At 33.8% G+C, this 72,089-nt stretch overlaps 4 protein-coding genes across 6 annotated transcripts; 3 read left to right on the top strand and 1 right to left on the bottom strand.

The window, feature by feature from the left end:
* The first annotated feature begins 7,919 nt into the window (after positions 1-7,919).
* On the top strand, positions 7,920-15,991 carry LOC144357801 (protein cereblon-like). The gene is made up of 6 exons (XM_085507816.1): positions 7,920-8,034; positions 9,496-9,642; positions 10,412-10,467; positions 11,152-11,231; positions 14,647-14,738; positions 15,708-15,991. Exons 1-6 carry the CDS (start codon positions 7,920-7,922, stop codon positions 15,752-15,754), a joined length of 537 nt encoding a protein of 178 aa, XP_085363942.1. The 3' UTR covers positions 15,755-15,991.
* A 6,487-nt stretch (positions 15,992-22,478) lies between these two features.
* LOC100375949 (baculoviral IAP repeat-containing protein 7-like) lies at positions 22,479-35,168 on the top strand. Of its 2 annotated transcripts, none has more exons than XM_085507814.1 (6): positions 22,479-22,586; positions 24,498-25,456; positions 26,411-26,622; positions 27,780-27,834; positions 28,241-28,468; positions 29,801-35,168. In XM_085507814.1, the coding sequence occupies exons 2-6, from the start codon at positions 24,511-24,513 to the stop codon at positions 30,004-30,006; spliced, it is 1,647 nt and encodes a 548-aa protein (XP_085363940.1). In that variant the 5' UTR covers positions 22,479-22,586; positions 24,498-24,510; the 3' UTR covers positions 30,007-35,168. The 2 variants fall into 2 exon arrangements, with proteins under 2 accessions (XP_085363940.1, XP_085363941.1); XM_085507815.1 differs by having other exon boundaries at positions 29,814-29,968.
* Positions 35,169-36,554: 1,386 nt separating this feature from the next.
* On the bottom strand, positions 36,555-45,917 carry LOC100376095 (patched domain-containing protein 3-like). Of its 2 annotated transcripts, XM_085507813.1 has the most exons (3): positions 44,789-45,917; positions 39,340-39,737; positions 39,197-39,242 (listed from the first exon to the last, which is right to left on the bottom strand). In XM_085507813.1, exons 1-3 carry the CDS (start codon positions 45,828-45,830, stop codon positions 39,234-39,236), a joined length of 1,449 nt encoding a protein of 482 aa, XP_085363939.1. In that variant the 5' UTR covers positions 45,831-45,917; the 3' UTR covers positions 39,197-39,233. The 2 variants fall into 2 exon arrangements, with proteins under 2 accessions (XP_077867943.2, XP_085363939.1); XM_078011817.2 differs by having other exon boundaries at positions 36,555-39,737.
* Positions 45,918-58,870: 12,953 nt separating this feature from the next.
* LOC100372669 (NADH dehydrogenase [ubiquinone] flavoprotein 1, mitochondrial-like) lies at positions 58,871-70,160 on the top strand. Its single transcript, XM_085507812.1, has 13 exons — positions 58,871-58,979; positions 60,321-60,388; positions 61,140-61,229; positions 61,722-61,870; positions 62,237-62,370; positions 63,129-63,193; positions 64,847-64,951; positions 65,224-65,349; positions 66,872-67,104; positions 67,734-67,887; positions 68,537-68,591; positions 68,872-68,981; positions 69,752-70,160. Exons 1-13 carry the CDS (start codon positions 58,937-58,939, stop codon positions 69,827-69,829), a joined length of 1,410 nt encoding a protein of 469 aa, XP_085363938.1. The 5' UTR covers positions 58,871-58,936; the 3' UTR covers positions 69,830-70,160.
* The last annotated feature ends 1,929 nt before the right edge of the window (positions 70,161-72,089 follow it).

Raw genomic sequence — 72,089 nt, 5'->3', positions numbered from 1 at the left:
TCTGAGGTTATTAATTGAGGTCTGATCAGTAACGCCGGTGGTTACATCAGTAATTCACTACTCTAAGGACAGATTAAGTATTACCTCTCAAAGTATTACATCGAACGCAGATAGGTATATTTACCCAGTAAAATATTTTACAAGAACTGAAACGTACTTCAAATGTTGTGCCCCGTCTGTGTATTGTTGATAACTGATTCACGGGACAAAAGGGTTGCCATTCCATGGTTAATTAAATATTCAAAACTGGTGACGTCATGGATACGCCATGATCCGGTCTATGTGCTTCGTATCATGGACGCACTGGAGAGTACACAGGATCAGGAAGTATTTACGATATAATAATTGGTGCTGATCCAGCGGTCCTCGTCATAAAATATATCAACTTGAAAGTAGTTCTATAATCGAAATGGAGCATTTATTTAATTGGAGCAGAAAGCAGTGGTTTCACTGGCATGGAATGTAATACTAGTAACGTATGCAAGCAGTTTGGTATGGTGTTGTATAGTTCGGTATGGTGTTGTACAGTTTGGTGTGGTGTTGTACAGTTCGGCATGGTGTTGTACAGTTCGGGATGGTGTTGTACAGTTTGGCATGATGTTGTACAGTTCGGCATGGTGTTGTACAGTTCGGCATGGTGTTGTACAGTTCGGCATCGTGTTGTACAGTTCGGCATCGTGTTGTACAGTTTGGTGTGGTGTTGTACAGTTCGGCATGGTGTTGTACAGTTCGGCATGGTGTTGTACAGTTTGGCATGGTGTTGTACAGTTCGGCATGGTGTTGTACAGTTCGGCATGGTGTTGTACAGTTCGGCATGGTGTTGTACAGTTCGGCATGGTGTTGTACAGTTTGGTGTGGTGTTGTACAGTTCGGCATGGTGTTGTACAATTTGGTATTGTGTTGTACAGTATGGCATGGTGTTGTACAGTTTGGCATGGTGTTGTACAGTTCGGCATGGTGTTGTACAGTTCGGTATGGTGTTGTACAGTTTTGCATGGTGTTGTACAGTTCGGTATGGTGTTGTACAGTTTGGCATGGTGTTGTACAGTTTGGCATGGTGTTGTACAGTTCGGTATGGTGTTGTACAGTTTGGCATGGTGTTGTACAGTTCGGCGTGGTGTTGTACAGTTCGGTATGGTGTTGTACAGTTTGGTGTGGTGTTGTACAGTTTAGTATGGTGTTGTACAGTTCGGTGTGGTGTTGTAAAATTTGGTATGGCGTTGTTCAGTTTCGTGTGGTGTTGTACAGTTCAGTATGGTGTTGGACAAATCGGTATTGTGATGTACAGTTTGGTATGGTGTTGCACAGTTTTGTGTGGTGTTGTACAGTCCGGCATGGTGTTGTACAGTTCGGTATGGTGTTGTACCAGTTGGCGTGTTGCTGTACTAATTAGGTATGGTGTTGTACCAGTTCAGTGTAGTGTTGACCAGTTCGGTGTGATGCTGTACTAGTTCGGTGTGGTGTTATACCACTTGGCGTGTTGCTGTACTAATTAGGTATGGTGTTGTACCAGTTCGGTGTGGTACTGTACTATTAGTAGTTCAGTGTGGTGTTGTACCAGTTCGGTGTGGTTTTGTACCAGTTCGGTATGGTGCTGTACTAGTTCAGTGTGGTGTTGTACCAGTTCGGTGTGGTTTTGTACCAGTTCGGTATTGTGCAGTACGAGTTCGGTGTGGTGCTGTACTAGTTCGGTGTGGTGTTGTACTAGTTCGGTATGGTGTTGTACCAGTTCGGTGTGGTGTGGTGTCAGTTCGGTGTGGTGTTGTGCCAGTTCGGTGTGGTGTGGTGTGGTGTGGTGTGGTGTGGTGTGGTGACAGTTCGGTATGGTGTTGTGCCAGTTCGGTGTGGTGTTGTGACAGTTCGGTGTGGTGTTGTGACAGTTCGGTGTGGTGTTGTGACAGTTCGGTATTGTACCAGTTCGGTGTGGTGTTGTGTATGAAAACATGAAATGGTGAATGTGACGCTTTAACTTGACCCAGTGACCTATTGGTTGGACTGGTCATGTTTTCCCCCCATAGATGAGACCACTAGGGTTGAAACGGACACAACACACCGGAATAAAAAAAAGCACAGAGCTCTGCATATCATGGCTACGCTGAAGAAGTAGCCATTTCCCGTTGCGTAAAACTCGAATAAAACGACTGAACTGTCCAATATTTCCTGTCCAGTCAGCTACGTGGGTTATTGCACGTAACCCTCGACTTATTCAACAATGTTATTTATTTCGTCATCACGTGCCTTGGTCATTCTCGTAAATCGTCACCGGAGCGTGCAATCTCCGCAACATTCAAATCTAGTCAAAGTTAACAGCCTATCATTAATGTTAATGAGGATATTAAGATAGCATCGAATAAATACAGAGTAGAATACAAATAAAATAATATTTATAATTGTCACGACTGGCTAGTTGACGAATAATTGGACGCCGCTCACGTCGTTTGTCGCAATGCATGCTGGGCTCAAAGAGTAACTAATTACCGGTAATGCCGGTTACACCGCAGTGACCTCGCAGAGCTAGTGGCATCCAAAATACGTAGACGAAATAGAGTACTAGATTTAGTGCAATGTCTTTACAAATCCTAGTATCAAGTTGATTGGCTCTGTTCCAATGCACAACAACAAACAAATAAACAAACAAACAAAGAAAGAAAGAAAGAAAGAAAGAAAGAAAGAAAGAAAGAAAGAAAGAAAGAAAGAAAGAAAGAAAGAAAGAAAGAAAGAAAGAAAGAAAGAAAGAAAGAAAGAAAGAAAGAAAGAAAGAAAGAAAGAAAGAAAGAAAGAAAGAAAGAAAGAAAGAAAGAAAGAAAGAAAGAAAGAAAGAATGAATGAATGAATGAATGAATGAATGAATGAATGAATGAATGAATGAATAATTAGAAATTAGAAATCAATATGCATCCTGTACAGGTGTACAAATGACATACATGTTTGCGTACAAGAATAAACGATTAGACTGATTATTCCAACTTGGTATGTTTTATATATGGAACATCTCTTTTTTACGAAACCTAGAAACCTACTTCCATTCTATCAATAGTTGACTTACTCCATTTAGGAGTCAGGGATGGTTGACACGAAAACACGCTACAAGTAAATCACATAGCGAAGATAGTTTGGAGTAGACTAGCCGTCTATATGTCTAGTATGTCCATATACTCTAATGCATTATAAAGAAAAATATCTACCGTGTGATGTTATTTCATTACCTTGAGTAGCGGGACATATTATGCAGTCGTTATACCACACATTGCGTTAACTATTATACTACTATATGCCCTCGATATACAACTAGTAGTATATTACCATGTTATACACCACATGCGTCAATATACTCCTCTGTATCCCTGATATTATACCACTAATTTGTCAATATATTACGATAGACTATATATATATATATATATATATACCACACATGTTTCGATATGCAAATAAAGGCATCTTCAAATTTCATGGACGATAGACTTGTTTAAATTAGCATACAACAGACAACAATCAAAACTTGTCATTATTTTTCCTTCAGTGTCCCATGCGGTGTATAGAACGTGTGTGAAATACCTATGGTATATGGGATTCGAACACTTGCTGCGTGACGATAGGGGCGTTTTATAAGTAGATGTGACAGATAACATCCGTGTTCCACGTATACAGTCTCTTTCCCCCCTTTATACTAATAAAAAAATTAAAAGTGAAAACTGGAGCCGACAAGATCGGCGGGCGCTTTATGGCTCGGAAATGAGAACAAATACCAAAAATTGACCCACATATTGACAAATATTTCAAAAATAGGAGTCAAAAAAACTTTCGAGCTTTAAAAACGGGGGTTATAAAAATACCTGCGCATTTTTAAGTGTGTGTTAACTACAATAAAATTAATTACATTTTACGTGACGTTGACATCGTAAGCATACTGGTATGTCACGTGACATAGCATGACAAATAATGCAATTGAACCGGTATCGTGTTTAATTCATGTCCTTTGTAGCTATTTTAATTCTCTCCTTGTAGTAAGGGTTTCAAAAACATAAATTCATGAATGACACACGGAGAAGGGGATCAGAGGGCTACGACACCCGAATAAGTGAATCCACGCACTGCGTGCCAGACTTTGTTTTGACTCATTTATCCGGGGCTGACTATCAGAAACCAGATGGTAGAAAGAAATGCATTTCCCCTCGCTTAGTTTAAAACGTTTCCCCCCTTGAATAATATTGATGTAATTGTGTTCCTTCTTTTTTTATAAATATGTTCCTTTTCGTTTTTCTGCAACATTTTTTTAATTTGTTGCTAAAAATGTTCCCCCCTCCGAGTTTCTATTGGTCAACCCTTTGGTGAGATTGATGTTATTGTTACTGCCTGGAATAAGCGGGTTGGTTTTATTGTCTACTTTTAAATAGCTTGTTTACCGGATACATCTGAATGACCTCGGGCAATATTTATTTCATGAGAGTACTGTATCAATGTAATGTTGTTGGTCGGATCAGAATCACGCTCCAAGCTGTTCGTAATTTATTTTAACAAACGCACGTAAGTTTAGACTGCGCCGCCAGCGGTGGCAAACGATTTTCCAAGGGACCGTGTTAATACTCGATGTTGTAATTCCAATATTAAAGCGGACGTGGTGTGTGTTAGGAATTGCATTTTAAGCGACGGTAGCCGTCTGCTACTTTCACAGTTGATGACTCCTCTGATGAAGATTGTTAGTGTAATTCCGCGGCCAACCAAATAACTATAACACTTGAGAAAGCTTTTAGAAACATCTTTGTTGTAATATATGAATAGAAAAAAACACATATATTATTTTTGATATTAGAGAATATTGATGCGTCACATGAATGTAAACACAGGATAATATGCCAGGTCACGTGAATCACACTTATGATAACGATCCGATCCGATCCGATCCGATCCGTAACGATGCTATCCGATCCGTAACGATGCAATCCGATCCGTAACGATCCGATCCGATCCGTAACGATGCAATTCGATCCGTAACAATGCAATCCGATCCGATCCGATCCGATCCGTAACGATGCAATCCGATCCGTAACGATGCAATCCGATTCGTAACGATCCGATCCGATCCGTAACGATGCAATCCGATCCGTAACGATCCGATCCGATCCGTAACGATGCAATCCGATCCGTAACGATCCGATCCGATCCGTAACGATGCTATCCGATCCGTAACGATGCAATCCGATCCGATCCGATCCGATCCGCTCCGTAACGATGCAATCCGATCCGCAACGATCCGATCCGATCCGTAACGATCCAATTCGATCTGTAACGATCCAATCCGATCCGATCAGATCCGTAACGTTTTTCGAGCTGTCTCCGTGAAGTATCAGTGTCATGGTACATTTTACGCCATATGTAAATTCATTCAGCATTGATTGAAAGTTGTTGATTGAAATTTACTCTTTTTAAATTTAATTTTGTTAAAATTTTATTCTACTTATGCCATAGGCGATAACAAAAACAAATTACACAGAATAGTGAAAAATAAAAGAGAGAAAAAGAAGACTTCTCCACTTATTCATAAAAACATTGTTTTTCTGTCCTCTTCGATGTTGTTTGTTTGTTTGTTTGAAATGGTTCTGCATTGCTGTAAAATTTGCAACAACAACTTTCCTCTGACATTGATAAATATTAATTGCAACGGTAATTTTGGTTCACTTCATAGATTAAAACATGGAAAAACATCGCACTATACGATTCTTTTATCAGACACAAAAACGACGTCAGTTCTATTTATTTTACATATTTACACCTATTAACAGCTATACAGCTATCAATGGAAGTCGGTTTGAGTTTTGTTTTCAAAGGAATGTAGTCGGTGTATTACATTTGTAAACAATATTGTTCAAATAAACTCAGGAATTTACCCAAACACGAGGATTATTATTATCATTTCTCACAATCAGAAAATTATAGAGGACTTGCAGTTTCTAGCCGTGTTGGAAAAACTTTTTTGTAGTATAATTAACAATAGACTTGGTCACTTGATTGAGACCAATAATGTTTTACACAATAGCCAGGCAGGTTTTCGTAAAGATCATCGTACTACAGACCAATTTTTTTTATTTTGAAAACTATTATAACTAAATACATGAAGTTGAATGATATTATACACAATTATATACACGCTACAAAATTGCACCAATATTTGAGACCACATGTGTCGTTATTCCTATTCTATTTAATATATATATATTAATGGTCTACAAAATTCAATACGATCAAGTTCAGTTAAATGGCAATAACATAAATTTACTTCTATATGCAGATGATCTTGTATTAAAGCGATAGGGTCGTCACCTGCGCACGCGCGGGAATTGAGTCCCACGCGACGATAACAACACACGTAAAAACCGCAAAGGCTCATGGGTAGACGCTTGTTTGTAAACAATGACACGCTATGACCATCTGACGCATGCGCAGGTGACGACTCCCCGCTTTAATCTCTACAACAAATACAGGTATGCAGAATGCTTTAAACAAGCTTCAAAATTACTGTCAATAATCGAAGATACAAGTGTCAGTAGTGTTGATTCACATTGTTACCTCGGTGTCACAACTCACTTGAATGGTTGTTTTACTGATACAAGAAAAAATATGGCAATTAAAGATATCCACGCACTATATAAACTACAACATCGATATCAAGAGAAACTGTTAAATGTAAAACACATATACATCTCTTCAAAGCCTACATTCTTACTAATGTTAAATGGGATAAAACTTAAAACAAAATCAATTACAATGTTACAAGCAACTACAGAGTCTGAACAAATTCACTGCAAATTTAGCACGTAGAGCTGAGGTAGGAGAACTACCATTATTAATTAACATCAAAACTAATCTGTTGAAATACTATTTATAAATTAAAAACCTTCCGGAATACAGCCTGGTGAAACAAGCATTTCACGAGGAAAAAAACGCTAAAATTTAATGAGAATTCTTTCTGTGCAAAATATATTGAAAGAAGAGAATCTACAACAAAAAGATAATTTATCTTCCTCAAATTCTAAAGCTATTTATAAAACATTAACAGAAAACTATATACATTTCCGGAGACAAAATATAAAGAAAGAAAATTCAAAGTTGAGAACTATAGTTTTGAACCATACCTTGCTACGGGCACGTAACCACGCGTTAGCAATTGAGAAAGGAAGGCATACCAAGTCAAAGACTGTAAACAAATCCCGACAGATATTGCATTCCCTGCTAAAATCACCAATTCATTCCAGAAATTTATATATCCACTTACAAATAAAGAAGTGGAAATGGTCAAATGCATTTATATTTTTGTTAACAGGTGGTTTACAAAACCACACGAAATAAAATTGCATAATTCTTTTGATGTTACTTATACATGTACTAATTTTTTGTTTGTTGTTATCAATATATTTATTGTTAACAACTGATGTTCTTTTTCTAAAGATGCAATAAACCATTTTTACACTCAATTGCACCGTATAGAGTGACTGTGAAAGTGAAGTTAGTGATGTGCAAGTCAGGATATGGCGACATATAAAATATGCGACAAATTTGATTTTACCAAAACAAATATTTCACATGAAGAACTAGTATTTATTGGTGTTTTCACACAATGTGTGTTCAGTGACAAGGATAGTGAGTTTAGTGGAATAATATATACACTGCCAAGCAATATTTGATATGAATCTTAATTATTGAGAAAACGTTTAAAAAATGACATATATTTTAATGAGTTTCTAGTGTGATAATAGTTTTCTATGATAAACAATAGCAGGTTCTATCCCATAATGCATTGCATATATGGTAATGTTATGCTCGGTTGCGCAACATTTCAATTCGGTCAAATGCTGGCGAATGACCTGAAGTGAGCCCTCATCGGCAGCTTTTGAAGTAAACAAGAACATCATTTTGAGAAAATGGCAGCGTCCAGGGTGGACATGATAGCGAGACATCTGGCAACAATATTGGCGATCTTTTTGTTGCTGTGCAGTTTAGATTGGGTTACCCTAGCTCAGGATGACGAATGGGACGGTAAGCATTTGCATCTTGATTGGTGACCATGCATATTAATTTAAATTTTAATTTACAACTTTGTTGTCTGTGACACAACCGTCGTCCTTCCTTGGGATCCAGTTTGATTCACTTCGCTAAGGTGTACGTGTGATGTTCTGATACGCTGACACATAGACGACTACAACATTGAATGTTCAATTCTTGTTATATGTGTTTTTTGTCATAAATTCCACCACCGCCACTACTATATCTCAACAACAACAACAACAACAAGTAGTAGCGGTAATAGTAGCAGAAACAATAACATTGATTACCAAACACTATTTTTGCACTATTTTTGTTATATCATCACCAGAAAATTTAAAACAAATTTCTTAGTCAACACATAGAAATAAAGTTTCATTGCATTCATTTTGTAACAATATTATCAATTCTCTATAACATTTTTATACATGTAATATTTTCGTCATAAAGACCACAAGTCTAATGGAACTTAGATGAACCTCTGTCCGAATTTGTTATTACATACCATATAATAATAACTTTCATTTTTCTACTTATAGTGAACATTTTTTAAATTTTAGGTAAAACACCTGATTGCTTTAATAATAATGACAATATTTATTAACTTTTAATATCTCCTGGAAAAGATAAAAATGATCATATATAACAAAACAAATAAAGAAAAAAGAAAGAAAACAACAACAACAACAAAAGCACAATTCAAACTCATTCAAACTCAGTTAACTGTCTGGCCTTAATAAATTGAACTATGGAAAGTTACATGTGTGTTCCTGGCATAATTTGCCATCAGATTTGTCCAAATAAATAATTTTTAGGGAATTCCTATTTTCAATAAGAAAGGATGCTATGAAGTTTACAATATACCACCAGCTGCTATCTATTTTGTTCATTTGATGATATTATCATTATCATTTACCGGTATTGGCTATTTTTAGTGAATCCCTTTATTCATATCAGCCAAAACAGATGATTTGTTTTTTAAATTCATCAATAAGTTTTGTTAAAAATTATTCTGCACCGAGACACTGTCATTTTGATTTCAGTGTCATCACGTAATTAAGATAGCATCATATTATTTCAGTCGTATTAGCATCGTATGAATCCTGTGCATTGCATAATTTTAATGGCATCTTGATTTCAAGCATCACATGTTTTTAATGGCATTTAGATTGTAATGGAATTATGTGATTTGAGCATTTTTATTTCATGCTCATATTTGTTGTTCACTTGCTATAAACATTATATGACATTAAAGTGAGAGGGTCGTCACCTGCACACATGCTGGAATTGAGTCCCAAGTGACGTTAACAACACACGCCTAAAACACAAAGGCTCATGGGTAGACACGTGTTTGTAAACAATGACATGCTATGGCCATCTGACGCATGCGCAGGTGATGACTCCCTCGCTTAAATTTAATACACATCCTTATATTATCTACTTTTTTTTTTACAGAATTTCTTCTTTGTAGGCAGTGCGGGCATGAAATAACAAACGCTGTGGATTTAAAAAGAGTTGCTAGTCCGCAGGCACTTCGACAAAGAAATGATACAATATTGGGTATACCAGGGGTCCTCATACAACTTTTTGTGAATCCCCTAGGTAAGTGAATATTGGCATTGTGCAAATTTTGAACCCTGTATGTAACAGCATTATAAAGTTAGCATGAGAATCATATCAGATCTGATTGGAAATATACCAAAAATAAGCATTTTCATTTATTTTTGCTCATTCATAGGTAAATTTGAATTGAAGACTATCTTCATTATTGTTAATAAACAAAATATTTGTCAAAATTTGGCATAATCCAAGAATTATCATAGCGTTCCAGTTTAGTATCTGATTCACACTGGTTGTCAAAACGACTGTTACAGTACTTTTACTATAGCTAAGATCTTGCTTTCACTATAGTGTGTTGCATTATTAATGTGAAACATACACATGTAAATAAAAGGTTGACATAAAATAGTGTAAAAGTTCAGCATCAGATTCAGAATCCTGTTGGAAATTACGTGAATCTTGCGAAATCTATCCACGCTGTTTCGACGAATCCAAGCTAGTGAAGCTTGTGAACACTATTTTAAATTTGGGAGATAACTTTCTGAAATTTAGGTCAAAATTTTCCTACAATACATAGATCATAGAAAGAAAAAAATATTCCAGCTTGTTGGTTTAAAACCAATTTACTCAAACAAGTTTTGTTTTTATAGTTTTCTGCTGGCGTGTTTGTATTCACAATTTTAATATAATAAATACACAGCAACTAATGAACAGTATATACCAGTAATTAGCATGAACTTTGACCACTACAATCACAAATTACAAAATGTGTCACCCCTAGACTTCACATTGAACTTATTTCATTTAATAGGACACCAGTTTGAGGTAATAACAACCAAAAAAGCAGATGTGAAAAAATTTAATGAGGTAATTATGGGATATATTTCATTACTTATTGGTGTAAGCATTATTATCACATTTCACTGCTGTTACAAATGCTGTGATTAGTTGAGACTTGGTCACATGACATTGAATAAAAATGGATATTACGTATATTGCCCACCATGTTGATATTATATTGGTATATCACATGGATGATGTCACTGAAACTACTGCACAACAATACTGCGCATAACAAATTGTCGTTTGCTACACTGGTGATGTCCCGGCCGCTGTTGCTTTCGGGGCTGCTTTCAAGGTTTTGAAGAAACTTTAACCATCCCAAATAGACAGTGAACGTGCCAAAATGAATATTAAGTAAAATACTTTGTTTTGATGTTTAGAGTATTTGTTATAAGAAGCGAAAATGTACGGCAAGGCCGCCACTGAAACGTCACAGCCAGGATCGATGTGGTCATTGCCACCATCCCTCGGGCAACACATTGTGATAATGCCCTCACAAACATATGTTATTATTTAAATATTAGACCTTGGGACATTAGTTATTAGTATTTACAATGTTACAGTTATTGCACCTTGAGAAATTAGTTCTTGGTAATTTACAAAGTTACAGGATTCATCGCATTCTGTTAATATTTGGTTTTATTATCAAATCAATAACTTTAACCTTTCTCTGTATGTAAACTAAAAAAATCATTTTTTTGTTGCTAGGTGTTTCCAGGGGATTCATGGTTTCCTGGATACAGCTGGAGGATAGCAGTATGTCCAAGATGTGGACAACATTTGGGATGGTAAGTCAATCAGTCATTACCATACTTATCTGACTTACTGCACATGCTCAACTGAGTGGCCACCCCCATGAATGTGTAGACCACGGTAATCATGCATAAACTATGCTTCAACAATGACTCGACAAAAGTTAAAGCCGTTAAAAACTTCAGTTTACCTTTCAGAAATCTCTAATTACCAGTTTTCTAAAAAAACACATTCCTTATTATAAAAGTGTTGTTGAAATCAATTATGATGTAACGAATTTCACAATTTTATTTTCTCCCAAAAGACATAATGTTCCCCTCAATCTGTCATGTGGCAAACTAAAATTATCATTTGTGCTTGTGTAATTTTTGGAGCTGAGTACCCTAGGCAGTAAGTCGTATGAATATTGTCTTCAGTTAAGCGTCACCTTCAATTAAGTGCCAGTGCCACGAAAACATTGTTTTTTCCACCCCCAATTAAGCGCCAGACAGAGTTGAAATTTTGGCACGTATGGCGCCGGCGGATTGACTACCTGTTACCAGTTAGTAGCGATAAACGCGATCACGGAAGTTCCTCACTGCTACTGTACGCTTTTATGCAAAAAAATTGTTTTTGTTTCTAACAAATTTTAAGAAATCGGTCTACAATGTCTTGAAACATGTCTCTTTGGTCTACAATGTCTTGAAACATGTCTCTTTGGTCTACTGTAGAAGTAGAAAATATTCACGTGGTTTTTAAATTAGCGAATTTCGCAGTAAGTCCATAAACACGAAATTAAAACTACGCGAAAATGTTTTGTTTCAAATGAGCTGTTATCAGAGTAAACAATGTTAAATTATTCTTTAAATGCTCAGTTTAAATTTCCAAAAAAAGCTAATTTCTTGTTTTGAAAAAAAAAATCATGCCGTTTTCCAACCAAAATCAAAGCCAAATATTGCAAACATCGGCAAATCTTTTCGGTGTTGTGTTCATACATTAACATACATTATTTAAATGAGCTATGGTAATTTGATCACGTTGGCATCATCCAGCATTTTGATTGGTTAATTAACGACTTGACCTATCAGGTCAAAGAACAGGAAACATGGCAGATATTGTTTCGCATCAAACGTTTACATGCGACTGGAATCATTCGCTTACAATGAAATTTAAGATGAATTCTACTTGCATTTAATTTTTTTCATACATTATTATAATAAGATTTTCTATTATAAATGCAATGTGATTTATATGCACTTCTATTGGGGATTCGATGTTGTTGGAGCATAGTAATCTGTAGTAATCTCTTGAAAATACAGTTTTCGTGATACAAATTGTACATACCAAATACTTTCTTAACAAATAAACTTCACAGTGACCTTAATAATTTGAAAAAAACAACCTACACTCAGATTCCCTAAACATAAAAAAAATTGCCTTGAAAGTCAAAATTAGCAAATTAGTAAATATGGGATTACCGTGATTCGTCATGAATGCAGATTTTTTGTTAAGCATACACATTAAGTTACTTTTTGACAATTTTGAATTATGTGTCTTGGTATTAGGTTTAGGAAGTAGGTGCAGGCTACGACATAGAAATAAAATATAGATTGTCAGCATGTCGTGTTCCATACCTTCCCTAACCCTAACTCTGATTTACTAATTTCTAATACGCGGCATGCATTGAACAAGAAAAAATAATTCACAATCTTGTTGTAAGAGGCCAGAAAATGTTTCAACCTCATTGCCGCCATTTTGCATCTACATCGACATCGGTGATTCACTTCTAATAGAGCTAATATGGTAGGTGCAGTGATTTCCAGTTTAGTTGCTTGTTAGTTGATGTTTGATGACGAAAAACAGTTTTTACCTTGCCCGTACCATCAAAGATGGAAGGGAAAGGTATATTAAGGGAAAGATTTTGTCCGGCATTGTCGTCATCGTCGTCGTTAATAATTGTTATTGTGTGCATGATAACTTTACTAATTCTATTCCAAACTTCATCAAACTTGGTCACCTTGTTCATCAGTATAAAGTCTTCCCTGAGTTTGAACAACAGATGTCCTGTATGAAAATATCATGCAAAAATTGAGAAAAACCGATAAAATATTTCGACTGTTTCTACTTGACTGATCACTGGTGATACACATCAAAGGTCACTGATCTCAGTGGAAATATGCATTGTTGTATGTGTTCAATGAAGCAAATGATTTATCTTGTAATAATATCCTTGGTAATGTATCTCAGAATCCCTTACTGGGTTTCAAAACCAACTCATGGAGAGATTGCACAGTCTGATACACATTTGCAAACCTACCAATAAATCTTTACAGAAAACAAGATGTCAGAAAATCAATATAGGCACTCCTATGAAATGGGTGCCAAACTTTGATCAAGATCTGAAGCTAATAGAAAATCTGTTTAGTTCAAAGTTATCAAATCAAAAACAATACATAAAAAATACATTAAAAGCAAAACATTTCATCCACATTTTAAAAAGAAAATTGTTCTAAAATATATGTATTCTGTATTTGACAAACAGTTCATTCGACAAATGAAAACTCACAGGAATATGTTTCAGCTATTAGAACAGAATGATAGTTTTTATAATACTAGTTTAAAAACTCACTTCAAACAAAGATTGCAGTGTTTGAAGATGTAGGTTCTCAGGAGGCAACAGTACTGTTGACTTCTCCCTCCACTGGACACCAACTAACTATTTAAAGCAGAGCTTGCAACATGATAGCTATTCATAAAGGGTGTTTTTTTTTTTACTTTTCATATAATACAGTAGTCACACAATGAGGCAGTTCATATTTGTCTCAGTGAATCATTAATTTTTGACAGACACCTGTACAAAATACTTGGACAAAAGCCAGCTAAGATTTTCTGTTATCTTGCACGTTTTATGAATCTATTCACGTCTAAATGCAGCACTTTTTTTTTGCAATGAGGCATGTTTTTATACTAAAATATCTGAATTACTTTGAATAAAGCTGAAAATTATGTCCCTTAAAATAATTAAACAAATAAGGCACCAATGTTTTTGTAAGATATTTACATCTTTAAAGGACATTCGGTAGACTGATTCCCCACTGTTAGTTCAATCCTAAAACTTTTTTGTATTCAAAATTAATTATGACAATGTATATTTATATTGAAACAAACTATGTTAAAGGGAATTATATTATATAACAAAGGGCAAGGTCACCAGAGTTCAACTATGTTTAGAGTTTATTTTGCATTTTTAAATAACATCATTAGTAACAGGACCCTTCAAAGACATTCTGCAATATGTTATTATTATTATTGACATTAAATTCCATGAAAACTTATTCCCGAGTAATTTGTGATTTTCAATAATCAGTCATCAAATTGTGATGTTTAATTGAATAGCCTCGGATTGAAGAGATAACAGAGATAAGTTCTGTGTTATTTGGTAATCCTTGTCTTTAAATTATTATTTCACAGGTCATATGTACCACATAGTCATAAACATATTACTGAAGACACAGACGAAACGTTTTACGGATTAATATTGAATCACCTTATACATCAAGACTGTAAGTAACCTATAAAATTGATATCACCTTTTGAAAGTCAAAACTAATTTTTTCATACGTTTTAAAAACATTTGATTATTTAAAATGGCTGACTAGTGGTCATTTTGTTTTTTTTATGTCCATGTTGATTCCTCACTAATATTTTGGTGAAATAACTTGAAATTTATTAAACAGTTCCTATAGTGATAGATAACAATAGAACCTGTTGTTTTGTGATTTGATCAAATTGATATCATGTCACTGTAGTTACAAACCCCAAGTAATGTACCTCTGGTATAACTTATTTTTGTAACCTGTAACTACACAATGTTTGACCACAAACAGATCTCTTTAAGTCATAAATTAAGCTCTTGTTACAACATATAATATGACGGCATATGGTACAATTGCTATGGCAACCAAAAGTTCAACAATCAGTCTTCGTTCTCTAAATTTAAATTTTATATTTATGTTATTTTTTTTGCAAATATTTTTGTGATTTTTGGTCAAATATATTCAAATTATTGAATTGTTGTTAAGATTGCACTGATATTTGGTGAGTTGTCTCAATTCAGCTTTTCAGCATTTAAAAACACCATCTCTTACTTTGGCAAATATGTTTGTAACTTTGAATACTTCATAATAAATAACAAATCTGTATTGACAGACAGGCTGCTTGTTATTTATCCCAATGGTAGTTATATTCATCGTAGTTAAAATAACCTTCGTGGTTGACTGCACATTTGGCAGTGTAAAAAAACATTCATTATGCCCAGTTGTCAGGCCCACTGCATTACTGGTTGGGAGAATGGAGTCCAGTCAAAGGTAACGTGTAGCTGTTAGAACAAGTACTGAAAGTCTAATTATAAACATACATGAATGAACAAATAAATAAAATAAATCACCTGTTCCATGTTTGGTTTATCAAATTATGGAGGACGATCTCAGAATCTAATGTCATTGACAAAATTTCTTTATTTTTATTTGCAGATGCAGACTCATTGATTGCTAAAATGCCAAAATCCTACAGAAGCTGATGACCATGTAAGGAAACGTGACTTTGGACATAATTCAGTTAAACCATGCAGTGAAAGACAAAACCATGCGAAAAATGAAAACAAGTCTCAACTGAACCACTGTTTCTAGCCTTCTCATGATAAAGACTTAAATTTCCAATGAAATCTGCCTAATTTGAAATCAGTAATGTAAAAGACTATTTATATTATCTTATACTGTATTATTTATTAAAGATTTGTATTTTATTTGTCAAATAATTTTCTGATGTAACAACTTGTTTAATTTTATTTAACTAAATGCACTATCATTGTAATGATCTCGTAATTTTTGTTGCGTCTTAATATGCAAGTCTTTTTATATCATTTGAATAAGTTCTTTTTTATGAGCGTACTAGGAATGCATGACTCGTTATCTCTCTTGTCTCCAAGACAACTTGTTATAAGATCTCAATAAAAAAAGATAGGGCTTACATGTTCAGATGGCTATGAAGTGAGATGTATAGCTATGGGGACCACTATCAACTTAGTTGCCATGGAAACAAATATATAGTTTAAAGAATCTGTCACTTACATCACTCAAATGAAAATATCTATTTTGTTATTTATATGAAACAATTACTATCATGTTTATTTTTATGTGAAATAGTTTCTCTTAGAGCATTGTGCAATTTCTAAAAAATTCTGTGAACAGTTTGGAAAGGTGTGCAAAGAATATTTTACTTATGTAGTCACCAGTTTATTTCATCATGAATGCTAAGAGAATGTTAAGCATTCATCATGAATGCTAAGAGAATGTTAAGCTTTCATCATGAATTCTAAGAGAATGTTAAGCTTTCATCATGAATTCTAAGAGAATGTTAAGCTTTAGTAATAAATGCTAAGAGAATGTTAAGCTTTCATCATAAATGCTAAGAGAATGTTAAGCTTTAGTAATGAATGCTAAGAGAATGTTAAGCTTAGTAATAAATGCTAAGAGAATGTTAAGCTTTCATCATGAATTCTAAGAGAATGTTAAGCTTTAGTAATAAATGCTAAGAGAATGTTAAGCTTTCATCATGAATGCTAAGAGAATGTTAAGCTTTAGTAATGAATGCTAAGAGAATGTTAAGCTTTCATCGTCAATGCTAAGAGAATGTTAAGCTTTAGTAATGAATGCTAAGAGAATGTTAAGCTTTAGTAATGAATGCTAAGAGAATGTTAAGCTTAGTAATAAATGCTAAGAGAATGTTAAGCTTTCATCATGAATTCTAAGAGAATGTTAAGCTTTAGTAATGAATGCTAAGAGAATGTTAAGCTTTAGTAATAAATGCTAAGAGAATGTTAAGCTTTCATCATGAATGCTAAGAGAATGTTAAGCTTTAGTAATGAATGCTAAGAGAATGTTAAGCTTTCATCGTCAATGCTAAGAGAATGTTAAGCTTTAGTAATTAATGCTAAGAGAATGTTAAGCTTTAGTAATGAATGCAGAGAACGTTAAGCTTTAGTAATGATTGCTAAGAGAATATTAAGCATTCATCTTGAATGCTAAGAGGATGTTAAGCTTTCATCATGAATGCTAATCATGATCATGGTTTCTTGTTCATGAAATTTAAGCAGTAACTATAAGTGCATGGCATTGCACAGCATTCTTTGACACCTATAATGATTCACATGACAATCTGCCCTTCTCAACTTTGCCAGTTATCATTTGTGTATTTTTATTTTAATATCAAATGATCTGATATGATATGCAACTGCTACCTTGTTGTAACTCCCATTCCCACCTGAATCTTGATATCAGCCATTAGTGTTTTTAATTTTGCAAGATTTATGCAGCATTTTTAGGGGAAATAAAGCTTTATATTTGAATAAAAGCAAAAGGAAATATAAGTGCTATGGTGATTTCTAAAAAGAAATGTTTCCTAGCATGCTTTGGTATACATCCCATAATAATCTTCAGTGCGTTCTCTGTACATTTGGAGGAGTTTGACACTCTAGTCATTTGATATACCGGTATATAGTTTGAATTCATACAGTAGGGGTAGGAATTGTTGCAGTTTTTTTGTAATTTATCATTATTTTAGCAATAACTTAAGTGCCTAATTCATCGTAACAAGTCATATCTTGTTTACACACGATTTGAACACATGCTTTTCATGACTACTACTTTTAATCTAAAATAAAGCAAACTTTTTAGCCTAGAATAGTAGTACGAACACTAGCAATGATTGGGGGGTTCAAAGTTGTTTGTACCCTTGCAAGGATTGGGGGGTTCAAAGTTGTTTGTACCCTTGCAAGGATTGGGGGGTTCAAAGTTGTCTGTACCCTTGCAAGGATTGGGGGGTTCAAAGTTGTTTGTACCCTTGCAAGGATTGGGGGGTTCAAAGTTGTCTGTACCCTTGCAAGGATTGGGGGGTTCAAAGTTGTCTGTACCCTTGCAAGGATTGGGGGACTCAAAGTTGTCTGTACCCTTGCAAGGATTGGGGGGGGTTCATAGTAAAACAATACAGCATTGACTTTCGTTGATAATAACAGACCCATAAATATAATTGAAAGAAAAATTAAAAAAATAGTGAATGTTGATTTAAAGTAAATTTCAATAAATTAATTATATTTTCAGAATGCAATCTTCTATACAATTATATTGTAACTTCTTCTTTAACCCTTATCTAGTCAAGTCAATGTAAAAAGGCTGGCAGGATATGGGTTAATGGACGGCGCCATGTCGTGTTCAACACGGGTCCCACTACGTGTGTGCAATGTGTGTAAAAACACATTGATTATACAGAATTCAAATGTGCACATCATGATGCCACCAACCTTGCAAGAAATAGTCTTTTTAAATTAATTTTTGGTGTAAATATATTGTATTAATGTCACTAGAAAGCAATAAAGATTACTCTCGGTTATATTTTATCTCTTGTTTGTGAATCATTTGTCTGTATGTCTATCCGTGTCATGGCGTGTCAATTCTGTTCCACCGCAATCTCAAGAACTGCTGGTTTAAGTTAATTGAAATAAAAATTCATTATTAAGATGAATGGCTTAACCTGACTAGTTTTGGGTACAACTATATCCATATTAATTTAATTTAAAAATATAATTAATTTTCTGTTACTTGAATATCAATTTGTATAATTTTATGCTGTTAACCATTTTAGCAGAGTTTTTGTTTGTGAATTGATTTATATCTGCAACCGTTGAAAATACATCAGATTTCCGTGTTTTTTACAACGTAGTTTTTCACAAAACCCAGATAAAAATATATGACCACTAAACTAACACAGCCCACGAAAATTTTTGAGCCATTTACCATTGGTTTCTAATGGTAAAAATGTTTCATCACATCTCAAAATTTAATTCAGATAAAAAAGGGGGAAAATAAGATAGAATTAGAAGTTCGGACATTTTTGGGGAAATTACTATACGATGAATACTTTCAGTATTTATTTTGATTCTAAATGATCACAAAATGTTCATTTTTTTTTTTCAAGTTTTTCTACACAAAATATGTTATTCTGGGTAAAAAAAAATGAGAAATTTGACAATGTGTACAAATTAAATCAATAATTAATGTTAAATCTTAAAATATTATTTGTGAAAGTGTTACCATAAGAACATAAGTCAAATGTTTCCTGCTTTTAAATTTTGCAATGTATATTGACACATTTACATAAATCCAATATTATTTGAGAGATAGAGTTCAGTTAAAAGGTAATACAACTTCAACAGATAGGCATATGTTTTTTAATCACTCTTAAAATCTAAAAATAGACATGCAAATATTTTAATTTAGAATATTGCAATCATTTGTGTTTTATTTGATATATATGGTACATGAACAAGAATGAAAAGTTTAGTTTGAAAGCGTTTAAGATTTGAACATAGCAAATATTCAAGTACAGAATGAATGAATAAAGAAATAAGTATTGGTTCATTAATTTGTCTGAAAGTGCCATCTATTAATGATATTGAAATCTGATACTAGCATAACCAGAGTCTTCACCTTGATTGGATTTTAATCAGACTGAGTGCAGTTAAAACTAACGGTGTTGATTTTTTTTTAAATAAATTTTTTTTTTCTTTTTAACTAAATTTATATAATTTCTTATTCTCTACTAGGCTTGATTAAAATTTCAGAAAAAATATACAAAATTATTCGGGTTTAAATTTTAAATTTGTCATTCAAAGGGTTGATAAACTTTGATAATCTAAGACCCTCAAACCTAGTAATACCTGTATTCATATTTAATTACAATTGTACATTAAATAATAATTACAATATCACCTGTAAACCCTATTTATCAACAGATGTTTTGAAGTATTTCTATAAAGATAAACTAATTTTCTAGAAAAAATACTTTCTTGGTTTAATTTTTTCATATTTATCAAGTAATCTTTCATTAATAGTCAAAACACAATTAGAATGTAATATTTTTGTATTTTGACACAACCCTCTTTAGTTTCATTTCATATTTACTTGTTTTACCTACTAGTAACAAGGGGCTCTATGTCCAGATTGTTATAACTTATATACAATGTAACTAAAATTCAGACAATCCCTTTTTTCTAAAATTATGTAAGGCATGTAAAAAAAAATAATACTTTGCTATGTATATTCTAAAGCAGTCATTGCTCAAAGAAACAGACTGCAAAACATCCATGCAGATTTTCAATAAATGCATTAAACCAATTACTGTAAAAGTGTTAATTATTCACTGGGTTTTAATTATGCTTATTTCGCTGGCTGGAAAATGCGCTAAATTAAAACCCAGTGAATATGTAAAATTTAGCATAGAACACATTATCTAAATGATAAAACCGTGAATTTAAAACCCACTGAATATGCCTGAAATGGTAAATCAGTGAAATTTAAACCCAGTGAAAATTAGTCATTTTACAGTATGTTCAAAATCGGGGGTATGGGAATTAAGAATACCAGTAAATTCATGAAACAATTGCTTTGCCTAAATAAAAAGACAACAAATGCTGCATCAAGAACTGAAGTGGGTGAATTTCCTCCAATTATAGTTATAAAAATAAAAATGATAAAACACTATATTTGTATTTAAATCGATCTACCTCTAAATAAGAATACAAAACAAGCATTTCTAGAACAGTCTCTGTACAAATTACAATGATATATCAACAAAATCACAAAATAAAATAACACAACAACATATTAGGACAATAATCAACAGTAATAAACAAAAATATATTAATTTATGGAGCCAAAATATAGTGAAAAGTAAACTTAAACCAGGTACAAAAATTATGCTTATTTAAAACAAAATACAATTTTGAGAATATTGTACTTAACTATTCTGAATCAAAAACAATAAAAAGAATTTCAGTCTCCAAGTTCAAACAAGCAATCATAACCTAACTATTGAAAAGGGGAGAAATAATAATCCAAAAACACATTTAGAAAATAGAATTTGTGGTCAATGTTCACTTCCAGAAATAGAAAATGAAGTACACTTTTTCATGGAATGCCCCAAATATCTATCTCTTTGAAAATATTTGTCTACGGTAATGAATTACAATACAAACCAAACTTCAAAAATTCATTCATTTATTGCAAAGCAGATAAAAATATTATCAAATCTGTAGAATTCATACACAATGCCTTCTTAGTTAGAATTGAAAGACATGATATGTAATCTTATCTACAAATGATTTTTATTGTATTCCATTATTTGTTGCTACATGTACCGGTATATACTGGTGTGTATTTCTAAAGATACAATAACGTTATTATTAATCCATGTTATTTTAGACTGTGAGCGCTATAAGAAAGAACAAAAATTGCTGTTTATAGAATGTAACATAATAACAGGATAGAATAAACAATTTTATAAACATATGCAACAACAGTTTTCCACCAGTTAAATATCTTAAACAAACAATATACAAAAAATAACGTTTTTTTTTGTTTTTGTTTTTGTAATTTTTTCTTTATAGTAGTATTTTTCTTACTATACATTACCCACAGATGGTAATTGTTGAGTAATAAAGTTATTATTATTACAGTAAAGCAGAATTTTTCTTACATTAGTTTTATCCAATTTAAGTTCATTTGGATTTCTTCTTTAGTGACCATTTTGAGTACACTATGATTGGTGGTACATGTAGTTCATTTAAACGATCCAAATATTTAATCTGGGCAATAAAGAACTATTTTATCTATATTCAGGGAAAAATACTTAAATTGTGCGAAAAGCAACTTATTTTTATTTTTGATTTAAATTGTGACAAGAAAAAGAAACAAGAAGCCAAACCAGCTAATTTGTTACCCACTCAATAGATGTAGTTGTGAAAGCGTGTAGTGTGATGAATTACGTCGGCCGGAAATAAGAATTTACGGCCGAACGAACCTTTTAATAATAATAATAATAATAATAATAACTTTATTACACTACTAAAAAACCTTCAGAGGGTTTTTGTATGGTAAGGAACATAAATACATACAATACATAAGAGATAAATACATACATAAATACATACAATACATAAGAGTAAAATACGTCTGGCATACAAGGAAATGTCAATCCATTAGAATTGAATACGCCGAATTCGCAGACATACATTCGAATACTTTACCTCTCATATAGTCACGATTTCCAACTATAAATATATTTACTAATATGGAAAGTATTAATAAAATGTAGCCTATTCAAATTTATTTAATTATAATTCAACGTTTTTTTTCTGGCATACGTGACTGTTTATTTGAATCCGACGCTGTGAATGTTGACTTAAACGTGAATGGATCCATAAACATAAATGCATAGAAGACGCGGTGAAGGCCAGAGACAAACACAACAGAATCGCCGTTTATTACACTGTGTTTTGTCGTACAGACTGGAAAATTGTAAGTATTACTGTGTATAGAAACGATTAATCCAGAAATATCCATGTATGATCTGTTGTTTTCCCAACAAATTTTCGGGTACGGGCAAGAGTACAGGACTGGTCCTGTCTGCGCACCTCGTCTTATTCACAGACGTTCGTTCCATCGTGTCTTATCACTTGAAATGTCATACATGTTCGGAGATGTTAGAGTGTTGAATTTTGATGTGACTATGAGACTAGACTTGTACCTCGTGGGTTGGGTAATTATCGTTTCACCGTAGCCGGTGGCCATGTCACAGTCACGTATTCCCGGAAATAAGCCGCTTTTTAATTGGAAAAGCGCCCCCAAACCCCTAGTCAGTTCTCTCGCAGCAGTTTTTAAATCCAACCCTCTGACAGCCTTAATATCTTGCCTGTCTTCTTCTGTTATGTAGATTGTTGAGACAAAATAAAACTGGTGTTAGCGCTAAAGCTAGCCACATTAGTGATAACAATTCCCACTACAAAATAAATGAAAGGTGACTAATTTGCATGTGTTCTAGTAGTTATTCCTTCTGTTTCAATAAATGTTAAATGCATATCTAATTTTATATCTAAACTGAGGAAATGTAAAACACATTCAGTCACAGTCCTTCTATAGAAGGACTGTGATTCATAGAGGAAATTGTGATAAGTCAAGGTAAACCAGATCTTCTGGTATTCAGTTTTCCTATTCATTGTTTGGTCTGTACTGACATAACACTTTTCAGTGTGCTGTAATTTTATGACAATGAAGTACTACTGTTAAATACTTTAACAATTAATTTTCACTAAAAAGACATTTTGGCTGTTTTGTATGAAGTTTATTTTCACTAAGTTGAATATAAAACAATGAAAAAAAGGTATTTTCACTGGATTTTATTGTCACTGATTCATCTCTTCACCAAAATTAAATTCCAAGTGAAAATAAAGTAGTTTACAGTACATCATCTTTGCTTAGGATTTCAATTTACTACTGTAAACTAATTTATTTTAGCTGGAATACATTTTTTCTAAAAAGACTTTTTGGTTGAAGTTCAAGTTCAAGCCCTGTTGCAGCAAGTCTCAGAAGTATTGGGCCAGCCAATTTGCAAACTCATTAGCGAATTTGGTTTTGACTAAACGGTTGGCTTTCGAATCTCACTGACGCCGTCTTGTGGTCACACCCACTTAAGGCGAATCTATATAACAGTAGGGGACGATCCTCATACTTTAGAAGCTAATCAGCGACAGTCTTACAGTTGGATGGCAATTTCGATTTGAAATATACCAGGGAAAGTGTTCTATGCTCTTCGTGTCCACACAAAAATGACAAATGAGGTCGATTTTTTCAGCGGTTGGCTTAATGTTATCCCAATGGATTGTTTGGGTGTGAAAATTTGTAATTTGTTTCCTGATTTGTAGGAAACTGTTTATCAACTTGTCTATTTAGTTTCAAGCAGTGTTCAAGATGGTTACCCTCATATAGTAAATATCGGTGGATTAATCACATTTATCATATTATCACTTGTACGGCCAGCTGACTATGACCGTTTTCGGGGAAATCCAGACATGTACCAGGCTGCGTAGAAACATTCTATGTCCCCTATTGCAATATAGACTCGCCAAGAGTGGGCGCGACCACAAGCCGGTGCCAGCGAGATTCGAAAGCCAACTGTTTAGTCCAAACCAAAGCAGTTAGCCAATTGCTAGCGAGTTTGCAAATTGGCTGGCCCAATTATTCTGAGACTTGCTCTAGGACTTAAAAAAGACTTCAGTAAAAGTGTCACTGCTACCATAGTAACTGCTACAAATCTTGTGAGTTTTTGTAACTTGGTTTATTGTAATTCACTCTTTGGAACATGTTTGTAACATTCCATCACCTCCAAGTTTTCAGTTCTTTATTCATTATATACATGTGTTTATTTGCTAGGTGTATAACAGAAATGGATTACATTGATTCAAACGCCATGGAAGAATTGAATGTTGCAATGAGACAGATTTACATCACAAATAACAATGCATTATGTGGTGTGGATGGTGACGTCCATACTGGAGAGTACACAGCGAATACAACTTGCAACATGGCGTCAGAGTCAGCACGCTTAGCGTCATATCGAACATGGCCGCCACAGGCACCTTTGACACCACAGGCTTTAGCCCGAGCAGGATTTTTTTTCATTGGAAAACGAGATATTGTAGAGTGTTTCTGTTGCCATGGTAAAATTGAGAACTGGGAGTTTGGAGACTCTGCAATGGGGGAACATAAACGTTTGTTTGCAAATTGTCTGTTTGTGCTTGGAAAGGATGGGACTAACCAACCATTGTTGTCACGAAAATCTCAACCGTCCACTAAAGAGAAAATTCTTCTGAGTCCCAACCAGATGGAATCAGGAAGTGATACTGCACAAGAACAGTTAGTAACTGCGTTGGAAAATGAATTACAAGTTAAAGACAGCACTCAAAAATTTCATATGGAAAGTGAACGCTTAAAAAGTTTTAACAACTTTCCTCAAAATTCACCTATGAAACCTGAAGAACTTGCCCGAGCCGGGTTCTATTATTTAGGATATGCTGACACTGTTCAGTGTTTCATCTGTAATGGAATGTTGAACAATTGGAGAGATGGAGACATCGCTATGGTGGAACACCGTGACCACTTTCCTATGTGTCACTTTATACTTGGGGTGGATGTTGGAAACGTGCCACTCAGGAACAATTCCGAAGAGCGGTGTCTCAAGTCACCAGTACCAGTGTCTGAGGGGATAGATCCAAATATAGCTCATCCACAGTATGCTACTTTTAAAAGAAGACTTGATAGTTTTAATACATGGTCTTCTAAAATGAATCAGAAACCTGACGACTTGGCTGATGCAGGTTTCTATTATACAGGTAATTTATAATGTGCTCTTGTTTTTTGGAATGAACATTACTTTAATGAAGTGTTTTTCGTAAAGTGTTTAAAATTCATGACATTGAAAGTTTTTTTGTTATATTACAAATGTTAGCATTGTCTACAGTTGTCACAGCATGTGTGAAATAGGTTGCAAGTGTATGAAATTCGAACACTCGCAGCACCACAACTGTTACATTTTATGCAGTGGATTCACATTGTGCTTATGTACAGATGTGTTTCTATAGGAAAAAAAGTTGTAATGCATGTATAATGATTTTGTATGCTACAGATGTTATTAATGGTTTATAAGTCTTTCCATTGAAATAATATAGCAGGAGATTTGTTCAGCTGTTAATTAATTAACCTTTTCATCACCAGTTCCCTTTTTTCATCACATTTCAAAATATAGTCCTGTTTATAGTCTGCACTTTCCTTCAGAAGATTGTGACAAAAATAGCCAAAGTTTTTGAGTAAAAGCTGAAAATTGACTCAAATGTCTGTTGCCTTCAATATTAATGTTCATTTTTAGAAATATTGAAGAATATAAGAAAAAAATGCGGAAAAATTTAGGCGAGAAATCTGGTGGTGAAAAGGTTAAACTGTCTTGGATCATCTAAATAACAGCTGTTGAAATTATCGTTATTGTCTGTGAAACAATGTCACATGTTACACAATATTTGCTCTATTATTAGTGTATCAACTACTTCTAGAATGGTTAAAAAAAGCCATATTTTAATCGAGTTTTAAAACAAAATTTATATTATTGGTTTATGTGTTCTTCATCAGTTCTATTTTTAGTAATCATGACAAATGCTATAGTGCTTGTACAGCATGGAAAGAACTGTTATTTTTATGGTGCTTTAGGTAGGGACCTAAATTATTTACAGAGTTTTGCAATTTTCTCTGAAAATTTGTTTAAATCCAGACTGAATGTATTATTGTTTTTATAGGAATTAAAGACAATGTGAAGTGTTTTTCCTGTGATGGTGGTTTGAGAAACTGGGAACCATTGGATGAGCCATGGAAAGAGCATGCTAAGTGGTTTCCAAAATGTGCTTATCTGCTGGAGAAACGTGGAAAGGCATTTGTGGATTTCATAAACACAGGGGACCATCATTACGTCTATGTTCCTACTGAACAAAAACCAGGAGATACTTGTGAAGTAAATGAACTTTCATTGTTTCAAAGTAGCAATTTGCATAGTGAAAACGAATAAATTTAGACAAGTTAATGATTAAACCGTTCCATATGCAAATAAGTCACATCGCTTGAGATTTTTTTCCTCTGGGAAAACTCTAAGCTGTAACTGCATTTATCCTTATATGGTTTCATGTAAATGTTTCCACCAATCAAAAATAGCATTGAACATCTAATTTGCATATTTGTTTGGTAAAACATTATCTACTGTGTATTTGCATACAAACACTTGTTCTAATAATGTCTTTTACAGTTAGACATTTAATTGTGAGCTAAGCACAGGGTCCATAGCATTGGGAAAATCCTTTGAAAGTCTTTGGATATTTTCAGGTCTGGAAAGTCTTTGAGTTGTCTTTAAATTACAGGAAAAATAAAAAATCTTTGAAAAGTCTTTAAATTTCTTCATATAGTTATTAATTAATTTTAGAAAGTCGCATTTTCTCCAGGGAACTACCATATCCTTAGAACTTTGATGAGCTTTGATGATGATGTTGGCCTGAATTAAAGGTTAAAATGTCTTGGGGGAAAAATGCAAGAAAGTTTAGGAAAAGGTCTGGAAAAGTCTTGGTGCTATGGACCCTGTAAGCAGACAATACTGTAATTGTTCTGTTAGTAGTAAATGTGCATACATTAATTACAGAGGTATTTTTATGGTTAAAATAAGTAATATTTTAATAATTCAGTATACAATAAATATTATTTTGGTTTATATGCACTTCTATTAGCTTCAAAAAAAGTAAATACGGAGTATGAACATAACTAAGTACTAGTAAACTGAATGTTGTGTTTTACTTTTTATTTTTTAAAATGTCTGTCTTTAGTTGTCTTTGTCTTCTTTGTTTGTCAACTGCACTACCAATTTCATCCAATATCAATGCATCACACAATTGATGTATACTGTAAAATACTTTATTTTAGCTGGAATTAAGTTTCGCTGAAAAGACTTTTTGAGTGTTTAGCATGGAATTTATTTTCACTGATTTTTGACAAGTTGAATGTAAAATATAGGAAAAAGGTACTAGTATATTCGCTGGATTTTATTTTCACTGAATCCTTCCTTCAGTGAAAATTAATTCCAATCAAAACGAAAATGTAATGTCTAATGCAATCTCATCCATACAGGTTCCGCCAGGCGCATCATGTAATCCAATCAAAGACCCTCCTAAGAAGAACCCAAGTAAGTACAGATATTCACCACTTTCTGAACAACATTTTATGCGATTTCTGACAAAAATGGTGAGGAATAGAGCGCCCTCTGTGGTCAATTGATTCATTCCATTATTTTGATTCAGGAAGAGAAATTTTATAATTGGATGTCGATCTCCCTATATCAGTCATGTTTAGTACTGATATCTGATGAATTGAATAAAGTGAAAGTAAACCAAAACCACAAGATCTCCAATTATATCTAGACATCTTTTTTTGCTCCTAATCATTGCAAGTTCTGTAATAGGTGTGATGATTGTCACTTTTCTGTTATCATGGCAACACTTTCAAATTTTAAGGTAAGTATTCTCTCAAGTAGTGTTTTATTTTTGTGCTTATTACTATATACATTTACTTTATTTTATTTTATTTTTAAGATTTAAGTTTGATTCATGCTATGCAAAGTGAGCAAGTCAAACTTGTATTGAATATGGGATATGATGAAAAAATTGTCCAAAAAGCCGTGAATAATATACTGATAAATAAAAACACAACATTTACCTCCACGGACGAGTTATTAATGGCAGTGTGGGAAATTGAAAATGGAAATGGTGATATATCAGATGAAATATCAGAAAATAATCATTCAACCAATTACACACCAGGTATGTTTTTATTCATTATTCACCATTATATTAACTAGTATGAAACCAAGCTAGTTTATTGTCAATAACTACCAGTATTAACCAATGCTAAACAGGTAAGTTTCTAATCATTATTCACCATTTTAACTAGTATGAAATCAAGCTAGTTTATTGTCAATAACTACCAGTATTAACTAGTGCTAGCCAGGTAAGTTTCTAATCATTATTCACCATTTTAACTAGTATGAAATCAAGCTAGTTTATTGTCAATAACTACCAGTATTAACCAATGCTAAACAGGTAAGTTTCTAATCATTATTCACTGGTATATTAACTAGTATGAAACAAGACAAGTTCATTGTCAATATTTACAAGTATTAACTAGTGCTAGCCAGGTAAGTTTCTAATTATTATTCACCATTATATTAACTAGTATGAAACTAGACAAGTTTACTGTCAATAACTACCAGTATTAGCCAGTGCTAACCTGTTATGTCTTCCATTTTTTTAAACTAATATGAAACTATAATAATTGATCATTACTAACTACTAGAAGTTACCATTTTAGTGCAAAAAAATAATCAAAATCTTGCATTTCTATCATTCTGGAACTAAATTTTAGTTGTGTATATATAAATTTCTTTCAAACTTTGTAAATACATTTTTGGAGATTGTGGGACAGAGACACACGTACATTTTTTGCTGATTAGATTCAAAATGTTCAACTGGCAACCGTTTGTTTTATTCAATGCCGTATCAGAGACGTATCTCCTTTTGAAAAATGCCGAATTTGTTTGTGTTTTTAATCTTAGAATATATGAATAATTATATTGGCTTAAGTTTCAGTTTTTGGCATACATGTACAATATAGTGTGCTCTCGGTATTTAAAACCCATGAACCCAAATTACTTTCAAAACCCATGAACCCAAGTTACTTTCAAACCCATGAACCCAAATTACTTTCAAACCCATGAACCCAAATTACTTTCAAACCCATGAACCCAAATTACTTTCAAACCCAAATTACTTTCAAACCCATGAACCCAAATTACTTTCAAACCCATGAACCCAAATCACTTTCAAACCCACGAACCCAAATTACTTTCAAACCCATGAACCCAAATTACTTTCAAACCCATGAATCCAAATTACTTTCAAACCCATGAACCCAAATTACTTTCAAACCCATGAACCCAAATTACTTTCAAACCCATGAACCCAAATTACTTTCAAAACCCATGAACCCAAATTACTTTCAAACCCATGAACCCAAATTACTTTCAAACCCATGAACCCAAATTACTGGAAGTTCATAGTAGTCGCTCCATCATTCAGATATTTCATTTTTTTCAGGGATTAAAAACAGAGACAAGTTACTGGCTGAGTTAGATGACCTGAAGGATCAAAAAAGCTGCAAGATTTGTATGGATCGTGATGTATGCATGTTATTTCAGCCGTGTGGTCACTTAGTAACTTGTGAAGTATGTTCACCTGCTTTGAAAAAATGTCCAATCTGCCGAACACCAATTCGAACAGCAATCAGAGCTTTAATGGTGTAATACATTGCATATCTTAATATCACAATGCAACTCAAAATTAATTTCAATAGAACAAATTTCACTTTATTCAAATATTGATATTTAATTCTATTTCTTGGGTTTTAAATTCACATATTTGACAGTGAAAAAATTAGTTTATTATAAGTTTACATTTTCATTTCACTTATCTGAGGGAATAGTGGAATGAGGGTCACTGTGAAACTTCTTACAAGATTGTCTCTGATTGGCTACCCAAATCTAACACCTAACACTCAGACCAATCGGGGAGCAGCTTATTGTTGACAGGTTTTCTTGACTTGTAAAATTCTGCCTTGTATATATGGTTCGACTTAACTGAGGAATTAAAGCCCAGTAAATAAATTTACAGTATTAAAGGTATGCTATTATAATTGGATTGATTGTCATGCATAAAATAAACATTTAGTTTCATTTATTTAGATTTTTCAATTGTACATACAATTGTCTATTGTTAACTGATTTCCTGAAAATCATGAAACCTCTCATGGGAACATTCACAAAAATAGATTAGACATTTCTAAGATAAAACGAACCACGACCATTGAAGAGAAATGTCTTCTAGTAAGCATATCAAGTAATATAATATACATAATATTTTAGAGTTTGTATTATCACTGGTATCTCTTATAACTCAGGAAAACTATAGTATCAAAATTATGATACAACAATTGCCATATAAAAAGTCTTTAATGCTAATTTCTATCTTAGTGTGGGTGGGTTAATTGGAAATCTGTATAAATATTGACCCTTTGATCAGGGTCGTTTGTGTTAAAATATATACATCTTATACTGGTATATAAATTGATTGATAAGATGTGCATAGTATAAACGTGATCTGTATAGTATAAATATGATGTGTATAGTATTTATAGTATAGTATAGTATATATTGTCAAATCAGATGAAATGCTATATGGACCGTCCACCCAGTGTAAATTTTATCTGGGATTAATCGCATTTCACAAGTAAAAAATATTATTAGTTGAATATAATCATGTTTGAAAATTTGTTTTTATAAGTTAAACTTTTTTCTCGCAATGCTGCATGTTTTTTCTATTTATCGTGTTTATGTGAGAGTTCATTCACACGATTTCATAACTGTTAATCCCTCTCTCCATGAACCTGTGCAGTAAATCTTTTCGTAAGCGTGTATGTTTGAGTCGTATGTGATTGGACATGTTAACAAAGTTAACCAATCAAATATTTTGTTATAAATATTGCAATTTTAAATATGGTAATTTTTGTGAGCAATTTGCGATGCTAACAAATAATCGACATTGTGTTTCCAGTCGATGTTTTCACTATCTTTGAGAGTGTAGTTTGAGGAAACTTTCAAAGTGAAGACGTCTAATTATGTCTGTCACAACTGTGTTATAATATTCAATCTACACCGACCAGGATCACCTGTCATGAAAACCAAAATATAATTTATATATTCCTTATACATATTAAAATAGAAAGCACAATATAATTGTCACAACAAACATAACACTTTCCTGTAAAATACATAATAATATAAGATCATAATATGCAGAGGCAGTAAATTGGAACATTATACATGTATTTTGAAAATTCAAGATGGTTTTGCTGTTTGTATTCAACAATGTATGCAACTTTTGGCAGTGGTGTGTTTTGTTGTCAATAAACATCCTTTGTGTAAAAACATTCATTTTCAGTGGTATCCTAAAATCTGTATTAGAAGTCGCACCTATTCTTTTTGAACAATTGAGAAGCAAACATTTCCCATTTCTCGTGGTGTACATGCTCTAATAGAAGCCACATTCCTTCTGTTGGATTGTACCATTTTAAATAGAAGCCGCAGCTTCTAATACAGATTTTACAGTATTTAATTTCTGTATTTTGACATTTTGATCATATCTATTATAATTTGTAGGTGTTCATATGGATTTAATTTAGCTAAGTAAATAATTAATGCATTAACAGAACCACCATTGTAAGCAATAAGTGTGAGCATAAAATGGCAGTGCACGGTTAAATTGTACGTACCGGTACTACATATATTGTTTATGTTGCATGGGACCCACACCAAACCTGACGGTGTTATAATTGTGTACAACACAGTGTGGTTTTGTTTTTAATGTTGGTATGTAAATAAAATGATTATATAATAAATGCTATAAGCTATATTTTGTGAACAAAAATTTGAGGTATGGCCAAAAGAGAAAAAAGAAATTCACCAGCAAATTTTACAATTTCGTTTCGTAAATACTAATATAAAACAAAAAATATGTTCCCAAAACCCAACGGATTTTCTGAAACAAAACTGAAAGGTGGTGTATAGAATTTAAGGCTGCCTTTTAAAGGGCCTCAGTCATCACAAGTTTACATTTTTGGTTAACATTGTACATTACATTTGTTTTAAAAGTTTATTTTTTCGCTGAAAAGGCTTTTTGGGTGTTTTGTATGGAATTTATTTTCACTGATTTTTGATTAGTTTAATGTGAAATATAGGAAAAAAAGTATGTTCGCTGGATTTTATTTTCACAGAATCATCCCTTCAGTGAAAATAGGCAAAATAAATTCCAAGCGAAAATAAAGAATTCTACAGTATGCCGAGTGTAATGCTTCACATGACAACTGCTTGTAAACTGTCGCAAACACGAGGCTCCAAAAACTTTTGATGTTACTTTTCATATGTACGCAAGTCAATTTGTATTTATTAACTATTAAGCTACGAGAATTATTTATTTAAATCCATTTGTGTTTGTGAAGCATTTCTGTCATTTTCTGTATATTTCAAGAATTCATATTTGCGTATCATGCATAATTTCTGTATTTCCTCTATTAGAAGTGAATTTTGGTTCAATTAATCATTGTAACCTGACAGATTTCAACAACTATACGTGTCAATACATGGTGTTGTGGCAATAAATTTGGTTTCATCAAATTCACACATAAGTGCACAGACAATAAGGATCTTTTATTGTCATTACCACAATTCTTCAAATGATATTGTGGTAGTTATTACGAAAATTGTATATCAATTACTTAGACACATTTTAAAAGTTTTAATTCAACACAATGATCATGTCAAAATATCTATTCAAATTTGTATATATGGTATACATATTCTGATACCCAAATCTAACATTTTTATCACTGAGTAATATTGATATTTTGGATTACCAAACAACTTACAGTGACTGTATTCCCTAAAATCTGTATTAGAAACCGCATCTCTAATTTTTTTGAACAATTGAGATTCAAAAATTCACCATTTCGCTTGTATAGAAGCTCTAATTGAAGCCACATTCCCTCTGTTGAATTGTACCTTTTTAGCTCCGCTGTCGAGCTTATCATATGAGTGATTGTCCGTCGTCGTCGTCCGTCTCCGTCGTCGTCTGTGTCAATGTTTTACTTTTTCGACTTCTTCTTGAAAACTACAAGCCTAAATGCTTTGATACTTGGTGTATATGTACCTTGGGTAGACCTCTCTTAGGTTTGTTCATTTCATGTTGATATCTTTAATTCTCTAATTTTGGTGAATATTTTTGACATTTTTGGTAAAAACTGATATTTTCGACTTCTTGTTAAAAACCGCAAGTGCAATTGCTTTGATATTACATCTATAGGTACTACATGTGGACCTCTCTCAGATTTGTTAATTTTGTAATGATATCTTTAATTCTTTAATTTTAGTGAATATTTTTGTCATTTTTGGTAAAAACTGATATTTTCGACTTCTTGTTAAAAACCGCAAGTCCAATTGCTTTGATACTACATATATAGGTACTACATGTGGACCTCTCTCAGAATTGTTCATTTCGTGATGATATCTTCAATTCTCTAATTTTGGTGAATATTTTTGTCATTTTTGGTAAAAACTGATATTTTCGACTTCTTGTTAAAAACCGCAATTGCTTTGATACTATATATATAGGTACTACATGTGGACCTCTCTCAGATTTGTTCATTTTGTAATGATATCTTTAATTCTCTAATTTTGGTGAATATTTTTGTCATTTTTGGTAAAAACTGATATTTTCGACTTCTTGTTGAAAACTGTAAGTCCGATTGCTTTGATATTACATATATAGGTACTACATGTGGACCTCTCTCAGATTTGTTCGTTTTGTGATGATATCTTCAATTCTCTAATTAATTTATTTTGGTGAATATTTTTGTAATTTTTGGTAAAAAGTGATATTTTCGACTTCTTGTTAAAAACTGTAAGTCCGATTGCTTTGATACTATTCATATTGTTCATTTTCTAATGATGTCTTCAGTTCTTTAATTGAAATGTGCATTGCTAACAGCGGAGCTATCTCAGCCGATAGGCTGCTTGTTCGACTTCTTCTTGAAAACTACAAGCCTGAATGCTTTGATACTTGGTGTATATGTACCTTGGGTAGACCTCTCTTAGGTTTGTTAGTTTCATGTTGATATCTTCAATTCTCTAATTTTGGTGAATATTTTTGTTGTTAAAAACCGCAAGTCCAATTGCTTTGATATACTACATATATAGGTACTACATGTAGACCTCTCTCAGAATTGTTCATTTTGTAATGATATCTTTAATTTTCTAATTTTGGTGAATATTTTTGCCATTTTTGGTAAAAAGTGGTATTTTCGACTTCTTGTTAAAAACCGCAAGTCCAATTGCATTTATATTACATTTATAGGTACTACACGTGGACCTCTCTCAGATTTGTTCATTTTGTAATGATATCTTTAATTCTCTAATTTTGGTGAATATTTTTGTAATTTTTTGTAAAAAGTGATATTTTTGACTTCTTGTTGAAAACAGCAAGTCCCATTGCTTGATACTATACATATTGTTCATTTTCTAATGATATCTTCTGTTCTTTAATTGAAATGTGCATTGCTAACAGCGGAGCTATCTCAGCCGAGAGGCTGCTTGTTTATAGAAGCCACGACTTCTAATACAGATTTTACAGTACTCTGTATGATAGGCATGATTCAAAAATTATTGAAATACTTATAATACTTATAATAGAGGAATATCATGTATAATTAATTGTACTTACAGCGATTCTTGTGATTTGTTTGATATTTACATATATAAATGTAATTTGACTACCAGTGTAATGTAACTGGACATTAATATTAATTGTGTATCCACCTGTAATCAGAGTAAATAAAATATATGTGTAAACAGACAAACTACTGTTTATATTACTGTCAGTCGTCGTCGTCAACTTTACATTTTCAACTTCTTTTTTGAAACCGCAAGTCAGAATGTCAGAGAGAGAGAGACACACACACACAGAACTAAATGGGTCACTGCATTCCAGAGAAAACTGGAATAGAAATAACATGACATGCACCTGTATCCCAATATGCATGATCATGATACAAAGTTTGAATATAATGCCATGTTCCTCTCCAATCAGTACCAATTTTTATTTAAAGTGTTTTTAGATATATCAGTGAAACATGGAAAATTAGGTAATTGTTCTCCATTTTACAAGAACATTCTTTTTCCCTTTGAACAAGAAGTTTGGTAACCAAAAAAAATAGAATTGTTTCTTAGGTCATCATGTGGTCAGTATTGTTTTTGCTTGCACAAATATTCTTTAATATTAAACATACCAAAAATTATATCTCGAAAGTGAATATTTGTGGTGTATTTAAAGTCTAACCGGACCGGACATGAGAATTTGTTAGTACTCTAAATATCCAAACATATTTTAGTATAAAGTAGTAAAATAAAAATGTTTAAAACAATTTATATAATTTGAGAAATCAAAAATGCTGTGCAAAATGTAATATGAATATAAATGTGTGATCAGCTCACATTGTCAGAGTAGTAATAGTATTCTAAATAAGGAAATGTTTGATAGTGGAAAAGTCATGATAATAAAAGGTTATTACGAGAATACCTCAAAGTATGCACGAAGACAGTACAGCGGCAGTATCGACCAACACGCAGTGGTGGTCGATGCGACGAGGTACTGTCTGAGTACTGTACTGTCTGACCTTATTATACATCGTTTCCTTCCATGGATACATCATGGAAATGCTGAAATTTGCTGAAAATGCTGAAACATTTCTTTGTGTGAAGTCCGATCAAACCCCGATGGCAGCCAGGTTTGTTATTAGATGACGCTTACACGCATAATCCTTCCATATTTGGAATTTGCGTTCCCTTATATGGTAGAATGACAATACTCTACAAAATTACGTCACGCTGTAACTTATGTCGTGACAGATGTATAATAATACAATATATTATTATTATTTTCAGTGTCTTGCGACTCCCAAAAGTACAGGCGACAAAAGATTCACAAAAACAAATGGACTCACTCCTAGTATTGTTTATGTTGATGTGTTTTGCTAGTCGGTGTTTCGTAGTTGTGCTCGTCAGTGTTCTGCTAGTCAGTTGCTAGTCAGTGTTTTTAGACTAAAAAAAATGTTCTAGTCCTTAGATTTTTTCTTTTATTAGTGCGTGTTGTGCCATGCACCTTTCAAAACTGACACTCATACTAACAAAACAGTAACAAAACTGTTTTTGACTTCTTCTCACACTGGTCATAAAAATATCACACATCAAGATTATATCTTTTTATTACAAAAAGTGACAATTTGTAAGCAAGTACACATCTAACCTGCATGTTTGTAGATTCAACAAAGTAAACAGTACCGCAATACTATAAGCTTTCTTTAATTAAAACTATTTGAAAATAATTGATATTTATAAGGGAAAGAGTTCCTTTTGTATCTCTAACCCTAACCCTACCCTCCAGCACTCCCCATTTAATTGTACATGCCCCTCCTATAGTTATCTAGAGGGGCATATACAAATGAATTAGGTAACTGGAATTGAGGGTTAGGGTTAGGGATGGGGGGTACAAAAGGAACTCTTGCTGAAAGCATTATTTTTAATGTAAATAAATTATCTCCACTTTATAAGTGGCTTTACTATGATCTCCTATTTGAATAATATTATCACATTGTTTTTACAGTAGTATACATAATATTCGGTGGCATTAAACACAACTCTTACGTTGATACTAATATAACACAGCACAAATTTGTAGAAAAAACTATAAAATAACAGGTGGGTAGATAATTGAGCAAAAAAAATGTTTTAAACACAATTTGCATAACAATACACTTAATCACCTGCAAAGTATAAATCGTTATGGTAATAAATTCACTTTGTGAGGAAAACTCTGTAACAGAGAAATGGTTTACTCTTTGGCTGATATAAGGCCAAAAAAAAAATTGTTTTGTTACCCTCAGCGACCGACTGACCGAATAATATGAAATGTCGGGTCGCGCTTTTTTCCCCATATACCTTGGCAATTGACAATACCCTTAGTTTTCACAAGTTTAAAAAAAAACGACCGACCAACCCAATTTTCCGCATTGAGGGCAACATAAGTTGTTGTTTTTTTTAGCCTAATTTACAGTTGTGGTACAACTCAATTCAATCAAACAAATTAACAAGCTTGTTTCTAGTATCATTGAAAACAAAACTTAATTTTATTTAAATTATTTTTGTACTTGTTTTCAACACTATTGCAGTGGAGCTTGTTAGCCCCATACTTTCATACAGGGTAGTTGAAAAGAGTTTCCTATAAGGCCCCTCACCCCTAACACTCCACCACCACCGCCCTCGTGTAATTGTAGAGGCATATACAATTATCGTAAAATTTGAGGAGGGCACAGAGGGGCAAGGTTAGGATTACAGTTATGGGTGAGAAACACGTACCGGATCATTTTTTTCAAATGACAATTCCATAATACATGATGATTAACATGTACGTGTCAAAATTACTAAGGCAGTGCTTAAATGCAAGTTTTCTATTTCAGTACTCGAAAGAAATGATTTTCTTTAAATTTCTACAAATTACATTGTACAATAACTGGTGAAATTAACATTGATTTAAACATCTGTATTCAAAATATATGCTAATGAGAGAAGCAATGCTTTTGTAGACCGAGGTACAAACATTTACTATGTACATAATTACCCTTTTGTTTTATAAAACAATTGTATTTTAATTTTTTTAAGTTTATTTTTATTGTACCTATTCCATAATTTATTGTACTAACCGCAAAAATTTCATAAAATTCAAACTGTCGATACCTGCAGATCCACTACATATTTTTCTTGTGTCGCCCAAAATCTCAACATTTGACGGTTGGAAATATCATAATCATACATCTTGCCATTGGTCACCGGTTTTCTGGAACCCTTTGGACCAATCACAGACAAGAGAACTGGTAAAAATAAAAGCCCATGTACTCCTCCCCAGAAAATTCCGAAGAACAGAGTTTTAAAAACTGCCCTGAACACGTAAGAATTTGCTGTTGACATGGCAACAATTGCGATAATTGTAGAAAGCATGCTTTGTGAGACAGGAAAACCAAGAGAATATAAGCTATAAATGGTACGGGCATCACGCGTCTCCTCAGAAGACCTAACAAATGCATACGTAAGATGTGCAGAATAGTCAACGCTGAAACCTATACAAATTACAATTGTTACCATAGAAACAAAGTCTAAGCCAACACCCCACAGTGACATATAACCCATAACACCGACTACAATTGATGCTATGGTAACAGTGATGTAAAGAGAGCATATGGGACGAGGAATCAGGATTAAAGAAACCGCCATCATACCAACAGCGGCAACTAACACATTTTGAATAACGGTGGGTAAAATAGCATCAAAATGGTCGTTGAAAACGAATGTTGGATGATAGGCAAACATGGAAATGCTGGAATTTTCCGCAATATCCCTGCATCGATGCAAGAAACCCTGAAGTTCCGTAACCTCATTAACAAAATGAGAAACAACCAAGAATCGAGAGGATACAATAGTACTGTTTTCAAAGGTGATATCCGATACATAATGTTTATACAAAGGATGAGTCAGAAAGTTACTCTTTAAATGAAATATGAAAGTTTCCTCATTGGTGTAATTTAATCCGTTTTGGTCGATGAAGACTATAAAGTCTCTCAACCATGATTGGGTAATGTGGTTGTAAAAATATTTATCATTTTCATATTTCGTCAAGACTTGTTCTATCTCATTCTGTGTCTGTTTATTGGAATATCGCTGCTTTGAATCAACAACCACCTGCACTATGGGTCCATACTCATTAAAATGACGTTCCTCCATGTTGTAATAATATGAACTGTACGAATCTTCAAGCGCTAGCTGGCGTGGCTGCAAACCCTCATGTATCTGCATACACCCCCAAACCGCTCCCGCTAGGTACCCTAAAAAGAAGATCAGCGTGAAGAACTTCATCCAAGGAAGAGTAATGAATGGGCCATAGTACTTGTCAAAGAATGTCACCATTATGTGTTCGTGTACCTTTTTATCTTTGTCCAGTTTCTTACTGACACCACCAGCGCAAAATAAGCGATAACATACCGACGATGTTTCTCTTCTTGGTACAACTTTTCGATACGTGAGGCAATGTCTATTGCTATGTTCACGCCGCCCAATGAGAGCCATACATCCAGCGAAAAAAGTAATTTGAAATAAATAATCAAATAGAATGGCAACGCCGCAATAACAACAGAATATCTGAACTGATGGAAAAGTTGAAATAGCTCCGATTCCAAACGCCAATACATCGGTGATGCTGGTAATTGTTATAGACAGTGCCGCTTCGGAAAATGTCTCCGCCATGCGATCAGCAACGCTGTTATGTCGTGATGTGGTTCGCCATGACGCTACCATTATAAACATATCATCAACCCCAATACCTACAAAAAACAAAAACATGGATTTAATTATTTATTATCAATGATTATAAGACATTTTGATATGGGAATATTATGTAAATGTTAAATGTTCAATTCGACTGATTTGTTGCTTGCTGCTCAACAAATAAACAAGCATTGAGAATGCACAGTCCCTGTTCCCTGGATGTACATTTGCTGTGATGCTATCAGTCATTATTAAGCTATGATGGGGGGGGGGGGGGGTTACCTGGTACAGGTTACAGGAAATAAAAAAATTAATATTCCTCAAATTTCAGACTTGTCTATTCACAAATTTGAATTGACGATTGAAATCTATTTGACAGACACAAGACTTTGTGTACAATTATTTCACAACGGTCAGTAGCTACTTAATCTACATGTATTACGGTCAACGAACAATTCACTTTTGAACTAATTTTACTGGATCTACTTGTATGATGGAGGAAATAAACAAGTAACTGATGAATTAATGCAAAGTGTTAGCGTACTTTCGCTAATAGAAGCACATGCCGACAAAAATGACTTGTTAGCACAAATCAACACTGGATCAGTGCCAGTTTGGCTAATTTGAAAAATTCAATCTAAACTACTAATTTTGGGCTCACATGTAGACTGGCCCAGCTGTGGCATTTTTTTCATGATATTTGCTTTAAATACTAATTTGTGATATCTATCTTATCTGTTCTGCCATGGCATTTTTAATTACCACCATGTTTTCGAGGTAGTAATTATGCTAATGAGTAGCGTGAATTGTAAGCTGCCAACCAATGAGAAGGCATGTTTAATTAATCTGACCTGTTTTACCAAACTACAGTGAGTCAGACGCTAACACATAACAGTCTTAGGCCAGAGGAACCAGAGCTGCTCAATACCAAAAGGGTAACTTGGTATGCATGCTGCAACACAGAAACGGGCATTATGGGTGTTTTTCAAACAGATAGTCAAGTCTATATGCACATACGGTGCTTAGAGTTATTAAAATCAAAAAACAAAACAAAATAAGGATATCTTTTTTCCATAATGACTGTACATGACATTCATATTTCGAGGAATCCCCTCACAAAAAGGGTTTGCTTTTGATGTTTTGTACTTGCAATTAGTTAATTTTTGCAAATGTATTTTAAGTGTGACACTCACCCGAGTGCTGTATATTTTGACTATTATCTGTAACTACTGCCATTCCCTCCGGGGAGTGAATGTGTTTATAAATTTCAAAAAATCCCTTGTATTGCACCATGGAATCATTGTTCTTGTTTAAACAAAATATGTCTATTGTTTCTCATTATGTTTTTTAATCCAGTAAAATATTGAACTGAAAATTATTTAAAAAAAAACAAACATGAGTAAGATGCATGAATTATCTAAAATGGTTGTGAAGACTAGGTACACGTACACATTCTATTTATAGAATCAAGTCAGCCAACCTGAAATTTCCATGAAACTAAGACTGAAAGTGATTTCTGTAAACTGCTTTATTTTGAAAGTAAGGGAAAATTTAAAGCATAAAGTTTGACAGTTTTCGTAATTTATATATTCAAATTGTAGGCCAATTGAGCAGAATAAATTCAATTTTTGAACAGGACATGAAAATAAGCAAATTATCATTACAGTATATCTGCCATGTCATCCACATTCGGATGCATTTTGGCATCACTTGCATATTAAGGTAGAAGCCTACTCATAAATTAAAAAACCCAGAATTTATTCATTTTGCAATAAATTATATATTGGATATTGACCTAAAAAAAGTTGGGGGTCACCAGCCTTTTTTTCGAGAAATGGATGGTTGTATTTTAGTGGAAAGTCGCCATTTTGACACTATTATAACACTTTTACCACAAGTTCCTATGGCAGAGATATTATGCAATATCTCACAATCTAGCCTGGTGACATAGGCTGAAAAAATCATATATTGTTAATGATGGGGTACCTTTTGTTGTTTTGAATTATTAAAAAAATCTGGGTTTTAAAAAGTGTCAAAAAATGCAATTTTCTTTTAACATTATGTTCTATGGAATTGTTCTAAAAATAGCAATTTTTAAGTAATATTGGGACACGTTTCTCAAAAAGCATAACTGTAACACACAAAATAATGCTATTTCATTATACCATGGGACATTAGCTTCATGATTGTACATAATAAACTAATGAACATTGTCATGCGATTTATGACCAATTTTGTCAAAAAATATGACTAGGCTTTTACCTTAATACACACACCGATGCCAACTTTAAAGACTGAGAATTGAATTGGTTAAGGAAACTTTCATAATTAATTTGATCAATGAAAACCTGTGTACAATGTAATTTATATTGTGGTGTTGTTGATAATAGGTGTCTGTTTAGCGTGGCGTTTTTGTGGTTCAAAATTGACTAAATCAACATTCTGTAACTGCCAAAAACGTGGTTGCAAAACCAAACAAATCTACACATGGTGCTGCCAAATGCCTGTTAATACATCCCTGTTCATACAGGCATGACTGTTTTTTTTATGAAATATTTATAAATATTATGAGGTTATTACGATGCGTGGAGGTCGATACTCCAGCGTACTGTCTTCATGCATACTTTGAGGTATCCTCGTAATAACCTTATTATTATACATCTTTTCCTTCCAAGGATACATCATGGGAATGCCAAAATCCAAAAAGTTTGGAACAGAATCAGCGAACTTCTTTGTGTGCAGTTCGGCCAAACACTGGTGGCAGCCATGTTTGTTTATATTATTAGAGGACGCTTATGTGCGTAATCATTCCATATTTGGAATTTCCATTTCCTAATAAGGTACGATGAAAATACCCCGTAAAATACCACATAATTACGACATGCTGTAACTTATTGCGTTACGGTGACAGATGTATAATAATTATAAATTTTTAAATAAAATTCAAATGACAGTTGACAAATCTTTGAAAATAACACAGTCTCTGTCAAATTTTTTCAACATTGTCTTTATGTGTTCAACATACACGTAAGATATAGCAAATAAAAACATAGATCACAAGTGAAAGATAATGAAAGTATATTTAAGAAATTATGAATTGTTGGTGATTTGAGATTTGTTTTTTTTCAATATATCAAGTCATTACATATAATCATGTATTGTATCAAGCTTAGCCTTTCTGTTGGCACAGATGTATCGCTTGGTATTCTATCAATGTACTTATAGAGATTATTAAACAAAGATAATCAAAAGGAACTGGCATGTACACCATAAAATAGAAAATAGCCACCAATCAACCATATTTGGTTGAATCACAAAAAAAGATGTCCACCTGTAACCCAACATGTATGATCATTATACCAACTTTAATCCTAATAGGCTCAGTCATCTCCGTGAAACAACCCTGAAGACATCAAAAAGGAAAATTTAACACTTTTACATAAAATTAGCCAGTCGGCCATATTGATTAATAACAACAAAAATGTTGGAAAAAATATTTTGATATTCTATCTATGCAGTAAAATTAAACAGAAAGGGTAATTTTATTCAAGAGAAACTGGAATGGAACTCATAAAAAAAATGGCCACCAGTCAGCAATATTTGTTCAAATCACAAAAAAAGGGCTGATTATGAAAGAAACAATTTGATACAATGCAGAAGAAAGCAATGACCTATTTAATTGTGTCAATTGAAGTTAGTATGGATGTGGTATGATAGTAGAATACATCAGTACACTGGTGTTTCTGTTCTTGCTGGTTCATTCAAGTCTTTACACTCCTATGACAGATATATGATACAAATTGAAGCCAATATATTTATGCATTTTTGTGTAGTTTTATTGAACTAGATAGGTCAATGTATGTCAGAGTTATTGCTCTGGAACAGCATTCAACAAAATGGCCATCAGTCATCCATTTTGAATCTGATCTGAAGAAAAAATGATATGAATCAAGGTTCATCATGTTCTATGTATGTGAATTATGAAATACATATTTGTGAAAAAATAATTTGAAATGTTTTAAATAAATTTGATGGGATTTGTTTTATGTGCCCATTGGCAAGGCACAGAGCCTCATAAGCATTTTTTTTCGCTAAAATATTTCACAGTACACAAGAGGGTATGCTGACCAGAAACAATTTTTTTAGCCCTTCTAAAAGGATTCTCTATTTAATGATTTTGATTTGAATATAGTTTGAGGTATTCTGAAAAAATGTTAAGTAAATTTCGAGAAAAAACATTCATGGCTTTCTCAAACATTTAGTAACAATTTAATTCTGAATATAATAATAATACATTGTAATAATTTTATTACATTACTTATGCCATCAGTGGGGGCAGTATGGTAAATAAAATAAAATACAAATCATAAAAAAATACAGCAGCTAAACTATGATAAGTTAAAATTAAATTAATTAATAATAGGAGATGTTAAAAGCCTAATAGGAAAAAATTTAATGTTAATTACAAGATTCTCCCAATGTAGAGGTGATAGTTCCCATATACATGATTTCTGTTTTGCCTTATTTAGAAACTTTGCTAGGAGTATAAAGCACGTCATTATTTTAATGAAATTGTCTGTTTTATTTAGTTTATTTTTAATTCCTATTTCTTGAAACAGCAGCTCCCCTCTTTCTTTATCAAATTCACAATCTAGGATAAAATGTTGTTAGTCCTTAACTGTAAATATGCAAATTAGTTACTGTGAATGAAAAATCAACCCAACTAACAATATAAAACTCTGAGTATTGCTAAAAAGTTAGCAATATTAATATTAGCTTACCATAACAAACTGTTAGATTTGAACTATCAATATTGCGACTTTATTTTCAAAACTGGATTGATTTTTTCGCACATAAATTTATATTGTTATATTAAAATAATTTGGCTTGGATTTATGGTTTTTAGATTTTTTTTTAATATCACCCTCTTGAGGTTTTGGAAAAGTTATATTAAAGATATTTGTAATGTAGATATTAGATATTATTACCGGTATGTAGATATCATGTAGATATTAGATATTATTACCGGTATGTAGATATCATGAAATCGACTGAACACAAGTTTCAGAGAAGTCAATGATCATACTAGAAGTCAAAGTGTACTCACCAAGTGTTAGAAACGGCATGGCAATATTCAAATGTATAAATGGTACACCACACAAACTCAAAAGACCGACGGTCGACACTATTGCCAATAATGCTGATACTACTCCCAAACATCCTAGTATAGGTTTACTAGTTACCCAGTCCATCATCATTAACGAGAGCACTGAGAACACTGTCAAAACAGCGAAGGACAGTACCATTCTTGGAATCATTCGCACTGTCATCTCGTCAAGGTCATTGGCTAATGCCTGGGACATCGTAAAAGCGAAACTGATTTTAGCTGGTTTATATTTGATTGCCATTTCAAAAAAAGATTCTTCCAGTTTACCACTCGCCAAATCGATGTCTTTGGGAGAATGTTTGAGAGGGTAGTACAGCGTTATGGCCGTCGCTGATTTCACGATACTGGTGTTGTCATAGAATTGGACACCTCCCAGGCTGCCGCCGATGAAATGTTTGGTATTTGCCTCCGACACCAAGAGTGGGTAGGTGAAATTCATAATATGTTTAGCCTGATAGTTATAAATATCAAATATTGGATTCGGTGGTACACACTTAGAATTCCACTTGGCGCATAGCTCCCCGTAAGAATACACTTTGTCGTCGCATGTTGTCTTGACAGTTATGATGTTTTTGTGGAGTTTCAATATTTCATCCAATATTTCCGCTGTCAGAATGTTTCCATCCCAGGTATCTGTAGTGACGTAAACACTGACGTATCTCCCGACGTCGTTCTGTCGATTTGGGAGAAAGTGATTATCATAATTCATCGGAAAATACATCTGGACTTGTTCCCTGTGCCTCTTCGCCGGCCCATTTATTGGAGTGAATAGGTATTCCACGTCGTTATTAAAGCGAAAACATAGACCACCTAACGCCAGTAAAAGAGAAAACGAAACTGGCAAAATTATGAACAGTAAAGGACGTTTACCGACAACGTTACCGTGGTGATATAAAATACGTTTTAAACGGTCCTCTATGCAATCAAACGCCATCGACGTCTCCCCGCCTTGACCGTAGTCTGTTTCTGACTGAGTGGACATACCTTCTGAACAGCTAGGCCGGGGCCGAATACGACATTTGATTACAGCAGAGGACACGACTAACGCACGACTACCCGAGTGCGAGATGGCGGTTCAGCTGCGTTCATTGACCCCATTCAGCTGGGCTTACGTTATTTTCTCATCCGGGTATTTTGTAAGAGTGCAGACAGACGAAGAAGCTGAATTGTTCGGGTTAGGGACGACGTCAAAAGATCAATGTCGGATAAAAAACTTAATTCCTTTAGTTTTTTTCCAAACCCCTCTACCCCCCACTGAAACTTAATTGATAAATATTGGTCATGGCGTCAGACTACATACACCATTAAATACAAATTGATAATCGGACAGTAGTATTGCATAGCAGTTGGTTGTCGGGTGGGTGTAAAAAGAGTTTACAAATGCACCTCATTTGACGCACAGATTTACACTCGAACCAAACCATTTTTTCTGTGTTTTTTTTTCCTTTTTCGGTTATTTCTGTCCATGATTGGATAGAAAAAAAACGAACTACAAATACTCCAAGATTTTTTTGACTTCATTAAAAAATAAAATCGTTTTTGTAGGATGGAAACTTTTTGAGGTCAAAACCCCCCACCTCCAAACTAAAGAGATAAGTTTTTTATCCGACATCGATCTTTTGACGTCGTCCCTTACGGACATCGAGTTCCGAATATCGAATCACAATAATGACCACGTACATATTTTACGTTCAATAAACATACATTTTTGTTTTTGTTAAACGTTCAGATTTTACTCGTATCAGTTAACCGAACATGTGCGCATATTTTAGTGACAAGCAGTGACACCATTTCAATAGTATGTGGACTTCAGTGGCGGATCTAGGGGGGGGGTCTTGGGGTCCGGATGAAAAATGTATTCAATTTGTTATTGTATAATATAAAAAAAATCATTAACTTACTCTGGCGATTTTAAAGTTTGAAAAAAAATCTTGTATCCGCCCCTGGACTTTCTTGTTGGAAAAACAGTAAAATAATATGCATAAAATGTCTTTTTATCAGCGGTTTCCATAAACCACAAAAAAAAAACATTTATTCTTTTTTCACCACATGTCACCTATTAAAATTGTCTGATATTGCGATATATCTTTGTCATATAAAAGAATGGTAAACAAAACATGTTATTTTCACTCTATTTTATTGATTGATTGATTTTCTTCAAACTGAGTTCGGTGACCCTATATTTTTAATTTATTTCTGCATCTTTTGATATATCAAATATATAAAAATAAAAAAATGACAATATTTTTTACCTTTTTTTACCTTAACAGCGTCGAAGAAATATATGGCAATTATTTAAAATCGTATTCTCACAATAACAATATTAACAATAACAATAACAATAATAATAATAATAATAATAATAATAACAATAATAATAATAATAACAATCTAAAAGAAGAATGTCTAATGATTTGTTTTAGTTTGTGGGTCAACCGATTGTTTTTCCCCAACTACCTTATTATTTTTGTTTTGTTGATAAGGTACTCAGTTTATTGTGATCTGGTTAATTGTCAGATTTAGCTTTTTAAATAAATGAATAAATACAAATAAATAAATACTTTCTTTCTTTGTTGTGTCGCTCTTATATCTGCTTGATTAATAGTCACATTCACAACTACACAATAGACAGATTAATCTTATTCTGTGCCAAGGCAGATTGAGACAAGCCAATTAAATGAGAGTTACATTTATTTAATCAATTACATTGTAATGACTATATTTATAACATTAAGCCAATCCTAAACACATCTATTGACATGGTTTGATATCTCAAGTTGTAATCGTACATAAATGAAGTGATAAATGATAAATGATAAATGAAGTGGTTGTGTTATTCCATACCAGTATATAACTCCTGGAAAGGTGTGGGGGATAGAAAGGATCAGCCTGCGATTCTTAAGTCAAAATTACTCGTACTAAAAACATTCACTGATAAAACATTGTTTAAATTTGTGATACCATCCTTGAATCTTGGCAGCAGATTTACTGCTGCCCATCAGCCCAACCCTCATAACGGCTTACTTTCTAAATCAAAATAATATTTAACATAACTATAAGCTAATAAGTATATTCATTGGTATCTACAGATAAAAATTTGCATGAATTTGATTATCTACCATGAAATGCAAGGCTAAAATTATTTTTTTGCAAAGCTTTTTGAATAAAATCAAGACTATCCCTGGTTTGTTTGACTACAGGCTACATGCCTGCTACATCAAAGACTGACAATGGTAAATAATATTGTACCCATTGTTTACTCGTATCTCTCATTCTCCTCCATCAAGTTGCTAGGAAACGGTCCCAGAAACACTTAACTTGTTCAGTTGTAGTGAATATAATACGTAAAGGTGATTGTTTCACTACAAATACAGTCTTAAGTGTATAAACTACAAGGCATGCTGGGAAATGATAAGAAAAATACATTTCGGAACTTTTTTTCCTAAAATCATAATCTTCCCATATCCAACATGAATATATATATATTCCGTTTTTAAAAAATCAAATATTGTACCCGTTTTTAAATCAGGTGATAGGAATAACGTATGTAATTATAGGCCTATCTCTTTATTGTTTCTATTTAACTACGTATTTGAGCGTCTTGTTTTTAATAAATTAAATCTTGTTGCACTTGTGAAACTTTTTATAAATGAGTCGCAACATGGTTTTATTAGAGGAAGATCTACTGTTACCAGCTTAATGTCTTACACAGATTATATTACCAACACCATTAACAACTAGCTAAACTTGGCTACACAAAGGTTGTTGGACCCGATAATGTAATAAATTCCCGATAATGTATCATTAACCGATAATGTAACACGAAATAACCGATATTGTAATAAAAACCGATAATGTAACAACTCGCAACCAATAGTGTAACAAAAAAGGCAACCGATAATGTAACAATAAATAATTGATAATGTAATAGATTTTTTTCCAACCGATAATGTAACACAACATAACTGATAATGTAATAGATTATTTTTCCAACTGATAACGTAACAAGATGATTACGGATAATGTAATAATACGTACATTTGCATTGAAATTGTTCGCATTTTCTAGAACGATATGGAATTTACTTTATTTTATATCATACCATCAAACACAAATTATTTTGATTGTTTTTAGCAGCAATTTAACTATAAAAATTACTGAAGTGTTCATACACTCTAGGAGACACGTCCAGCCTACTGATATTGCATATCTTCATGTTCAAAGTTTGATTTCGGGGTTGCCATGAAGACATTAAGAATTATGTGGTCTCCCAAGAAAATATGGAGGATCATTTTGAGAGAGTGTAAAATGTGTTTACATTTTGTGAAACGCAAAATATTATGTGTTAATGATGTGAATACCCACTACTATAGTCTTCATCATCCCACATCGGTGTACATGTGAGAACAGGCAGTGATATAACAGAAACATTTGCACTTAAAAAATAAATAAAATCGACTTCATATCGATGTCATCAAGATCAGGTTTGATAATACCTTGTACTCATTGTCATAGTAAGGTGTCGTCTGTAAATATTGCATATACAAATTGAAACACATCTCGAACCGTTCGTGGGAGTAGTCAACACATATTCCTATCGAACAATGTACACAACGCCACCACTATTTTTATGGACCCGATAAACTTTTTTGAGTCATGTGAACGACATGGAAAATACTCTTGACGGAATTGGTGATCTACAACCAAACATCGATAGAGTGTGTTTATGGTATGCATGCATAACAGTGTGTAGAGTGTAAAGCTGACAATTACTTTGCTCAAATTAACCAATTTAAAATTTTCCAAATTTATTTGTTCATACATGTGGAATAGTATATTTGAGTACAAGTTTTTGTTATATAATAACCTCGTTTTGGAAATCAGCCAAGTATCTCCTTGTACAATAAACGATCTTTCAACATTAGTTAAAATAATAGTGCCAGTGACGTACCACCCAAACAAAGATCAGTTCCAAATGACACCAACTCTGAGGCAGAATTCTTATTTTAGTTGTGAATGTTATTGTTTTTGTGATGAAAGTAACAACAATCGGGCGAAATATGTGTATTTCATGATAACCATAAAGAAAAAAAGTATATTTATAGGAATGTCAGCGAATCTTGTGTCACGACAAAACATTGACAGCGCCCTCTGATAGTAACGGAACCTGTTAACGCTCTAATATGACCAACAAATATCACTTCCGGGTCAGAAAATTTCGAGCCTGCGTACGACATGTATAACTTTCTCTGAATGTATGGGTGACATAGTAGGTCCTCACTCCCGTCAGAATACCTTCGTATACACTGATACAACTGCCAAGTTAAAATGTTCAGAGTAAATATGTTCCGCCTTTACTTTCTCATTTCACTAATGGCTATTGTGATCCATACGACCATAGGATATGGAAAGAGGCCATTATCGGATGAAGCTTATTCTACAATCCAATCTGTGTTAGATGGGTCGTTTGATGTCCCAGTATCAGACCGAACAACGACACAGAAGTCAGCTATCGTTAAATTCTATCGAGGTAAATGGGTGTAGCAACTGGATGCAAATTTGCCGAGAGTGATTGAAACGACAATTTTGGTTGTATTAGTCCATCAGCTTGGCCGGCAAAAATCCCACTGCTTGGAAATCATGCCAAATCGTATACAGTGGTGTATTTCATTTCATCTTTTAAGGGTCATCCGTTAGAAACCACGGGACTTGCACAGGAAAAAACACGGAAAAAATAGCACAAATGTTAGTGAAGAGAAAAAATCATAGTTTTTCTGCCATCGCCCCAGAGTTTCACATAGTCCACCTCATACCACATAAATGTCACGAGGTAGGCTAGCGACCGACCACAGTTAATTCACCTCGTGATGTGGGTTCTTTAGCACTTTTCAAATTATAATATCGAAATAAGGCAGCTAATGGGTTGGTGGCCTGTGCACACAATGAAATACGCAGTAATGTCGCAAAATATGTTTTAATTGTACAACAATTTTACGATATCTTTAGTACACAGGGAAACGTGAATTCGCTGTACCATAGAAACATTACCACATATAGACAACCCATATAAACATGCACAAAACTGACTGATTCAGGGTGTGAAAAGCTCCCCAACATGATACATACAGAACGACGACACTACCTAACGGGCTGTTATAAAATACAATGCTATTACAATCCCAGCACTCCCGCAAATGAGAATACAATACTTTCGCCAATAAATTACACAAATAATTACCATAAATAATATTTAAAACACAGCCAATAATCCCTAGCCTAATATGTGTGTAATGAGTGCAATAATTACCGGCTTCTGTATGGCTATAGTAGAAACGTTGCTACACGTAAACTTAGCTCGAAACCAGGCCTGGTTTCTTGTAGATTAATTCGTAAAATTACACGTAGTATACGAGTCTAGTCTGCCACTGTTCCTAAGCAAGGTCCTTCGACTAGGCGAGTAACATGCACACCACGTAGAGATGGATGTATCCTCCACGTTCACTTACACCGCCAGGCTGGCTCTGACTGTTGTCTTTCCTACTGTAGTGTCTGCCCGCCTCCTGGGCTGTGTCTACATTAACTTTTTATGACGCCACCCTGGTATAATTGTCATGACAACAAAGCATAATTAAATTCGCTTGCAGATTTCACTCAGCACAATCATTCTTAGTCACTACTAAACAGGTATCGGAGGCCAACCGTGCGATGCATAACGTGTCACATCTGACCATTCGTATCCATTTCTGGCACGCGTCTTTTGTGAGTAGAGTAGAGTCGTCACGTGTGTAAGTGTGTCAAAATCTGTTAGCTATAATAATCCTACTTCTGGCTGTACATACACTAAATGTATATCGTGACTAACTTTTCAGCAATTAACTTGTGCACGGGTTGCTCAAATATTGGTATCCCTGAAACTATGCCATTTTAGATCCCAGACTTAAAGCGCGGTGGTCGTCGCGCAGCGCGTGTTCGAATTTCATGTAAATAAACAATGTCTTCTAAACGCGTTGTACACGTCGCCATGAGTCCCATATTGAACAGGACGCGGCACGACTACCGCCCTTTAAAGGTAAAGTCAAGGCAACATAACACTACTAGATGAAAGAGCTTGACAAATGTAAGAGCAAGCAATTTACAGTTTATTTATATCACTTTTCTCTAGATAGGTACTCCGCCATCTTAGTTCTTGAGCAAACGATTATGATTAAAGTATGACATCATATCCACTGTTGTCATAAATTAGACAACGATTTCATCTATAACTTCAAAAGTTGAACTTCAAATTGGCGGAAAGTTTAGAACATGGTAACATACATGTACCAGTGCATATAAAATAGTTGTCATGGCAACAGTACTGACAATATTCATTTTTGTGTTTTTCTACCAAGTACTCAAATTTCCTTATATTGTATACAATTTATCGATGATAGGTGATATATAACCTGTTGACGACAAAAAGGGGAATAAAAAGTGTCATTCTATTTTTAACGACTAAAATAATGACTTTTATTTTGTTACGTTTGTGGCAATATCTTCACTTGATGTGTATTTGTAACATTGTAATTTCTAATTACTATGCTCACCGAAAATTTGTACAAATTCGCATCAGTATTTCTAATGTTATAGATGAAAGCATTTTTTCAATTTTGTGGTTATGATGTTACACTTTACCCACAATCCTTTGCCGGAGATTCAAGATGGCGGACTATATAATATTGATGAAAAGTCGAATATCTAGAGAAAGAAAAGGGATATACAAAAGCTTTAAATTGCATTCTCCTACGTTTGTGGAGCTCTTTCCCCGAGGAGCATTATGTTGTCTGGCTTCAAGTTGACTTCTCCTTTAACTCACTGGCGGGTCCGAACATTTGGAAACAGGGGGAGGGGGTACTGCTAAGTAACTGTCTAGTTAGTGGAATAGCCTTGATGCTTGAAACGTTTTTGCTCAAATAACCAACACCAGTTTTGTCCTAAAATAATAAAGAAACGTTAATATATGAAACTACAGATAACCTCACATGAGGTTTCTAATTTCTGAATGGATCTATTTCAAAGCATATATATTTACTAGAAAGAAAGATTAAAACAAATGATATAGTAGATTTCCTATATAGACTGACTATTGAGAAAACTGCAAGCATTGTTTCTTCAGTTTTGAAAGCTTGATCTGTCTCACTATAGTGATGTGTGTTGATTGGGGGAGGCTATCTATCTAACCAATCTATTTTTTCCGTAATAATCACCGTTTCCCCTGTGCAGATACATTTATTCTAAATATACCGCCCCATCCAGCGTATTTTATAATTGTAAGCACCATTCTGTCTACAAAATATAAAACAACAGACAATAGTCAAGTAGTGTGCAAGTAGATACTATCTACTATTATTTTTATTTTCTTAACTGTATCAGTGATGTAGCCAATATTGAGAATATCTTCTTCCTATTTGCAGGTCGTAATAAATACAGTCTACGCCATGGTAAAATTTACTATGACAACAAGCTAGTTATACGAGAAAGTGCAATAAAAACGAGAAAGTGCAATAAAAACGTGTGTAAGAATACAATCTATATTAGATCAATCACGAACTCATACACGCTTGAAAGCACGATTCACGAACAAGCCAGTTTTTAAACCCATAACCGCCCGTGGGATACAGATAAGGCACCAAATCGATCTGGTCGATATGCACCCGGATGAGCTTTGGCTTGGTAATCAGAAGTACAGATACATCATGTCACTACTTGATGTGTTCAGTAGGTACTTGTGGTTGCGTCTTTAACTTCCAAAAAGAGCGGTGAAATTGCTGATCATTTAAAGACCATATATAGAGAGCATGGCCCGCCGAGGGTCTTGCAGAATGATAATGGGAAGGAATTTCATGGAGGTGTGCTAAAGTTGATGAAAAAGCTGAATGTTAAAATCGTTCGAAGCTCTCCATATCACCCCCAAAGTCAGGGTAAATGTGAAAGAAGCCATCGTACTTTTAGAAAGAAGATTTTGTATGATGTATTACAGATGAAAGGGACAAATTGGGTGGAGGAACTTCCTGAATACTGTCACATTATGAATAATGCAGCACGGCGAGCATTAGGCTACAGGACATCGTTTATGGTTTATTTTGGACGCCAAAATAACCGAATGAAGTACAAGCTAGGTGGGAGAAATCCGAACAATATTAGAACTGAAACATGTGAAAAAAATAAAGGACGTGCTCGGAAGAAAGATCTGCACAAACTCACTGAGAAACGTATATGCATGTTTGCAAAAGTATCTCAGTCAAATGAGAAATACAATGCTTAGATGGTATCCAGTGGGATAAGACGTCGACCACCCTCAGTATACGGAATAGACGAAGAGGTTTTGGTGCGTGTGCGTCATCCCCCAAAAAGGCCAAGGCAAAACTACATCAGAAAGGGTCGGATTCTGTCAAGAAATCTACATATCGCCAGATACAAGATTATGTTGAATGACAAGGACTTTGTTAAAATTAATTGGTTTTCTGTAAAGGACATCACCAGTTTGACTCGAGCGGCTGAACGTAAACGCAAAAAAATGGCTCCTAGTCTTGTGGAAAACAAGAAGAAATACTATATTCCGCAGAGTAGAGGAGATTGGATTAACAGGTATGGATTTATCGTGCATCTGGATCAGGAGTCTAATGGCGATTGTCAGTTTTCTGCTATTGCAGACCAACTCAACAATATTGGTATTTTTCGATCTCCACAGACACTGCGACAGGAAATTGTGGATGATCTCAGAGCTCGACCATATATTGCCAACGGAACATCACTTGCTATTTGTTTGGGTATGAACAATTTGGACGCATACTTACAATCAATGTCTCAAACTGGAACACATGGTGATCATATCACTGTATCGCGAGTTTCCCAAATGTTTAATGTGCAATTCATAATATTTTTGTCAATTGGACCTGGAGGAACAAGACTTATTTCACCGTATGGAACATATGATGATAATAATCCAACTGTATGGATGGCACATGATTCAGAGAATCAAGGTGAACACTACTACAGCATTCAAGGAAATGTTATAGGTCAAAGTCAGTTTTTAATACATCAAATCAAATACCAATCAGACCTAAGAACTTTAACAACAATGAGCAATTGGAAGTGAATGACACGGAAGTAGGCACTGATAAACAAGACGGTGACGTCACTGAGAAAGTATGTGGTTATGTTGCGGAAGTAGGCACCGATATACAAAATGGTTATAACATGAATGTACAGGATGGTGGGAATATATACGTAGACGTTGAGAAACAGTCACGAACCAGAAGTTCGTGCCGAGAAAAGGCCTATGACAAACCAGAAGTAGGTACTGATAAACAGAATGGTTACATGGACGTATTTGATGATAAACAGGATGATGGCATCCTGCTGGACGCATGCGCCGACGAACATGACCATAATGAACCGGAGGTATGTGCTGAGAAACAAGGTGATATCGAACTGGAAGTAGATGCTGAGAAAGAGGAGGGCAGCTTTTAGAAAATATGGGGTGAAATAATCTCTTTGGCAATGCACGCAGATATAAATAGTTTATGTTACATTAGCAGTGTTTGTAAGCTGTTCTACTTCTTAAGCAACTTGCATAGTAATCGTTGTCACCGATGCACTTCACTGATGGACTTTTTCAAAGCACGACCTTCGGTGCATATTGGGTACCAATTAAGCCAGTAGTCAAAATGAGACAACAATATCAGTTCAGAAACTAATAAAAAAGGTTGGCAAAGGTAGTGGTCTCAGTGTGAGTGTGCGGGAACTGTTGACTGGAATTAAGAAGTGGTGGTGCGCATGGATAACATTACGCCTTGTTCAAGGGGCTGCAGATTGGTATGCCATTGTGAATATTTTCTGGAAATAACTGTTGCAACTTTCATATTTTGAACTTTTTGTGCGTTCACATTTAGTTAATGAGTTTGATACTACATTTTATATATATATTTTACAACGAATGGATGACATTTATTAGTTTTGAATTTGTTATGCATTTATATTTTGCACTTGGCAGTTTTTAAAAAAATTGTACTTTCACGATGAATAACCAAGATACCAGAAATGATGTCTTGCCAAATAGTCGTATTATTGGATTATTTAATTCCATTTCACTGTTCAATATTTATTATGTATTCTGGAAATAAATTGCGTTTTTGTTTGATTTATGATTATTTCATTATTGAATGTTAATGATGGATCTGCAAGGTGTCACGTGGTATGCATGTCCCTTCGTTGTATCGCAGGCTATTCACTTATCGGGTCCATAGGAGTTACTACTTATTTTGCAAGTCTTTCAAAAAAACTTCAATAAAGTCGGTTTCAGCATATATTTGACTGTGATCAGACGTTTAGCTAAATGTAGACGTTCATTAAAATTATCGTGGTTTGGCTTTTTACTATTACACTATTGCAACCATACACAAGCTTTATCACAAGTAATTAAAGTGCAATATTATATCGAAAATATCGTCATATTTTGAAAAGAATGTAATATACAATATATCGTCTTTGGTTAGATGTTGATCAAAATATCACTGCCAATTATATCGAACGTATCTTCAAATCTATTCTTAATTTGACAACACTATCATTGTCAAATATGCCTTGACAAAACTTTCAAACTATGTGGACTATATCATCAAATATTGACAGATGGATCAACCCCAACTCTCATCAAAATTGACTAGAATATCGAATACATGTGCCAATTTGGAGCAATATATACGTTATGACCGTTCATGAATATCAATGCGATATTGAATATATTAAATGTATCCACTGATTTGTTTCATATTAACAGCGAATATATATACATATATATCTGCAATATCACAGTTACGCTTTTTTTCGATGAGAGTGGTATAACATTTTATTATTTAATAATTTTTTAAAATACATAAGTTTTTCCAACTCCCTGTGCTCACAGTTAGTACTGTTTATAATGTCACCAAATTAATCATCACAATATATGAATATTCATCATCACTGTACCGGACACCGTATACATTAAGGTGGTATAAGTGTAATGTCAAACATATCGTCAATGAATTTTGACGAAAATATCAAATGTTCAAATAAATTATAATACATCATACAAATTTGATTTCATATCGAATATATCGTAAATTTTTGACGAAAATCATTCATTCTAAAGTATCAGGAAAAAAAGAGTCTGACATCAAGTTTGGTCAATAGACCATTTTCCGTTCATTGCGAGAATCACGCGTTATGCGTGAAATCGAACGTAAAAACAGGACAAACAAAGGTCATAGCGTCGTAGTGGCGTCAAACATCGCGTGGGATTCGACAAACGCGAAAGTATTTTGGGGTACATTTCCATGCTTAATAATGTGCTGTCCACATTTGATGATAGGCAATTTCGATTAAGTGAGGGTATTCGGAAACAATATTCCTCTGTCGAAGATCGGCCGGTCGATGTGAGCTACGAAATAAAGAAATTCGAGTTGAAAATCAAATCGTTCGATTTTTACAGCAGACGTTCGACGCGCGTCTTTCATGCATCTCGCGAGATCTCGCAATTGTACGGAAAATCACCTATTTTCGTTCAACAACTCTACGAATGCTTTACATGGCCAATCAATATTAATTATGCCTTTATATGAGTTTTGTTCGTAAAATTATTAATTTCTTTGTAATAATACGGACGGATCATTGGATGTATACGGTTTATTGGATAGTTTCAGCCTAATACATATTCATGATGCATATTTAAGGATTGGTCAGTTACTTCGGCCTAGGGGGGTGGATCAGTAGGGGGGGGGTACCCTGTTTTTGATTGTGCGAATAGGGGGGGTCACCTTGTTTTTGATATCATGTTTTCCAAAATTCACACACGCGCTCATGCATATATTTTTTAAAATTTTATTTCAGAACAAATGATAAAAAAATTAATCGTACAAATGTGTTCTTAATAATAACTATTACCTATATTGCCTATAAATTTGTTGATGCAAAAAATGTTATAGGCTAAATATTTTGAGGTTAAAGTTGCCAAATAACTAACAGATTATGCAATGCGGCTAGAACCCCAATTATACAGTTAAGTTTTAAACACATCCCAAGTCCATGTGCTGCTGATATCAGAATATTTTATTTACAGTCTGAAGTCACCATTGTATAAGATATTTATTGGATTTATCCAATTATAACAGGAGACGGAAAGACAACACAGCAATTAGTACAAAGAGCAGTGACAGTTTTTGTTCAGCAAATCAAAACAGTTAAATTTGTGAAAATGCTGATATATAAATTAAAATATATGATGAAAAAATAAATAAATAGTTTTGTTTTTTTAACTTTTAAATATGCATATTTTGCTCTGTAAAATACCAAAATCAAACACAAATTTAAGCAAAATCAAAGTTTCCTTTGTTTTCATAAGCACATAATAATAGAAATTGTTTTTGGGGGGGGGGGGGGGGTCACCCACTTTTTTTTATTTGATAGGGGGTGGGTCGACTGAGATTTAGAGCTGGCAAAATAGAATCTGCCGACCCCCTCTAGGCCGAAGTAACTGACCAATCCCTTAATGGTTAATTTGACGTAACTTCATCAATGTTAACGATGTATTGAGTGTTTTTTTTTTTGCCAAAAAATATTAGATATACCAAATTTAGTGGATTGTATCGTCTGAGTTTGAGTGCTATACGTAGAAAATCAATATTAATTATTTTCTTATATATTTTAATAAAATTATTAATATCTTGGTAAAAATACAGCCGATTAGCATGTTGGATCGTAGTTTACTGAAACCAGCCCGAGCCTCTTGTTGTAGCGCGCCATCAAGCGTCTTATGTATCAATCTAAGTTCAAAGGTCGCGTTACCATTTCCAGCAACTACTCCCGGTATATCGTGGCGGTATTGCATATTGTTTTGTTTAAAAAAAATACAAATCAAAAAATAATGAGATTTTAGTATCTTCATGGGTATAACAACAACTATTCTGTTCAGATGTAATAACAGAAAGACGCATCGGAGATCACGTGATATATTGACCTCCCGGGTCATCTTGTCGGTGGGTCACGTCCATATTGTTTTCACAATCCAGGATGGGGAGTGTAGCGAAAGTTTCCACAATTCGGGGGACTATTCGTGAGTATTACCATTTATTGTTAGCATGAATGCAGACTATATATATTTGAATTGCCATAAGCAAACGGTTGCATTTGATTTGTGTATTTATTTGTGATTTCGAACCATGTTTGTACGTGCAGCGGTGCAAAATACTCTCGGTCACAATGTCAGCGGCGTCTGTTGCTGGAAAGTTATATTATAATCTATTACGTAACTTATTCTTTCTCCCACTTTCAGTACTGTGATTGTAGGACTAGTTTGTGCAGTATTTAAATCTAAACTAAGCAACAATGGTATTACAATTTGAATGCGTGAGAAGTATGAACGATGAAGGGGTTTTCCTTTCATAGTCTAATACATCGAAACAAAACGCCAGGTTGCTCGGGATCAACCGTGAAGCTAAACATATTTTTGTTATCTTTATTGGATCAACCATAATGTTATATATGTATTGGTGTAGAATTGTGACTCGTGGTAGAATCACCTTAGGATTTTAACTGCATACGCGATATTTGGGATTATACTGTACATTTAGGGTTAGGGGTCCCTATTTTAAAGTGTATATGCTTCATAATCATACACTAGTGACATACAGGTCAAATAATGTATGGGCTTATGCTAACCATTGCCCGTCACCAGCAGCGAATTATTTTCTATTTGGGCTGCAAGAAATTTTGTCACTTTCACCGAATGAATTAGTAATTATAAAAAAAAATTGGTCACATTGTCTGATTCACTTGGTTTATAATATTATTAGGTGTGTTCTAGTATTTTTGAATTATTAGACAGTTATAAGAAATTGTTTTGTAACAAGTTTTCTATTGAGTAACCTTTATTATTTATCTGTTTTTAGTTGAATGTGAATTTTTGTGGATTTTTGTTTGTCGTTGATTGTTTTACTATCATGCCTTGTTATGGAACCAAATTTGAATGCCTCTGTGGAATTCCTCCGTGTTTAAATACTGTAGATTAAATGAGTCCCTGATTCCACTTCCTTGATTAAAAACTGACTCTGAAAAAATGTAGTCCCATCTAGGATACATAGAGGTTATCCAATCAGTGATCATGTTATATAAGTTTTATTAAACCAAACTTGTAATTTTCATATCATATGAAAATTACTACACAAGTTTAATAAATCCGATATCACAGGGTCACAAATACTTACATATTTTGATCAAATATTTTGTCATAGAAATTATTCTAAATAACATGTGCATCTAGCTCATAAACTACCTACTACAGCCATGCAGAAGTTTTGTTACTCAGTTGGCATCTCATGAATACATGTCTATTATAATATATATATTAATATATACTATTAATGATAGTTAAATTTAAATATATGGATTTTTTCAGCTTGGCTGACCAGCCGGAAAATTGGGAGTGTAACTGTATTTACAAGGAATACTTCAACAGAAACAAAGGTATAAATTGAAACATTCATTTACTGATTTTTTTAATTTCCAATGCATGTCACTATTCAAAAGGATGTTCACAAATTAATAATACTTTCAATAGTTGTGAAAATCTAGACATAGTACTGAAAAGTGTTTTTAATTATTTCTCAACTTTAGAGAAACCATACAAATGCCAACCCTTAGGAGTGTAGTCAATTTGGTTTTCTACTTTATATGTTCTGTAGAAAACCTCTAACTAACCTCTGTAAGCATCATAAAAGTTTTGGATTTTATATGGTTAATGAGAAATCTTATCCTAAAATAAACTTGTCTTGAGTGATTGCAACAATACATATTTGTGATTAGACCCACAACCTTCATTACAGACTAACTAACAGTTCTTCCAATATTTCAGAATTTGTGGTAAAATTGATTTTATCATTTATTTCTATTTATGATGGATGCAAATCTAGAATTGATTTGCTGTGTTAGAGCAAGGCTTAAAGTTAAAAGAAAACTTTGACAATTCTGTTTGATTACATTAGAAACTGCCACTGTTTGCATCTTCTTTATTGTAATACCGGTATTTTGTGCAACAATACATGATTTACGTATTGTGGAATATTCAATGAGCTTGTTCCATAAACAGACTTGCTTTTTCATTCCAATGATGTCAAACAATAAATAAACTTTTGCACAGCCTTATTAGTTGAGTAGCATTGCAACATGTATTGTAGATTTCACTGTATGCATACATGTGATTTGTATCTGATTATAGAAACAGTATGGACCACTAAAAGATGAGGACAGAATATTTACTAATCTGTATGGAAGACATGACTGGAGGTTACCAGGAGCTTTGAAAAGAGTGAGTAATTATAGATGGTTATACATTTTGATTTAGTATGATCAACTTACTGGTCTGTGAAAAATCACCATGTCATATGATATTTGGGAATAACTAAAAAAAACAAACTATTTGTTGTCATAGCATGACTGCTAAAATTTTTACTATCCTAGGGTGACTGCTTTGTAGCTGTTCTTACTATCTTAGGGTGACTGGTTTATAACTGTTCTTACTATCTTAGGGTGACTGGTTTATAACTGTTCTTACTATCTTAGGGTGACTGGTTTATAACTGTTTTTACTATCTTAGGGTGACTGGTTTATAACTGTTTTTACTATCTTAGGGTGACTGGTTTATAACTGTTATTACTATCTTAGGGTGACTGGTTTATAACTGTTATTACTATCTTAGGGTGACTGGTTTATATCTGTTATTACTATCTTAGGGTGACTGGTTTATAACTGTGTTTACAATCTTAGGGTGACTGGTTTATAACTGTGTTTACTATCTTAGGGTGACTGGTATAAAACAAAAGAAATATTGAATAAAGGTGCAAAATGGATAATTGATGATGTTAAAAAATCTGGATTGAGAGGTCGTGGTGGTGCTGGATTTCCAACGGGGTTGAAGTGGAGTTTTATGGACAAACCTTCAGATGGAAGGTAAGATAAAATTATTTTCTGCTGCAGAGTACTATGTTTACTGGAGTTCCATGTATGTGCTTTAATTTACTATGCTGCAGTTGTTTTACTGAAAATAGTCTTTGTGCAAACTTGATCACAAAGTATGTACTGTCCAACTGATGGGTTGTTGGTTGTTGCACTGAATCCATCATCCAGTGGAGTTTAAATGGTAGCTGGAATCGAATGACAAAACATTGACTCCCCGTGCTATGCGTGTTCCACTTGCTCAGTTATGATTCAGCAGAGCATCTACTATCCACTATCATGGTGTATAGAATTTTGATATTATTGTAAAAGGGTCAATTATTTATGAATAATACAATTACTTTTCATTCATATTTGTAGACCGCGTTACTTGGTTGTCAACGCTGATGAAGGTGAGCCAGGAACGTGTAAAGACAGAGAAATAATGCGACATGATCCACATAAATTAATTGAAGGATGTCTTGTTGCTGGACGTTCTATGGGTGCTAGAGCAGGTTAGTCATTTATTATGTAGTATGTTATTCAGTTACATTTGTTTTTGCAAGAAACACAAGAAAATCCCCTACATATAGGAGCCAATATTATAGAGATTGGGTCCCTCTTTCAAGCAAAAGTGTCCTGGGTATACAATTTAGCATTGGTGATTGAATTTATAAAGTATACTGTAAAATGGTTAATTATTCACTGGGTTTTAATTTAGCTTATTTCGCTGGCTGGAAAATGCGCTAAATTAAAACCCAGTGAATATGTAAAATTTCGCATAGAACAAATTATATAAATGATAAAACTGTGAATTTAAAACCCACTGAATATGCCTGAAATGGTAAATCGGCGAAATTTAAACCCAGTGAAAATTAGTCATTTTACAGTAATTCTCAAAAGTCACCAAGAAGCAATGATGACATACAATGTGCCGGCAGTGGTGTAGATAAGAAATGTTTTCTTTGCACTCTGGTGATGAAGATTCACATGTACTTCACAGTATTGGAGTCAGTGCTAAGCTAATTTGTGCCTGATTGACTGCCCAACCCTAACAGACAAATCAGAGCAGTTTGCTCGTTGACAGGTCTTTTTGACGTATCAAATTCTGCTGTATGTATATTGTTTTGACTCAAATTGTAGCTTTGTGATGGTGTGTTTAGGCTATCAAGGTTTACTATGTACTACAGTTTTGTAATGAATCAAAACAACATTGTAACATGTTTGTTGCATAGAAATAAATACAAATAATTGATATTTTTGTTTGTTATAGCTTATATTTATATCCGTGGAGAGTTCTATAATGAAGCATCAAACATGCAGCTTGCAATTCAAGAGGTAAGTTGGCATTTGTTTACACAACTGGACACACTGCTGTACACATCACACAAAGTTAGATGGGAGTAGTGGACAAAGAAATATGATTGTCAAACAGCCTTGAAATTCTGTTCACCAACTTTTCATTCATCAGTATATATCAGAGTACAGTCTGCCCTGCCTCCCAAACACTAAGTATAATAAATAGGTTTGAGAAACTGGTTTGGACATATGTACTTAGACAAAGCAGTAAGGAAAGGGAAATGACACCAGGCTCTGTACTTTGTCAATAAATTGTGTCTGAACTTGGTGCATCATTTTCTTCACTTTTGTCATGTATGTAAAAATGCATTGAATGACAGTACCATATATATTCTAATAAATCTTTAACAGAAGCACATATGTCAACCAATCACATTTGTTATGTACAGTGTAATCAAAATATTTCTTATTTTGATCATAGCAATAATTAATGTAAGTACATATGCTGTAATAGAGCATATTGTAAAACATGTTGAAAAAGAGACATGCAATTTTAGCAAATTGTCGTAAAATGACTTAATAGCGAAATGTTGATTTAGTGAATCTGTTTTGTCATTGTTGATTTCCTGTTTTCACAATACATGTCTGTCGCGTGCCAAAACAAATGCGCGGTTATCACCTCCATAAAAAAATAGAAAACTGTCCCAGATTTTTATGTTTTAGATTACTGTATACAAATCTCCAAGCCTTTGGTCATTTTGAATCGAATAAAGTCATTAGCGACATCTTGAATTAGCGAATCAGTTCTCTCACTAAATTCGCTAAAAAAGACATGCTCGCGAAAAAGACATGTTTTACAGTAACCAACTTGTTATTACACTTTATTGGACATGAAGTTGATAATTCAACCTTTCACGTTATAACTCAGAATCTTTTCCTTTCATTATGTTGATGTATTAATCTTCCACACTATATTGTATTATTTAGTGTTGCTTTGAATTATTTTTAACACAGTACACATGTTGACTTTTGGGCATTTATGATATTTTTAAAAAGTGATACTGAAAATAAAAGATGATATTCAGATCTGTTTTGTTCTTCACAAATTGTTCTGTTTAAAATTAAATCCACAAACAATTATTGTAAACTGTTTTAGCTTTGCTGTTGACTTTGTGGAGCTTATCACATGATTAATTATTTGTCATTGTCCATATCAACTTTTTAGTTTTTAGATTTCTTGAAAACTAAAAGCCTTATTGCTTTGATATTTGCTGTATATGTACCTTGGGCAGACCTCTCTCAGATTTGTTCATTTCATGATGATATATTCGTTATTTATTTATTTATTCGCTTATTTATTTATTTATTCGCTTATTTATTTAATTATTTATATGTATTTACTACCTGTGCAACTTCTACCTTCACCGTTGTTTTTTTTTGTTTTTTTTGGTGAAATAAATTTCATTCATTCATTCATTCATTCATTCATTCATTCATTCATTCATTCATTCATTCATATAGGTATTACAGGTAGACCTCTCTCAGATTTGTTCATTTTCTAATCTTCAGTTCTTTAATTGAAATATGCATTGTTAACAGCGGAGTTATCTCTGCCGAGAGGCTGCTTGTCATTAAAATGTGACATTAAAGATTGACTAATCATGACATTGACAACACATGACTTTATTGCAGGCTTACCAAGCAGGATTGATTGGCAAGAATGCATGTGGATCTGGTTATGACTTTGATGTATTTATGCATCGTGGTGCTGGTGCTTATATCTGTGGAGAAGAAACTGCAAGTACCATTAATTATTTGCTGGTTTTTTAATTTCGCTATTTTTGCTGAAAAAAGTCTCTTAAATTTAACCCATGTGAACATGCAAAATAACAATAGAACTCATTGTTTTCCTGCAAAGTTTTTCAACTTAAAACTCAGTGAAATTGTTCAAGGCATCAAAATAGTGAAGTTAAATGTTTGTATGGTATTGAATGTATAGATGCAGTTTGTGACAACTTCTAGCCTGGAAGCTTCCAGTGACATACTGTGAAATACTTTTATTTTTTTAGGCTTTGATTGAAAGTCTTGAAGGTAAACAAGGCAAACCAAGAATGAAACCCCCATTTCCAGCTGATATTGGTGTATTTGGATGTCCCACAACAGTATCCAATGTAGAAACAGTAGCAGTAGCACCAGTAAGTTACTAATTTATTGCTTTTATTAAAAAGTGAGACAAATTACCAGGTATATTTTTGTTTCGAACATAGTTGTTGATGTAGCCACAAGTCATCAAGTTAAGCCACTCAGTACAAAGTATTTTTTTTTTGTGAGTAAACTTGAAAACATTGAATACATGCAAAAATGGGCTTTTTTGGAACTATTTCTGTAGGAATTCATGCTAAAGCATTATTTCATAAAATATAAATATACTCTTGTAATAATGTATCACTTTTCATCTGTATTTTATTTTATTTTATTTTACCTGTATTATTTTATTTCATTAAAAAAACACCATAAAAATAAAGAGACTTATGCAACTCTAGATATGTATATATAGTGAACAATATCCTACTAGTATACAGTCAGTCATGAACTTGTAATTTAAGGTTATTACGAAGATACCTCAAAGTATGCACGAAGACAGTACAGCGGCAGTATCGACCGACGCGCAGCGTACTGTCTGAGTGCATACTTTGAGGTATCTTCGTAATGACTTTGTTATTATACATCTTTTCCTACCAAGGATACATCATGGGAATGCCGAAATCTAAAAAGTTTAGAAAAGAGTCAGCGAACTTCTTTGTATGGAGTCCGCTCAAACCCTGGTGGCAGCCGTGTTTGTTTTTAGTCCCCGTTCGGACTTGTAATTCGGTCTGCGTGCGTCTGTCTAGAGTCATATCTCAGAATCCCTTGGACCGATTCCGTTCATTCTTTGCATGTGCCTAGTACCTTATGTGGGACATATGCACATGCAGTGGTTTAGCAATTCGATTCAAAATGGCCGACTTGCAGCCATCTTGTTTTTTGAAAATGTTGTATTTTGGACATGCTTTGTCAGTTGTCATTCAAACTTGGTACATAGATTACACATGTTAGGATACATGTCCATGACGTTTTATTTCGCAATTGGATCAAAGATGGTCGACTGGCAGGCATCTGACTTTTTGGCCTTACTACTATATTTCCACAATTTATGTACCTTTTTCATTTGTATTTGGCACATACATCATATATATCAGTGTGTTTCATAAACAGATCAAAGATGGCCGAATAACGGCTGTTTTTATTTTTGGCCATATTACTACTACACGGAACACGTGTTTTGATGTAAATAAACAATCTGTTGTATACGCCACTTGGAACTTGTGTTTCAAGAACACGCTCACGACAACCCATCCACTTTAATATGACGAGCACAAAGAGAACTTAATTTAACGGGGACTGTGTCATTTTCAATGACTTGTTATTTTTAGAGGACGCTTACGCGCGTAATCATTCTATATTTTGAATTCGCATTTCCTAATATGGTAGGATGAAAACACTGCAAAATTACGGCACGCTGTAATGTATGGTGTTGCGGTGACAGATGTATAATAATAAGTATTACTATTACAGAATCTTCTCACATAAGTAACGTATGGTGTTACGGTGACAGTTGTATAATAATAAGTATTACTATTACAGAATTTTCTCACATAAGTTCATTTTAATTTACAGACCATATGTCGGCGTGGTGGAGATTGGTTTGCTTCATTTGGGCGTCCAAGAAACACCGGAACTAAATTATTTAATATATCTGGTCATGTGAAAAATCCCTGCACAGTTGAAGAAGAGATGTCAATACCACTTAAAGATTTAATAGAACGTCATGCTGGTGGTGTTACTGGCGGATGGGACAACTTATTAGCTATTATACCAGGTGGATCCTCTGTACCGCTTATCCCAAAAAGGTATCAATCCATTTATCTGTGTCAACCAAGTTTGGTCAGCTTTTCTGATTCACTTTGATTGGATTTGTAAACAAAACATCAGTGAAAAAACAAAATTTGTCTTACTTTGACAGTATTGTACTTAAATAGGGAAGGAGGAGAATTAACCTCTTCTTACCAGTGTTTTTCCCATCTACTTTTCCACATCTACTTTTCCGCAGCCAGTGTATCAAATGCTACAAAAGCCATCTCTCTGTCAAATGGAAATTTTAATGCGCTATCCTGGCAGCAACCAGGCTCTGTCAAACACAAGCACCTGCGGACCTTAACCAAGGTTCCCCCAAAGTCTCATTCGTTAGTGAATGAATCTCGGCCAGTGGAAAGGCCTTCCCATTGAGTCTGTGGCACACTTACCCAGGGTAGGGGTCGACCCTTTGATGTTCAGCCTAAGAGAGGATTTGAACTTGGGTCTACCGATCATGAGTCTGAAACGACAACCACTATGCTACTAGTGTCAAAACAGGATTCATTGTTTACTTGGTGTAACATAGCATTTTATTTGCATATTGTAAAGTTGAAACCAACATAGAACTGACTTGTGCACTATGGAGATGCTGTGATATTAACTTTACTATGTGTTTCATTTTCAGTGTTTGTGAAGATGTTATGATGGATTTTGATGCATTGATAGATGTCCACTCTGGTTTGGGTACTGCTGCAATTATCGTCATGAATAAACAATCTGATATTGTCAGATGTATTGCACGACTCATGGAATTCTATAAACATGAAAGTTGTGGACAGGTAAGGACATTGTTGTCTTTACTTCAACAATAACAAAATATTGTGCGAAATATTCTGTCAAGTCAAAAGGCAGGACAACTCTACAATAATATATAGGTACTACATGTGGACCTCTTTCAGATTTGTTCATTTTGTAATGATATCTTTAATTCTCTAATTTTGGTGAATATTTTTGTCATTTTTGGTAAAAAGTGATATTTTTGACTTCTTGTTAAAAACCACAAGTCCAATTGCTTTGATATTACATATATAGGTACTACATGTGGACCACTCTCAAATTTGTTCATTTCATGATGATATGTTCAATTCTCTAATTTTGATGTATATTTTTGGCATTTTTGGTAAAAAATTATATTTTCTTATTGTTAAAAACCACAATCATTTATGGTGAAAAATGATATTTTTGAATTTTGAATATTGTTCATTTTCTAATGATATCTTCTGTTCTTTAATTGAAATGTGCATTGCTAACAGCGGAGCTATCTCAGCAGAGAGGCTGCTTGTTTCACTATTCTATGAAACATTTATACTTTCTTTTATTCATTATATTGGCATATACTGGATTTGATCATTTAGTTTTACTTCATTGAGTGGCCTGTATTTCATAGTAATTGATTTCTAATGTAAAAAAACACTTGTATTCTTGCAGTGTACACCTTGCAGGGAAGGAGTCTCTTGGATGAATAAAATACTGTGGAGGTTTGGTAAGTATTATTATTGAATAAATAAATAAATAGAAACCTCATATTTTACAGATTTGTTATTCTTGTTCAAACAAAGTTCAAAAACAAGGATTTAGAGATTCTCATTTGTGTGTTCGTCGTCTTACACATTACGGCCTGGATCAATCACGTTCAAACTTAACGCATACATCATGTCACATACATCAGGGGCTAATTTTTTCTGGTCTTCCACATGGTGACAATCAAACACATCAAATTATTACTAAACTGATATTTTCTATTGACTAATATTTAATTGTAGTAAATGGTAATGCTAAATCTGATGAAATTGACATGTTATGGGAGATCAGTAAACAAGTTGAAGGTCATTCAATATGTGCTTTAGGTGATGGAGCAGCATGGCCAGCACAGGTAACTACTATTTGACAACCTTTGTACATAAGCAGTATTTAGGGTACTGAGCTAGCTACTGTATTTTTAGAATTGTATGATCTATACAGCAGTTAAAAATGGAATTGTTCTAGAATTGTGTCAACATTTAAGTTAAGTCTTGTGCGGCTGTTTTGATTTTGATATGCAGAGGTTTCTGGATGATACTGTATTTGCCTTATTAGAAGGGTACATAAATTAAAAATTCATTTTATTGTATACCATATCAATATTTGATAATATTTTGACCAAAGGTTCCCATCAGTAAATTTATGTAAGTGTATACTTTACTAATAGGGCAAATATGGTAATAATAATTCAAGCGTCATAATTAACTTTGCAAGCTATTCAACATATTTCAACAGTTGTACAAGACAATGTCTTATTGAAGAAAATCCAAGTAACAAAAGTGTGATTTTTAAGTCATTCCTAATCTCATTCCAGTTATGAACAAAAAAGATTCTTTCATAACTTGCCATGAAAATAGGTCCATGTCATTGAAACAAAATTATGTTCTTTTTATTTTTTGAAATTTATTTGCTCAATTATTTTTCTTGGTGACGTAGGCTTAAAAAAAAATAATTGGTTGATTATTGATGTAAAAAAAATATTATTGCAATTGGGCAATTTCAAATGGTATTTTTTTATTGTTCAGTTTTTATGCATTATGTGTTTAGTATATTCACAAATCTTGTGACATTTTCTCTGCTGTATTTATTCCAAGTAATTATTATTTACTTGTTGTACTCTAGGGATTGATTCGTCACTTTAGACCAGAGCTTGAAGCCAGGATGAAGAAATTCCATGAAACACAAGCAGCAAGAGTTTAGAAATGAAAGTTTTGTAAAATTATATTTCCCAATTTGTGTTTTTATTAGTTTTTCATCAGAATCCTGGCATGTACAGTTTATGTGACATTTCTTGATTTCTGTATTGAATGTACACAGTCAATAGTTTTATTTGCTTTTACCTGATGGACTATCTTCAATCTTTGAGTGGTGCCCTACTTTCTTAAGGTCACTGGGAGGCTTATATTGGGAAACCTGATTACAAAATATGAATTATTATAGTCTGGCAGTTTGAGTTTCTGAATGCTGCAATTTTGCCGTTTTGATCTGTATTATACCATATTAGGAAAAACAAATTCCAAATAAGGATGAATGATGTGGTATTTCCATGATGGCATACTACCTTTCCCATACACCAATCGAATTGACCTAGAAGACGTGCAGCAACAAGGTTACACTAAGTATGTACTTGGACAGTGGTTGTATCAAACCTGATAAAGCTGCAGTTCCTGTATTCATGCATACTGTGTGTATTTTGCTAACCTTCTTAGTCAGATCTTTATACACTCTTTCAAATCAAACTGTAGATTTGCTTGCCTATTGACTGCTGACTATTCATTCAATGATTATTTTTGAGTGTGAAAAACTCCACATATATTGACTAGAAAGCATGCACTCTTTAGACAGCCAGAATGTAGCAGCTTGTGCCCTTTTGACAAAAACATTTGTTAAGTTAACCAAAAGATTCTTTGCATTGGGACACAAAATCTTGTATTTGGCCAGTAATGTGTATTGAACCCCCGTCTTTGAACCGTACAGGCCACATCTTATATTCCCCTCTGGCTCGTACTGGGAGATAAGAGGTGCACATCTCACTGAAATGCCTGATATTCACATTGCTAGAAGTAGGTGTCTGTAAACATAATACAGTGATTTCACTTGTACATTTATCAGTGTTTTCTGTTAATAAATCAAATTAGATATGACATTTGTACATTTGTGTTTATTCACATGATTTATGTTTGTTTTGCTCTTCTGATTCCCAAGAAAACCATCTTGTATGCACTGGGCTAGACAAGCGAGTCGAACAGTTTGCTCCTGGCCTTGTTTAGACTAGTGATTGTAAACCCCACACCTGTATTCATATGGAAATTGCAAACCACACATCTGTATTCATATGGGGCAGTAAACCACACGCCTGTATTCATATGGGATAGTAAACCACACTTGTATTCATATGCAGACTCCAAACCACACGCCTGTATTCATATGGGACAGCAACTACACACTTGTATTCATATGTAGATTGTTCACATGCACTTGTATTTATATGTAGATTCCAAACTACACACTTGTATTTATATGGTGGAGTAGAGCTCATAGGTTGACTGGACCTGTCGTCTGTCTGTCATACATAGTGTGTCGTCTATCGTTCAACTTGTTTTCAAGAGACTTCTTCTCCCAAACCATAAGCTAGATCACCTTACTATTTATAACACACCTACCTGGGGTGGTCCTCTGTCAGATTTGTTCATTTCATGACATCACATCCAAATCTCTAATTTTTCAACAATTCCCTGTCAGATTGCATTTGAATTTTGGCATGAATGTTCTTGACATGGACTAGACGTTGACTTACTAATAAAATGAGACCATATGCATGTCTATTTTTTGTAAATATTGTTTGTGCTCATTTTCTTCAAAACCGCCTGCCAGATTGCTTTGAGATTCATAATGTAGACATTTCATAATGGACGAATCTTCTTTCAAATTTGGTGAATATATATCTATTTTTGTAAAAGAAAATGAATTTTCCATGGTATTTTCAGTACACATTGTGTGTGTGTGGGTTCTGAACTACCTGGGCCAATGTTTTAAAAAAATGTTGAATTTCAATTCGGGGTCATTTCAATGTTTCTAAGTTTGCTGCTATTAACAATGTCAGCAGAGTACTTTTGGCCACAAAGTCGCTTGTTTTCTGTTTCCTGGAGAATAATCGGTGGAGCACCCCTGTGCAATTATTCCATTCTTAGAAGGTAAATTAACCTTAGCACAAGAGGCACCATCCAATAGATCACTTCCTACTTTACCTCCAGCTGGAGGTGGGTGCTGAACCTGCTGAAAAAAAAACACTGGTTTCTTTTGGAGGTTCTCGCTCCTGATTGACACTAGGTCAGTACTGACAGTGTAGTCTTGGGTTGGTGACTGCATACAACTGGGAAAGGTCAGCAGGTCTTCTCGTTGCTTTCAGTGATGAATTTGTGGCAGAAATGAAATTCGCGCAGGCATTGTCCGTAATCAA

Source organism: Saccoglossus kowalevskii, chromosome 14 (genome assembly GCF_978046115.1).
Source record: "Saccoglossus kowalevskii chromosome 14, keSacKowa6.1, whole genome shotgun sequence".
In the NCBI taxonomy this organism is placed as follows: domain Eukaryota; kingdom Metazoa; phylum Hemichordata; class Enteropneusta; family Harrimaniidae; genus Saccoglossus; species Saccoglossus kowalevskii.
Note: the sequence above shows the minus strand (reverse complement) of the source record. Positions and strands in the feature narration are given on the sequence as shown.

Coding starts and splice junctions, on each gene's coding strand:
- LOC144357801 (XM_085507816.1), top strand. CDS start 7,920: ATGGCAGCGTCCAGGGTGGACATGATAGCGAGACATCTGGCAACAATA. Junction 10,468..11,151: donor ATGTGAAAAAATTTAATGAG/GTAATTATGGGA, acceptor TTTTGTTGCTAG/GTGTTTCCAGGGGATTCATG. Junction 11,232..14,646: donor TGTGGACAACATTTGGGATG/GTAAGTCAATCA, acceptor ATTATTTCACAG/GTCATATGTACCACATAGTC.
- LOC100375949 (XM_085507814.1), top strand. CDS start 24,511: ATGGATTACATTGATTCAAACGCCATGGAAGAATTGAATGTTGCAATG. Junction 27,835..28,240: donor CCCTCCTAAGAAGAACCCAA/GTAAGTACAGAT, acceptor TTTATTTTTAAG/ATTTAAGTTTGATTCATGCT. Junction 28,469..29,800: donor TTCAACCAATTACACACCAG/GTATGTTTTTAT, acceptor CATTTTTTTCAG/GGATTAAAAACAGAGACAAG.
- LOC100376095 (XM_078011817.2), bottom strand. CDS start 45,830: ATGTCCACTCAGTCAGAAACAGACTACGGTCAAGGCGGGGAGACGTCG. Junction 39,738..44,788: donor CATGCCGTTTCTAACACTTG/GTGAGTACACTT, acceptor TGTTTTTTGTAG/GTATTGGGGTTGATGATATG.
- LOC100372669 (XM_085507812.1), top strand. CDS start 58,937: ATGGGGAGTGTAGCGAAAGTTTCCACAATTCGGGGGACTATTC. Junction 65,350..66,871: donor AAACAGTAGCAGTAGCACCA/GTAAGTTACTAA, acceptor TTTAATTTACAG/ACCATATGTCGGCGTGGTGG. Junction 68,982..69,751: donor GAGCAGCATGGCCAGCACAG/GTAACTACTATT, acceptor GTTGTACTCTAG/GGATTGATTCGTCACTTTAG.